This window comes from Pyrus communis, chromosome 8, assembly GCF_041283825.1.
Source record: "Pyrus communis isolate YQ-2024b chromosome 8, ASM4128382v1, whole genome shotgun sequence".
Taxonomy (NCBI): Eukaryota; Viridiplantae; Streptophyta; class Magnoliopsida; order Rosales; family Rosaceae; genus Pyrus; species Pyrus communis.
The window spans coordinates 23237991-23297857 of record NC_142572.1 but is presented as its reverse complement, the minus strand read 5'-3'; the positions used below and the strand labels follow the sequence as shown (position 1 = coordinate 23297857).

At 38.7% G+C, this 59867-nt stretch overlaps 10 protein-coding genes and 2 pseudogenes across 16 annotated transcripts; 7 read left to right on the top strand and 5 right to left on the bottom strand.

Annotated features, from left to right (window-relative positions):
* The first annotated feature begins 4334 nt into the window (after window positions 1-4334).
* On the top strand, window positions 4335-13776 carry LOC148695389 (uncharacterized). Of its 3 annotated transcripts, XM_088698108.1 has the most exons (7): window positions 4337-4656; window positions 4751-4861; window positions 5393-5459; window positions 6316-6388; window positions 6682-8108; window positions 12632-12698; window positions 13555-13776. In XM_088698108.1, exons 5-7 carry the CDS (start codon window positions 6686-6688, stop codon window positions 13559-13561), a joined length of 1497 nt encoding a protein of 498 aa, XP_088554234.1. In that variant the 5' UTR covers window positions 4337-4656; window positions 4751-4861; window positions 5393-5459; window positions 6316-6388; window positions 6682-6685; the 3' UTR covers window positions 13562-13776. The 3 variants fall into 3 exon arrangements, with proteins under 3 accessions (XP_088554233.1, XP_088554232.1, XP_088554234.1); XM_088698107.1 differs by lacking the exon at window positions 12632-12698 and having other exon boundaries at window positions 4335-4656; window positions 4758-4861; XM_088698106.1 differs by lacking the exon at window positions 12632-12698 and having other exon boundaries at window positions 4335-4656.
* A 407-nt stretch (window positions 13777-14183) lies between these two features.
* LOC137717704 (24-methylenesterol C-methyltransferase 2) lies at window positions 14184-15630 on the top strand. Its single transcript, XM_068457155.2, has one exon. The coding sequence runs from the start codon at window positions 14358-14360 to the stop codon at window positions 15438-15440; it is 1083 nt and encodes a 360-aa protein (XP_068313256.1). The 5' UTR covers window positions 14184-14357; the 3' UTR covers window positions 15441-15630.
* Window positions 15631-19057: 3427 nt separating this feature from the next.
* LOC137718323 (thioredoxin-like protein CDSP32, chloroplastic) lies at window positions 19058-20168 on the top strand. The gene has a single exon (XM_068457847.2). The coding sequence runs from the start codon at window positions 19173-19175 to the stop codon at window positions 20067-20069; it is 897 nt and encodes a 298-aa protein (XP_068313948.1). The 5' UTR covers window positions 19058-19172; the 3' UTR covers window positions 20070-20168.
* A 1140-nt stretch (window positions 20169-21308) lies between these two features.
* On the bottom strand, window positions 21309-22456 carry LOC137716806 (uncharacterized protein At1g76070). The gene has a single exon (XM_068456181.2). The coding sequence runs from the start codon at window positions 22334-22336 to the stop codon at window positions 21560-21562; it is 777 nt and encodes a 258-aa protein (XP_068312282.1). The 5' UTR covers window positions 22337-22456; the 3' UTR covers window positions 21309-21559.
* Window positions 22457-24302: 1846 nt separating this feature from the next.
* On the top strand, window positions 24303-25602 carry LOC137718731 (LYR family of Fe/S cluster biogenesis protein). 2 transcript variants are annotated; one of them, XM_068458271.2, is made up of 3 exons: window positions 24303-24482; window positions 24753-24892; window positions 25382-25602. In XM_068458271.2, the coding sequence occupies exons 2-3, from the start codon at window positions 24787-24789 to the stop codon at window positions 25519-25521; spliced, it is 246 nt and encodes an 81-aa protein (XP_068314372.1). In that variant the 5' UTR covers window positions 24303-24482; window positions 24753-24786; the 3' UTR covers window positions 25522-25602. The 2 variants fall into 2 exon arrangements, with proteins under 2 accessions (XP_068314372.1, XP_088554339.1); XM_088698213.1 differs by lacking the exon at window positions 24303-24482 and adding an exon at window positions 24511-24658.
* A 66-nt stretch (window positions 25603-25668) lies between these two features.
* LOC137718730 (pentatricopeptide repeat-containing protein At1g20300, mitochondrial-like) lies at window positions 25669-27503 on the bottom strand. The gene has a single exon (XM_068458270.2). The coding sequence runs from the start codon at window positions 27371-27373 to the stop codon at window positions 25763-25765; it is 1611 nt and encodes a 536-aa protein (XP_068314371.2). The 5' UTR covers window positions 27374-27503; the 3' UTR covers window positions 25669-25762.
* Window positions 27504-29966: 2463 nt separating this feature from the next.
* EMB1793 (LYR family of Fe/S cluster biogenesis protein) lies at window positions 29967-30582 on the top strand. The gene has a single exon (XM_068458215.2). It carries the CDS (start codon window positions 30003-30005, stop codon window positions 30468-30470), a length of 468 nt encoding a protein of 155 aa, XP_068314316.1. The 5' UTR covers window positions 29967-30002; the 3' UTR covers window positions 30471-30582.
* A 2543-nt stretch (window positions 30583-33125) lies between these two features.
* Window positions 33126-35920, top strand: LOC137717306 (putative prolyl 4-hydroxylase 3). The gene is made up of 8 exons (XM_068456616.2): window positions 33126-33509; window positions 33624-33708; window positions 34043-34140; window positions 34239-34336; window positions 34680-34809; window positions 34948-35135; window positions 35227-35316; window positions 35611-35920. The coding sequence occupies exons 1-7, from the start codon at window positions 33319-33321 to the stop codon at window positions 35298-35300; spliced, it is 864 nt and encodes a 287-aa protein (XP_068312717.1). The 5' UTR covers window positions 33126-33318; the 3' UTR covers window positions 35301-35316; window positions 35611-35920.
* On the bottom strand, window positions 35822-37986 carry LOC148695388 (pentatricopeptide repeat-containing protein At1g20230 pseudogene; annotated as a pseudogene).
* Window positions 35822-46716, bottom strand: LOC137717305 (putative nucleoredoxin 2). Of its 4 annotated transcripts, none has more exons than XM_088698979.1 (8): window positions 46286-46716; window positions 42798-43289; window positions 41795-42429; window positions 41383-41540; window positions 41102-41228; window positions 40920-41019; window positions 39744-40796; window positions 35822-38026 (listed from the first exon to the last, which is right to left on the bottom strand). In XM_088698979.1, the coding sequence occupies exons 1-4, from the start codon at window positions 46442-46444 to the stop codon at window positions 41531-41533; spliced, it is 1296 nt and encodes a 431-aa protein (XP_088555105.1). In that variant the 5' UTR covers window positions 46445-46716; the 3' UTR covers window positions 35822-38026; window positions 39744-40796; window positions 40920-41019; window positions 41102-41228; window positions 41383-41530. The 4 variants fall into 4 exon arrangements, with proteins under 4 accessions (XP_088555105.1, XP_088555103.1, XP_088555104.1 ...); XM_088698977.1 differs by lacking the exon at window positions 41383-41540 and adding an exon at window positions 38100-38143; XM_088698978.1 differs by lacking the exon at window positions 41383-41540 and having other exon boundaries at window positions 39744-39811; window positions 40023-40796.
* A 4248-nt stretch (window positions 46717-50964) lies between these two features.
* Window positions 50965-51883, bottom strand: LOC137716824 (E3 ubiquitin-protein ligase ATL23 pseudogene; annotated as a pseudogene).
* A 3650-nt stretch (window positions 51884-55533) lies between these two features.
* LOC137718279 (uncharacterized) lies at window positions 55534-57550 on the top strand. The gene is made up of 4 exons (XM_068457799.2): window positions 55534-55936; window positions 56447-56549; window positions 56863-57024; window positions 57227-57550. The coding sequence occupies exons 1-4, from the start codon at window positions 55665-55667 to the stop codon at window positions 57395-57397; spliced, it is 708 nt and encodes a 235-aa protein (XP_068313900.2). The 5' UTR covers window positions 55534-55664; the 3' UTR covers window positions 57398-57550.
* The last annotated feature ends 2317 nt before the right edge of the window (window positions 57551-59867 follow it).

Genomic DNA, 59867 nt, shown 5'->3' with positions numbered 1-59867 from the left:
ATGGTACCACCGGTTTTCATGTTACTTTGATGTAACGCTTATTATTGGATTTGGCTCAAAAAGTTAGACAGATTTATGGGTCATAAAAATACTTTTATCATAAAGCACTTACTAAATGCGTCATATTAGCGATGAATTGGATTTACCCGGCCCATTTGAGGTCCCTGTGAATGGAAAATGCCAGTTTAGGCACCTGCTAGACCACGTTTAGCATCAAAGGGCTTGTGGGCTATGCCGGTTTCCCTAGTTGGGTTTTGACTAAACGCAACAAGGCAAACAGGCGACCCGGCACTGGCCCAGTTTTAATCGAGTCCGAACTATTTCAGAAAAAACACCAATTTACGTGGTCACTTCTTGAAGCTTACCGTACAATAATATGAACTTTGCTTGAAAGTGTTCTTAGATGTAATATATTTGGATTCTTAGATATAACAAGAAACGCTATCCTTTTTGGGTAAAATTTTTCTTTGAATCAAACCAAAAGCGTCTACTGGTTGGGTGGTTTTTTAGCAAAGCAGAGATTTGTGCGAGAAAAAGCGAGATAGAGGGGTAGAAACTGAAGGAATTGTCTAGAAGATGTAGTCGAAGTAGAGCCTTCGACGTTGAAGGAATATTCCAGAAGATGTAGTCGAAGCAGAGCCTTCGCTGATGGACGCGTGGCCTAAGAGGACAAAATCGTATTTTAACTATGTAAAAAGTGCAAAGAATGGCTGATAACAAAATAATTGAAGGGCAATTCAGTCTGCACACTATAGATCAATAGTGCCATCCAAAAACTCAATTTTAGTATATATCATAATATATTTGGATTCTAAAAGCATGTAAGAAAAAGGACTCGTCCGGAATTACATTTAAAATAGTTGAAAGTGTTCTTAGATATAATATATTTGGATTCTAAAAGCATTTGCATTTTTATTAAAAATTGGTTATAAAAATATTTTCATCAAAGTGTTTTCCGTAATTTTATAAGCATTCTCAAACGAGTTCTAAAACACATGCTGAGTAATTTTCCTATTGTTAATTAGTTATAGAATGAAAGCTCACAATATTAGAGTAAGTTAACACACTTACCTAGCTCAACGAAGCACGTGAAACCCAAATGATGAGATTATTAGATGAGGAAATCAGGAAAAACAAAATAAATTAAGTGCTGGAATTACTGTATAATGGAAGTGAGGAAAACACATCCAATTGCACAAAGGGATGTGCTATACACACATCATTTTTTTACTTCTTACACAATTTTTGTTAATTTCTGTCCGTTGATCTTCTTCATTTCATTCGATTTGACGTCCAAAAATTAAAATGATGTATGAAAAGTAAAAAATGATGTGTGAATATCACATCCCTTGCCCAAAATAAGCGGAGACTTGGAAAAAAAAAAAGAAGAATATTCTTAATTACTTAAACAAGAGAAAGATAACAGGGACAAATGCTTACAGATCCAAAAGCAACTTTTTCATTTTTTTCTTCTGGATTCAGAAAAAATATGGCAAAGAAAAAGAAGCAGAAAAATCTGCAAAGTCCGTGGAGTCACGGTTTGATAAAGAAGCTTCCTCCTGATTGGCTCATTACCATGTGGTCCAACATCCATTACAAAAGTGAAATATCAATGTTTATCAGAGATTTTCAGTATGTTTAAAATGATACGTTTATCATTAATGAGATATTTGTGTTAAAATATTAATAATTTAAAAATTAATTCTTTTTTTTGCATATAATGATACCTATGTTCCAACCACAAAAAAAAATCTCACATCCATATTAAGATTCTGGACCTGCTCCATTTTTTTTCTTCTTAATTTTCCCAGCAGCACGATCTCATTAAAGGAGATCGAACGGCTGTGCGCATCATCCCATTTTTTGGCTGAAATGGGGATACCAATCCTTAAACAGCCTGTATATGTATGTATGTATGTGTGTGTGTATATATGTTGGACATGCAACTTGCAATATTAATTAAAATAATAACCCAACTTCATTAGGCAACAAAGCTTTAAAATATTTAAGGCTAACTTGGTTTCTATCATGAGTCACGAGTGACCAAAATTGCCCAAAAAAGCTTACAAGTGATAGATATATCACGTGGAGTTGCAATCTGGTCGTCTTATATCATTTGTATTGGAGTCGACTCATTTCAACTTTGTATCGACTAACAAGATATCATACTTATTTGCTTATAACTATTATTATTTTTAAATGAAATAGGTGGTTTTGAAGAATATGTTTAAGGGTGAGGGGTTACGACATCGGAAACTTGACTAAATTAAATATTTAAACTACATATTAATAGAATTATAACTAAAAACTAATGAAATTATAATTATATCCTTTAAAATATAACTAAAAATATTAAAAAAGAAAAAAAATATAAACATTAAAGTAATTTCGTAAAAACAAGTTTTTACTGTTTTCTTTTTAAACCTCATAACCAGCAAGGGTAGCAGTTTTCTTCCACCACATTCTGCTCAAACTTAACCGATTTTCATTTCAAGTGGCATCCATGTTGCGAACAGATCCAAAGCGAGTGGCCAAATAAAGAGAGAAGGAGAAGTCTCCTTCACCTAACAACAATATCTTCCGTCCAGTCTTCTGTTTCGACATCTGCTTCCCTTTGTTCTTTATAAATTTGATTGCACACACAAAACGTATGTGTAGGTTGCTAGTAGTTTATAAAACTTTTAACTTACAATTGACTACAGTTACCCTGATGGTGACAATGAGTAGAGTAATAGATAGGTACAGCGAGCAACATTAATAATATAAATGTTTTTTTTTTCAAACAACAGTTTTAATGTTGATTAGTAGTAAATCGTTGAATCTGTTTTTAAAATGCATTTTTTTTGTTTGTTTTTAAAATGCATTAGTGTAACTCAAATTAAGAAGAGTTTGGGAGCGAGGGTAAGGGGGCCAAATTAAGGGCATAATTCAGGGACTAGGATTATCTCTCCTCCTGTTCTCATCCCTTCCATCCCTCATCTCACATTCTCTAGTTTATCTTTCTTTTTGTATAAAAAATTAATATAAGATATTAACGTGATTTAACCGTGACTGTTCAAATAAGAGAGAAAAAAAAAGAAAGTAAAAAAAGAGAAGGATAAAAGAAAGTAAAAAAAAAGAAGAAAAAATCCTACTTCACAATCCAGTTGGAGTTTTATTTCTATCTTTCTCATCAGAATGTCAAATCAGATTTTGGGCCACTCATCACTCTACTAGAATAGCACTTGCACACCAGTTACCATTTTTATTTTATTTTTCCTTTCCCAACAGTGTGCCAAGTAAGCTCTGTTCCTCACTCAACTCAAGTTTGAAATCTGGATCCACACCCCACACCCACAGCAGCAAAATATTTTTATTTGTTTATTAAAATGAAAGAAAACAACAACATATCACGCTGCAGCACTCGAGAAGATACATTAAAAATCAATATAAAAAAACAACATAAAATTCTTTACTTGACTAGCCTAAGATAATATTTAACATAAAAATATCGATATATAAATTTATAAAAAATATTGACGAATATGTCTAATATTGCTATCATTGTCAGTTGATTTAGATGAAAATGATGGAATTTAATATTTTCTTCAATATTTAATAAGTGTGTAAAAAATATTAACGATATATGTTGATTATAACTTAAATTTCTCGCTTCCATACTTTTTTTTTTCTCATGAATTTTGGATATTTCTATAAAAATATCGAGCCTATCAAATAAATTTTAAACACTGCTGTTTCTGATAAATGCAATATATATATATATATATATATTTGATATTCACATTTATAACCGTTACTATCGGTTTATTTTTACGGTTACATGGGCATATTTATACTTGTAGACTTGTATAAATAATTAACCATAATCGTAATTGTAATGGAGTTTTAACGAAACATTCCGGTACTGTTCACTTTTAACGAAAATAATATTTTTACTCTAAAAAGTCACTGCTGATACTATTCACTTACAGCACATTTTTGTCATTTTGATTAAAACACAAAGTTTTCAAAACCCTTTTCATTAGTTTTTCTAAGTTTTAATTGGTATTTGATAACCGCATTATTTTACCCATCATCAATTGAAACTCTATTCCTAGAGCACAACCAACCTTTGTCGTCTTGCAATTTCATGTGTTAGGCCATCTCCAACCGAACGAGAGCCAGAGGGCTCGTTTTAACCCTTTGGCTCTCGAAGATATTAATATTTTAATGTACAGTACAAGGCTATATTTGCCTCAATCTCCGATCGAGGGTCATATAGCTCGTTTTAACCCTGTGACAAAAAACCGTCTCCGATCGAGGGCTAAAGGGCTATACTGTAACATCCCGTCCCGAAACTAACGAGACGTACATTTAAAATGACAATTTTACCCTAATTTGTTTGTGTACGTTAAGTGTTGTGTAGTGTGGTGTTGTAGGACCACACACACACTCACACCTCACCCTCACTTTCCCGGGATTCCCTCCCTCATTCCCTCACTCTTTGTCTCTCTGTCTCTGTCTCAGTCTCTCTCTCTCTCCCCGAATCCATCTTCTTCTTCTTCCTTCAACACACACGGCCACACATACAAACATACTCAAACCTGCACCAATTAAGAAACCAAGACCACCCTCGTGCTCGTGAGGTTGTGAGGAGCACAACCATACCAATTCCAGGTAAGAATTCGAACGTTTTCACGTCGTTTCAACAATGGCCGAATTTTACACTGTTCATGCAAACCTAAACTAGCTTGTTTTTGGAATTTCTAAGCTTGTAGTTGTGCTTGTGAGGTCCCAAGGAGCCTCGGAGTAGTTCGTTGGGTGAATTTGGACGTCGGGATCGTCCTGTACGAAGTTGGCCGATTCTTGAAGTTGAAGACAGGTATGATCTAGCAATTTTTAGGCCTTAAAACTAGTCTAACGTGATTCTACTAGTCCTAAGCTTCATTTTGGTATAAAGAACGTGAAAAATGGTTGAAAAACGAAGGAGAAAACTTAGTTTGAAAATTACCCAGTTTTCCGGCGCCGTCGCCGGCGCCGGCGTCTCGCCGGAGAAGAAAGGAGAATATTCCGTTAAGTCTAACGGAATATTCCTAACGGCAGTGACAGAATCCGGTTAGATTTGACGGAATATTCCGTCAGTTAACGGAATATTCCTGACGGCGTCAACTGACGCCGTCAGTGTGCAGTGCACGTGGGCCGCGCGTGGGGGCGCGTAGGTCCGTGCGTGTTCAGGCGCGTGGGGGCGCGTGCGTGGTCCAAAAATTTTTCTAAAATTATGGGCGTGATCCTGAGGTTGTGTAGGTCACGTTGGTATATTCATTTGTCCATTTTGAGCAATGTATGAGAAGTTATTACGAGATGTTGCTTAGGTGCTTTTAAATTAATGTTTTCGTAACTTTGTCGCGTATAGGTGATTCGTTTTCCGAGGACGAGCGTACGCACTCGAGGCAGGGGGGCTACGACCCTTCTAATTATCAGTGAGTGGGCTTTTGTTTTCCGTATATACCTATATACATATTAATTCCCAGAAATTAAATAGAAAAGGTTATATGTTTTATGCCATGCATCATTTGAATATTGTTTACGCATCATCACGTGCGTTGGTAGTTGGCATACATATATAAATGTGTATTTGGTGCTGTGGACGCACAGGTAAGTGCCAGGTAAGCGGTATTCATGTGGTTATGCATTCCTGTTTATTATGCAATAGTAGTTTGAAATGCTTAGAGAGCTCATAATCTGCACCCCCGGTGTTAGTGCTCCCGCCCAGGGCCAGGGCACAGTCCTTCACGTGATGTTCACCAGCACCACACGCTCGCCTTGGATCCAAGTTAGGTGCAAGCCTTGTCGTACAGACCACATTAGGTGGTTCCGACTCGTAGGTGACCCGCGATTATTCGCACAGTCTTCACGTGATCGTAGCACTAGAGCGTATATATTACACCCAGTCTTGTCGTACAGACCACGTTAGGTGGTTCCGACTCGTGTGCAGATTCAGATATTGAGTTGAGATTGAAGCTCTATATGCAGCCGTACAGGTCACGTTAGGTGACTCCCGGCTGCCAGATTATATGTTATTGATGTGAATTATGCTTGAACAATTACATTTGATTATGAGATTCTGTTGTGGCATATTCTCAAGCATGAATGGCATATTGTGAGCATGAATGGCATATGTGGAGCATTATTGACATACCTATACATACGTATATATGTTCATTTTCTGGGAAGTATACAGGTTTTACGGCGAGGGGTTAGAATGTATTTTTGTTAAAGAGTTTTAAAAGAGCTTTGTTTTTGCCCACTCACGCTTTTGTTTTTGCGCCCCTCCAGGTTCTAGTGGTCTAGCAAGTTCGGTGGTCCATCCCAGAGGGCGTCCCGGCATTTCTGACAGACACTCACCATTGTAGGGTCACCTTCGGGTGTACATATGTCGTAACTTTCCTTTTTCGACTGCTGTAGACTTGCTCTGAATTGTGTCTCACATACACTAGTACTTTGTATGCTATTAGGTTTTTAATTATTCGTACTTTTATATTACTATACCTTTAGCTTCCGCACGCGCACATGGCTACGTCACCTTCGCGTGACGGCCAGCATGCCCTGATCTCGGTCGGGGTGTGTCAGCTTGGTATCAGAGCCTAGGTTTGGCAGTCCTGTGTCTTTGTGAGTATTCTAATAGTTGGTGTCTTCTGTCAGAATCATGCCGCCTCGTCGGGAACCACGTCGCTCAGATGAGTCTAGTTTTCCTGATCTTACTCAGTTGGGGGAAGTGATTGCTACAGCCCTTCAAACAGTGATGCGCCCTCCCCAGAGGACTCCTCTGGAGACTATGTATAACTTGAAGTTGGATAAGTTTAAAGGTAACGAGGGTCATGAAGGCGCAGAACGTTGGTTGGAACACATAGAGAAGACTTTCCGTGTGTTACATAACCAGGGGAACCTTCCTATGGAAAGGTGGGTTGAGACAACCTCTTGGTTTCTGGAGATGGAGTCTGCAGCTTGGTGGGAGCAAGAACTTCGTAGGTTGACTCCAGCTCAGAGGACCGATTGGAATGTTTTCAAAGACGTGTTTCAAAGGAGATTTGTACCCCCTGAGTATATCGACCGTAAGAAACAGGAATTCACTGAATTGAAACAGCGAAAGATGACGGCTAACGAGTACTATCGTAAGTTCACTGATTTGTCTCGTTACTATCCTGATGTCGCTGGTAATCCGGCGGAGATGCTTCGTCGTTTTCGCTTGGGCACTAAGAAGAAATGGCGTTCTATGGTAACTACTACTCACTGTGAGTCATATCAGGAGTTCTATGAGATATTGTTGAGGGTAGAGGACTCTGAGAATATGTCAAGTGATAGTGACGAAGAGAAAAACGGCAATCAGAAGAAAGACGACAAAGGAAAAGGTCAAACATCGTTGGGGCCTCGTCAAACTCAGAACTTTAAAAGGGGTGGTGCAAGTTCAAGTTCGTCTAGTGGTGGTTTCAGTGCCTCTGGACAAGGACGTGGAGGTAGGTTTTATGGAGGTGCTCGAGGCCAGAGACAAGATGATGGTGGCCGAAACCGACTCCCATTTTGCCGTAGATGTAATAATCGACATTTCGGCGAGTGTAGGCGTGGCAACGGTGCTTGTTTCACGTGTGGGCAGATGGGACATAGAGCGGTGAATTGTCCCCAGGGTCAGCAACAGAAGCCGCAGCAGACCTTTATGCCGCCACCTGCACCGATTCGGCAAATCCAAGGTCCGAGTAATTATGGTCAAACAGGTAGAGGTGGTGCCTATCACTATCAGGGTGATGCTGTTCCCTATGCCCCGGGACCGTATCAGTACCCCCAGGACCCGTATTCACAAGGTGGTTATCCCCCGTATCCCAGCAACTACATGCCGTATCCTCCAGCTCCAACAAGTGGTTCTCAGTGGTACCAAGGAGGACAGTATCAGCAGGGTGAGAATGCCACTAGTAGTGCAGGGTCTTCGAGGCAGATGGGTCAGCCCAGTCAGGGGCGTGGAGCTCAAGGTCGCGGTGTTCAAGCGAGCAGAGGTCGTGGAGGACGACAGCAGGGCCAGGGGCGTATTCACAATATTTCCCTGCAGGATGCTCAGAACAACCCGGACTTGATAATGGGTACGTTAAACATTCTTGGTTATTTTGCTAGAGTCTTAATTGATTGTGGAGCTACACATTCCGTTATTTCTCATACATTTGCTCAAGTAACGCAACCTCGCCCCACACCTCTAGGGTACGATTTAGAGTTCGCTATGCCTAGAGGAGAGAGATGTGTTGTAGATTGTGTGTACCCAGGATGTCCAGTGATAGTAGAGGGTGTAGTTATGCCCGCGGATCTTATTCCGTTAGATATTGTCGATTTTGATGTGATTTTGGGCAATGATTGGTTGCACTTCTATCGTGCCAAAATTGATTGTTACGGGAAAGTAGTTACTTTTCACCGTCCTGGATTACCTGAGGTTACTTTTGTGGGTGAGCAGAGTGGGGTAAGACATGGTGTTATTTCGGCTTTACGAGCGAAGAAGTTGTTGACTAAAGGTTGTCAGGGGTATCTAGCTCATGTGGTACTAGAGGAGGCCGTTCCAAGCAGAATTGAGGATGTGAGAGTGGTTAGACACTTCCCTGATGTTTTTCCTGAAGATTTACCTGGTTTACCCCCAGATCGAGATGTGGATTTCACTGTTGAGTTGCTTCCAGGTACCAATCCTATTTCATTAACTCCTTATCGTATGGCTCCCGCTGAGTTAAGGGAATTGAAAGTGCAATTACAGGAATTAGTGGATAAGGGATTCATTCAGCCTAGTATTTCACCTTGGGGCGCTCCAGTGTTGTTTGTGAAAAAGAAAGATGGGACTTTGAGGCTGTGTATCGACTACAGACAATTGAATCGGGTGACGATTAAAAACCGTTATCCATTGCCTCGTATCGACGATTTGTTTGATCAGCTGAGAGGTGCTTGTGTATTTTCTAAGATAGACTTGAGGTCTGGGTACTATCAGCTGAAGATTAGTAGGGATGATGTTCCTAAGACGGCGTTCAGGACTCGTTACGGTCATTACGAGTTTCTGGTTATGCCATTTGGGTTGACGAATGCACCAGCAGCTTTTATGGATTTAATGAACCGGGTATTTCAGCCTTACCTGGATAGATTTGTCATTGTCTTCATTGACGATATTCTGGTGTATTCTAAGTCCAAAGCGGAACATGTCCGACATCTTACTTTGGTGTTGAAAAGGTTGAGAGAACACCAATTGTATGCTAAGTTTAGTAAGTGCCAGTTCTGGTTAGATCAAGTCGCGTTTTTGGGGCACATCATTTCTGCTCAAGGTATTCTGGTTGATACTCAGAAGGTTGCAGCTGTGGAGAGTTGGGAGCAACCACGAACCGTCACTGAGGTGAGAAGTTTCATTGGTTTGGCGGGATATTATCGGAGATTCGTTAAGGATTTTTCGGTAATTGCTTTGCCACTGACGAGGTTAACAAGGAAAGATGTTAAGTTTGAGTGGAATGATAAGTGTGAGCAAAGTTTCCAGCAGTTGAAGCATTGTCTTACTAATGCACCTGTTTTGGCACTTCCAGACGATAGTGGTGATTTCGAGGTTTATAGCGATGCTTCCTTGAATGGTCTGGGATGTGTATTGATGCAGCATGGTAGGGTGATTGCTTATGCTTCGCGGCAGTTGAAAACCCATGAAATGAATTACCCTACACATGATTTGGAGTTGGCTGCTATTATCTTTGCGTTGAAGTTGTGGAGACACTATCTTTATGGAGAAAAGTGTAGGATCTTCACAGATCACAAGAGTCTTCAGTATCTCTTTACCCAGAAGGAACTTAATCTTCGTCAACGGAGGTGGTTGGAGTTACTCAGCGATTACGATTGCACGATTGATTATCACCCTGGTCGTGCGAACGTAGTAGCCGATGCACTTAGCAGGAAGTCACATGGCCGTATCAATGCGTTGTACGCTAGTCGTATTCCTCTTTTGGTGGACTTGCGTGCTACGGGAGTAAGGTTAGAAGCAGAAGATCGAGAAGTGGCATTACTTGCTAATTTTCAAGTTAGGCCAATCTTAGTTGATCGGGTGCTTGAAGCTCAGGTAGCTGATGAACAGATTCAAGAACTAATTCAAGCTCGAGGTCAAGGAAGGTGGCGAGATCTCAGAGTTCGTGATTCTGATGGCATGTTGATGTTAGAGGGTAGAATGTTCGTGCCTAGTAATGTGGACTTGAAGAAGGAAATTCTTGATGAAGCACATATCTCGGCTTATGCCATGCACCCAGGGGCAACCAAAATGTATCATACCATTCGACCATTTTACTATTGGCCGGGTATGAAAAGGGAGATAGCTGAGTATGTGAGCAGTTGTGCTGTTTGTCAGCAGGTTAAAGCAGAAAGAAAGAAGCCGTTTGGATTGTTACAGCCGCTTCCCGTTCCAGAGTGGAAGTGGGAAAATATCACTATGGATTTTGTGTACAAGTTGCCGCGTACACATAATGGCTTTGATGGCATTTGGGTGATCGTTGATCGGCTCACTAAGTCGGCACATTTCATTCCAGTAAGAGAGAAGTATTCTTTGAGCCGGTTAGCGGAATTGTTTATCTCAAAGGTTGTGAAGTACCATGGTGTCCCTGTAAGTATTGTCTCGGATCGTGATCCACGATTCACATCAAAGTTTTGGGTAGCCTTTCAGGAAGCTTTGGGTACGAGACTACTTTACAGTACGGCATATCATCCACAAACGGACGGACAGTCTGAGAGAACTATTCAGACCTTGGAAGATATGCTGCGAGCATCAGTGTTACAGTTCAGTGATGCTTGGCACCAGCGATTAGATTTAATGGAATTTGCTTACAACAACAGTTTCCATTCGAGCATTGGCATGGCGCCATTTGAAGCTTTGTATGGTAGATCTTGTCGCACTCCGTTATGTTGGTCGGAGGTTGGCGAAAGAGTCTTGGTAGGTCCGGAGATTGTCGAGGAGACTACTCAAAATGTTCAGGTAATTAGGTCTAACCTGAAAGCAGCTCAGGACAGGCAGAAAAGTTTAGCAGATCGACATGCTACGGACAGAACGTATGAGGTCGGAGATTGGGTATTTCTAAAGCTTTCACCGTGGAGAGGTGTTGTGCGGTTTGGAAAGAAAGGGAAGTTGAGTCCCAGGTATATCGGACCGTACATAGTCACAGAAAAAGTTGGTGAGGTAGCTTATAGGTTGGAGTTGCCTCCGGAGTTGGCTAAAGTGCATAACGTTTTTCACGTGTCTATGCTCCGACATTACGTTGCTGATCCATTGCATGTGATACCTCCTCAACCGTTAGAGATAAATCCAGATTTGACGTACGACGAGGAACCGTTAACGATCTTAGATTGGAAAGAAAAGGTTCTGAGGAACAAGACGGTGAATTTGGTGAAAGTTTTGTGGAGGAGTCACTCGGTTGAAGAAGCTACATGGGAGACAGAAGAACGAATGAGGGATTTGTATCCTAGATTATTCTTTGACTATTAGGGGTGTATTGAGGTTGTTTTGAATTTCGGGACGAAATTCTATTAAGGAGGGTAGGTTGTAACATCCCGTCCCGAAACTAACGAGACGTACATTTAAAATGACAATTTTACCCTAATTTGTTTGTGTACGTTAAGTGTTGTGTAGTGTGGTGTTGTAGGACCACACACACACTCACACCTCACCCTCACTTTCCCGGGATTCCCTCCCTCATTCCCTCACTCTTTGTCTCTCTGTCTCTGTCTCAGTCTCTCTCTCTCTCCCCGAATCCATCTTCTTCTTCTTCCTTCAACACACACGGCCACACATACAAACATACTCAAACCTGCACCAATTAAGAAACCAAGACCACCCTCGTGCTCGTGAGGTTGTGAGGAGCACAACCATACCAATTCCAGGTAAGAATTCGAACGTTTTCACGTCGTTTCAACAATGGCCGAATTTTACACTGTTCATGCAAACCTAAACTAGCTTGTTTTTGGAATTTCTAAGCTTGTAGTTGTGCTTGTGAGGTCCCAAGGAGCCTCGGAGTAGTTCGTTGGGTGAATTTGGACGTCGGGATCGTCCTGTACGAAGTTGGCCGATTCTTGAAGTTGAAGACAGGTATGATCTAGCAATTTTTAGGCCTTAAAACTAGTCTAACGTGATTCTACTAGTCCTAAGCTTCATTTTGGTATAAAGAACGTGAAAAATGGTTGAAAAACGAAGGAGAAAACTTAGTTTGAAAATTACCCAGTTTTCCGGCGCCGTCGCCGGCGCCGGCGTCTCGCCGGAGAAGAAAGGAGAATATTCCGTTAAGTCTAACGGAATATTCCTAACGGCAGTGACAGAATCCGGTTAGATTTGACGGAATATTCCGTCAGTTAACGGAATATTCCTGACGGCGTCAACTGACGCCGTCAGTGTGCAGTGCACGTGGGCCGCGCGTGGGGGCGCGTAGGTCCGTGCGTGTTCAGGCGCGTGGGGGCGCGTGCGTGGTCCAAAAATTTTTCTAAAATTATGGGCGTGATCCTGAGGTTGTGTAGGTCACGTTGGTATATTCATTTGTCCATTTTGAGCAATGTATGAGAAGTTATTACGAGATGTTGCTTAGGTGCTTTTAAATTAATGTTTTCGTAACTTTGTCGCGTATAGGTGATTCGTTTTCCGAGGACGAGCGTACGCACTCGAGGCAGGGGGGCTACGACCCTTCTAATTATCAGTGAGTGGGCTTTTGTTTTCCGTATATACCTATATACATATTAATTCCCAGAAATTAAATAGAAAAGGTTATATGTTTTATGCCATGCATCATTTGAATATTGTTTACGCATCATCACGTGCGTTGGTAGTTGGCATACATATATAAATGTGTATTTGGTGCTGTGGACGCACAGGTAAGTGCCAGGTAAGCGGTATTCATGTGGTTATGCATTCCTGTTTATTATGCAATAGTAGTTTGAAATGCTTAGAGAGCTCATAATCTGCACCCCCGGTGTTAGTGCTCCCGCCCAGGGCCAGGGCACAGTCCTTCACGTGATGTTCACCAGCACCACACGCTCGCCTTGGATCCAAGTTAGGTGCAAGCCTTGTCGTACAGACCACATTAGGTGGTTCCGACTCGTAGGTGACCCGCGATTATTCGCACAGTCTTCACGTGATCGTAGCACTAGAGCGTATATATTACACCCAGTCTTGTCGTACAGACCACGTTAGGTGGTTCCGACTCGTGTGCAGATTCAGATATTGAGTTGAGATTGAAGCTCTATATGCAGCCGTACAGGTCACGTTAGGTGACTCCCGGCTGCCAGATTATATGTTATTGATGTGAATTATGCTTGAACAATTACATTTGATTATGAGATTCTGTTGTGGCATATTCTCAAGCATGAATGGCATATTGTGAGCATGAATGGCATATGTGGAGCATTATTGACATACCTATACATACGTATATATGTTCATTTTCTGGGAAGTATACAGGTTTTACGGCGAGGGGTTAGAATGTATTTTTGTTAAAGAGTTTTAAAAGAGCTTTGTTTTTGCCCACTCACGCTTTTGTTTTTGCGCCCCTCCAGGTTCTAGTGGTCTAGCAAGTTCGGTGGTCCATCCCAGAGGGCGTCCCGGCATTTCTGACAGACACTCACCATTGTAGGGTCACCTTCGGGTGTACATATGTCGTAACTTTCCTTTTTCGACTGCTGTAGACTTGCTCTGAATTGTGTCTCACATACACTAGTACTTTGTATGCTATTAGGTTTTTAATTATTCGTACTTTTATATTACTATACCTTTAGCTTCCGCACGCGCACATGGCTACGTCACCTTCGCGTGACGGCCAGCATGCCCTGATCTCGGTCGGGGTGTGTCATATACGGTCAAACATAATTTATTATTTAAATTTAAAAACTATAACTTAAATTTTAAAAAGGGTGAAAGTTATGTGAAAAATGGTGTAGAAATGAATTAGGTATTTATAGGAAAAAAAAAGGTCCAATTTTTTTAAAAAATTAAAAAAAAGTTGGGGAAAAAAAAAAGAGGACAATATTGTCGGATATATTCGACAGAAAATGTATTAATAATGAAAAATCCAGCCTGGCCCTTTTTTGTCCCGTGAGGCTCACGAACCTTTTGGTCTGATCTTTGGTTGGAGACGATTTTCAGACTATTTTTTATCCTTTGTCCTTATAGACCATTCGGTCAGAGATAATCTTAAAAATATCTGGATCCACGCAAGAGGCTACGCGCGTCCAATTAGCAATATTGGATGTAATAAAAAAGTTAAATACCCAATTAGTACGTTGCCAAACACGATTTCAGAGAGACTCAAAATTTCAGTCCTTCAGTCCTCTCTGTCTTCTCTCACTCTCTTCCAGGTCCAATGGACTCTCTCACCCTCTTTTGTACGGGCGCTCTCCTCGCCGGCGGGATCTATTGGTTTGTCTGCATTCTCGGCCCCGCCGAGCGAAAGGGGAAGCGCGCCGTAGATCTCTCCGGTGGCTCCATCTCCGCCGAGAAAGTTCAAGATAGCTACGACAAATATTGGTCCTTCTTCCGCCGCCCAAAAGAGATCGAAAGGGCTGAGAAAGTCCCCGACTTTGTAGACACCTTTTACAACTTAGTCACCGATATTTATGAGTGGGGTTGGGGGCAGTCCTTCCACTTCTCCCCGCACATCCCCGGTAAGTCCCACAAAGACGCCACGCGCCTCCACGAGGAGATGGCCGTCGATCTCATCGATGTCAAACCCGGAGACCGAATTCTCGACGTCGGATGCGGCGTGGGTGGCCCTATGCGTGCCATCGCGGCCCACTCGCGGGCCAACGTCACAGGGATCACGATCAACGAGTACCAGGTGAAACGCGCGCGTCTGCACAACAAGAAGGCCGGCCTCGACTCGCTCTGCGAGGTCGTATGCGGCAACTTCCTCGAGATGCCGTTCCCGGAGAACAGCTTTGACGGCGCGTACTCGATCGAGGCGACATGTCACGCGCCGAAGCTGGAGGAGGTGTACGCCGAGATCTTCCGGGTTCTGAAGCCGGGGGCTCTGTACGTGTCGTACGAGTGGGTGACGACAGACAAGTACAAGGGTGAGGACGCTGAACACGTGGAGGTCATTCAGGGAATCGAGAGAGGGGATGCCCTGCCGGGACTCAGGAGCTATACGGACATTGCGGAGACGGCGAGGAAGGTCGGGTTCGAGGTGGTGAAGGAGAAAGATCTGGCCAAGCCGCCGGCGCAGCCGTGGTGGAGTCGATTGAAGATGGGGAGGATCGCCTACTGGCGCAACCACATTCTGGTGACGGTGCTCGCCGCCGTCGGAATTGCACCAAAAGGAACCGTGGATGTGCACGAGATGCTGTTCAAAACCGCCGACTTTTTGACCAGGGGCGGCGAAACCGGAATCTTTAGTCCGATGCACATGATTCTCTGCCGGAAGCCCGATACAGCCAAATCATCTTAATTTCCGGTATCACCGGTCCACCCCTGCGTCACTATAGCTCCTTTTTGTTGTTTGTCTTGTTTTAATTATCTTTCAAATCTAGGTTTTGTTTTCCTTTTCTTTTATTTTTATTTGTTTACTTAACCTGCTAATTTATTATCATTTTCTTGTATTTTTGTTTTGGAATTTTTAATTTCGTGGTTGGATTGGATCTTTTCATCTTTTTTATTAATTTCTCTGTTGAATTTGCCTTAATTTCCGTGCCTAATATCTTATGTGCATCGTCTTCTGAATTAACGTTTCAAAATTCAAAAGTCAATGTTGAATTTGAGGCACTTATGGACTACCTTGAGCCGTTAATTGCGATGCATACCATACATTAATATACTCTTTAACTTTTTTCATCCGATGTTATGAAAGGATCAAGGGGTTATGGATTATTTGTGATTTAGGGATGTCCGATGTTATGAAAGGATCAAGGGGTTATGGATTATTTGTGATTTAGGGATGGGAAATGAAGTGATCACTTACGTGGATCGAATACCATCACAGTTACGTTTTAGTTTAATGAATTCGTTTCATTTCATGTAAGTGATTCTTTTATTTTCTTTAGAAAGGTGCAGGGCTGAAAGGTGGATGGTGAAAGCAACCAGGCATGTAAGTTTTGATGTTTACTGTATAATACAATTGGCAACCGGCAGTGTTGAGAGTTTAGGTGGCGGGCAGTGTAGAAAGTCGGGTCCGGGATACATTTTAAAAGTTGTCATAAATTTAATCGTTTAATCAAATTTCAATAATTCAGAATACGAAGATTGATGGATTAGAACCATGTCCACAAGCGAGGGAGTTGAGAGATTTCACAAAGTGAATCCGTCAATCACGAAAAATGATTTTCTTCGGATCTCATCTATCAAATTCACGAAAGGCAAATTTGTGTTGGCAGTTTGGTCGGCTGTGTGTCACGTTGCGTTTAGGTTTTAGCTACGGCTGCCCTACAAACATGCCGACATGTCTGGGCCAGCACCCACCGGTTGGGTTTGGTTTGGTTTGGATCTCTCTTGGATCTGGATCCTTTTCTGAGCTAATGAAGAAGATCTTTTTCATCAATCATCGTGCATCGTTGAATTTTTATTCAACGGTTACAAATAGTGAAGTTCCTTTAAAGTTATAATGATTGTAACGGTGTGATAAAAATCTAACGATCCACAATGATTAATAAGAAAGATCATTTCCATTAGCTTAGGAGAGGATCCAAATCCCTCTCAACCCATCTCGAGTGTTTTCGTTGTGTCTTCCATGCTACTTTGCCTGCCGCTGCCAGTGCCACCAGTCTTTTCGGTTTCTTTATAATTTCTGGCACATGACATGCCACCTTGTATTTGTTGGCATACTATATTATTAATGCCTTATTCTTTTTCCTAGGTTATATATATATATATATATAAGGATGTGTGTTATTTTGCTTTTGTTTTTTAGCCTGCATTCATAATAGATGCTACCATTTACACACTTTTTTTATTTTTTATATCTTTTTTTTAATTTTCAGTTATTGGAACAAATCAGCTAAAATAATTAAGGAGAAAGGATCCTCGTAGGATTTTTTTATGAGGATCTTGAAAATCTTTCAATTAGATTCGTTCATCGTGCATTGTGCGATCATTTTCGTCATGTGCTGTTTATATTTAATTTTAAATAAAAAAATTTACTATAATTTCTGACTGCACGATATACGATAAACAGATGTGATTGAGGATCCCCGAGATCCTTATAAAGAGAATCCAGATCTTCACTCATAATTAAGAACACAAATTAATAAAAAAAAAATGTATAAAAAGTATTTAAAAAATGTAGAAATAGCATTTAATAAATATCAGTGAATGTTTTAAATAATAGGGTATATTCTTCTCACTCTTTAAAGTGGCACTTTGAATTGCTTTGCCAATTGCCTTATTGCCTTCTTGCCAGGAGGATATTCTCACTCGTTAAAGTGACACTTTTAGTTAAAGGAACTTTAATGAAAAGCTCACGATACTATTTACTTCAACGAAAAATTATATTTTTACATTAAAAAGTGAACCGTGATACTATTTACTTTACCCTTTATTTTGTTCTTATCGTTAAAACTCAAAATTTTCAAATCCGTTTCATTAGTTTTCCTTTTAATTAATATGGTATATTCTTTTCACTCTTATCGTGTTCATTCATTATATTTCATACGATTAATTTTTATCAGATACTATTTATATTTAATTTAAAATATTTCTAGATTTATGACGATCCCAATGATCCTCATAAATAAGATCGAAGAGGATCTTCATTCGCCTTTTTGGGGCAGTGGAAGAGCACGAGACATCTGAGTGGTGTTGTTGTCCTACTCATAGTTGGAAAATGATAATCCACCAATACTTTTTTCAAGCCATTTTAATCTGTGGTACCATTTAACTTTTTCTGCATAACAATATATGCTTAATATTTGCATTCGAGATGCCGGTCGGAGATATGGAGCAACAAAATCACACTGAAAATCCACTTGATATTTAAAAGGGGCCCGATTCAATTATAACTTCGGAAGAAAAACTTTCCGAAACGTGAATGGTGTTCTTTTGACTAAGCCATCCAAGGCCTTTGAGTAAATTAGTAGACAGGAAAAAGTCCTGGAGATTTTTTGGGTTGTCGAATTGAAGATTCTTTTATCGATGTTTGATTTGTCAAAACTCAAGACATTGGTTGTAGTTGATTGCGTGAGTCTACCCAACTTTGGTCCAACCCAAAAATATCCAGTTTCTGGCTTATAGAAATTCGATCTAGAGAAACACTTGTCAAATGTTATTTCAAGAAGTAATGCGTCAATTGCTAATTCGTTAATTTACTAATTGAGTTGCTATCTCGGTTGGAAATGCATTTTTCCTATGTGCCATAGCAAATCTAACGTCGCTAATCTCCACCTTCATCCCAATTGGCAACTACCATTGAAAATATCGACAACCCGATTTTTAGCCACCGCCACCATGATCTCCATGGTCTCTCTCTGTTCCAATGGTTTTTCGATCCAATTGCCTGTAACCGTTGTTTTAACCTCATCCGTTGTTTGAATTTAATGGTAAGGATTCGTTTCTCCCGCAAGACGCCCTTATTGTAGAAAAGTTGGAATTTTTTTTTAGATAAACAATCCCAAGCAGACCATCAAACTAGAATTTAAGGTGTCGACCAAAAAAAAAAAAATACTAATGAAAATGGTTTGAAAACTTTATGTTTTAAAGATAAGAACAAAATAAAGAGTAAAATGAATAGTACTAAGATTGACTTTTTAGTGTTAAAATATGATTTTTCGTTAAAGTTCAAAAAAAAAAAAAAGGTATAATATAAGGTGTATTTCACTACTCAACAACTTATTGTTACCTCAAACCGATTTGAAATGTACAAATAGTAGTACTATATAGAGATTATATAAGCCCAAATTTTGTGGATCAATGATTTGAGCCTACTTATGGGTTTCATGTATGTCAAAAGAGATTGAAACCACAAAATAAGATATTTTGGGCTTTACCGTACACATCAAAGAGAATGAAAGATTGAATATGCCAAGGATATTTTCATAAAATCACCCTTATATATTGCCTCAGTGGATCATACGAACCACACAAAGCAGTGGCTGCTGAGATTTCAAGATAATTCCACACCAGAGTCTCCCAACACTTTCATAGGTTTAAATAAGCAAAGCAACGCAAACCAAATCTTCCTATCCTACCTTCAATGGCGACCATCACAAATTTCATAGTCAAACCCCTTTCGTCATCGCAATTTTCAATCCCAAGAACAAGTTGTTTTGTTGGTAAAGGTTTAAGTTTGGTGACGAAGCTTAAACCTTTACCAACAAAACTTGAAACAAAAAGAAACCAATTCCGCAACTTCACCATCAACGCCACAGCCACCGCCGGCACTAAAGAGGTTCAAAGTGACGAGAGAGTTCAGCGAGTGCACAGCATCCAGGAATTCGACAAGGCCCTCGAGTTGGCCAAAAACAAGCTCGTTGTCGTCGAGTTTGCCGCCAGCCACAGCGCCCAGAGCCAAAAAATGTACCCGTTCATGGTCGACCTCAGCCGCACGTGTAACGACGTAGAGTTTTTATTGGTCATGGGTGACGAGTCGGAAGACACCCGAGAGCTCTGCAGGAGAGAGAACATCGACAAGGTCCCCCACTTCAGCTTCTACAAGAGCATGGAGAAGATTCACGAGGAGGACGGAATAGACGGCGATCAGCTGAGGGGGGACGTGTTGTATTACGGCGACAACCACTCCGCGGTGGTTCAGCTGCATCAGAAGGAGGACGTGGAGAAGCTGATTGAGGAGCATAAGGTGGACGGCAAGCTGATTGTGCTTGACGTGGGGCTCAAGCATTGTGGGCCGTGTGTCAAGGTGTATCCGACGGTGGTGAAGCTGTCGAAGCGGATGGACACGGTGGTGTTTGCGAGGATGAACGGCGATGAGAATGACAGCTGCCTGCAGTTCCTCAAGGACATGGAGGTGGTGGAGGTGCCTACTTTCTTGTTCATTAGAGATGGTGAAATTTGCGGAAGATATGTGGGTTCTGGTAAAGGAGAGCTTATTGGTGAAATTCTGAGATACCAAGGAGTCCGCGTGACTTACTAGGTTAATTATCAACAAATTAGAATATTCAAGTTTAATTTTACAAAATTTGTACTTTATTTGCGTGACCAAAATATATGAAGTTGAATTAGACTTCGGATATGTTCTAGCTCAAGAAAAGAGAAATTTATTAAGAACCTAATACATAGTACTCTTGAATGAGAGAAACTTTAGTAGAATTATCTTATATGGACAACGCTTGCATAGAGTCAAACAAATTTGAGATCGAGTAACACAAGACTAAAAAGAATCTCTTGTGCTTTTTATGAGTGGCAACCTTCATGTACATTATTCGGAGATCCCCTATGAGGTCTTAGATTCGACTCTCGTTAAAAACGAATTTGAATCACATTGTTAACCCATTATAAAACTTAATTCACTTTCTTTTAATGTAAATACTATCGTTTGTTAAAAATGAAGAAAAAAAACACAGAAGACCAACATAGATTAAGGCTTGAAACAGTTTGTAGGCAACATTCGTTGCTAGAAAAATCAATGGGCCAAAAGCCCAAACTGACTCAATACGATCCACCCAATTGTGTTAGTGGGTATGTCACATATTCAGAGGTTGCCTAGTCTTTTACAAAGGTTGGATCCGGTCAAAGTTGGTCAGCTGTATATTATTGATAAAAATAAAGGATATGCGAAGGTGACCCAATCTCACCGCATTCAAACATGCAGGGCACGAATTGATATTTATTTGTCACCTTATTTTTTTAGAATTGAACCTGAAATTGGCGTTAAATTAAAGGTGCAAATCTTGGTTAAATGCATTCTAGCCCTTCATTCAGGTATCAATATGGAGTCCTCCTCTTATAAGGTCGTTATTTTGAGAATCTGTAAGAACCAAATGCAAATTAACCATATAATTATATTAGTTTATATAGAAAAGGTTAAAAATATGACAACAATCAAGTTAAAATTTATGGACCATTAAAAAACTCATTTTCTTATTTTGAAAATGATGGATTGTAGCATTGCCAATTAATTTTACAACAATATAGATTCGACGGAGAAACCACCAATCAATTAGTTAACCTTATTTTCAATTGTGGCAGCTGCATGCCTGACTGGTATATATAAACCAAATTTGCCCCAATATATATCCAAAGATGGTTTTTATTTATTTAATTCTAATATATATATATGTGCGCCCACCATATTAGTTTTGTATAATTTCCATGAATTAGAAAAAGAAGACTAAGTTAAACATCTTGCACTAGTTGCTGAAACAGTATTCTAGTTCGAATGCTGCATTCACACTTCCAAATTAAGCAAATTAAACATCATCAAAAGCATAATTAAGCACAAGAAAGCTAAACCGTGCCACCAAAAAGATCTTATGGATCCTAACTTTTGTCCAATACATGTGTATGTATTAACATAATTTGCCATTAAAATTTTACACCCAAGAAAATAAAAAGTGGAGGACAAAGAGAACCCTAATCTAAAATAGAATGTATGATAAACCGAAACGATTATGAACAATTTAATTAGACCATGGGTTTCAATTCTAGAGGAATAGGGGGTGCCATTGTTCTTCTCTTCCATAGATTGATTTCTTTCTTTGGCTGCAAAGGAACTTGATGAAATTGATTTCTTCCTCCAATCCCTAGAGGCGCTGAGAATGCGATTCTAACATCTTCTTCTCTCTCATCGCCGTCTTCTCTCTCTTCATCCGAATAATCGCGACGATTATTCATAATATTATGAGGAGATTCCCATTCGAAGTTTTCGAAAACATGGCCACGTCCGCTTGCAAATCTCTTCATCTGACCCAACGAAGGCGCCATATCCGGAAGAGATGGAGCCGTCCGACTACGATCAAGATCACTGGCATCAGATTCAGATTTTCTTCCGGGGTTAATGTTGCTAAACATCCTCCGGAACGTAAAACCGTGCTTCTTGATCTCACGCGGCGACCACGGCCCCGGAGGCTTTGATTTTTGGCGATCTTTGGGGATCAAATTAACACGATTTATCTTGTTAATGTGCTTCTTGTGCTTGATCTGTCCCATGCACGACACTTTCGGCGAAGTCGGCTCCTCCTCTTGTGTCTGACCGTCAAAGCTTCCGTTTCTCTGTTTTCTTCGGACTTGATCTGGAATCATTAAGGGGCCGGAAAACCCTCGCCGCCCATGAGCTTTAAGCTTGGCGGCGGCTTCTCTGGTAGGGCTGTAAGGACGGCTGTGAAAAGAAACACCGGAAGTAGCTTTCGGTAGAAACTTCAGGATCTTGTTTTTTGTTTTACCTTGTTTCTGATGATCCATTGTTGCATGTAAAAGAATAACGCTAATCTTGTTGCACGCTTTAGACGTTGAGGAGGATAATGAAATTGTGTTTAATCGCTTATCCAGCAGCACTACTTATATATATATATTTGTATACACACACATATACATACATACATACATACATATATATATATATATATGTACTTATCTGACAATGTCAAGAAGAGAGAGGGGATGGTCAAACAAGGGAGGTGTGTGTGACCTAGCAAACCATATTTGCTCGACTGAATTGAATAATACAGCTTGCGTTTCATGCAGGTTTCCGGATTTTTCTGCACGAGATTTAATTTAGATAAACGTTTTTTTATTTCTAATCCACGGGCTAAACCGAAGTAAACAACTTAAGCAATGCTTAGGAATTGACTTGTCCACCCTTTATGAGGGAGCTGTTAAACGTTGATCCAATCATTGAATATTACACGTGGATTTCAAAAGATAATATGACAAATTTGCAATTCGGAAATTTGTAAGTGACCATTTACCACAGTGATGGAAAGGTGTTGTGCTCTTGTGGCGTGAGTTCAAATCCCGTCTGTAGCTAACCTAACATTTAATTTACTAACACTATCGTTTTATTAAAAAAAAAAAAAAGAGTAAAAAAAAAAGTTTGACAAAACGTGTACTAGTTGACTAGATTACAGGATGATATATGCTATGTACCAACTTAACTGTTTCACCAACTTACATAACAAAATCATTAGGAAGATTTTTTTTTTTTTTTTTTTTTTTTTTTTTTTCAAATCAGGGGGAAAAAACTTTAGAAAAACTTTTGTTCATCTTGTTTAACTTGTGCATAACATAATTGACTACTCGATAAATTGGTTATATGCAAGGTCGATGAGCTTGTAAGTCAAGTAATTAAGAGTTCATCTAACTATGATTTTGTAGTGCATAAAGTTCGAATGGTTGAGATGTATCAAATTATTTGATTTGTTTTTAGCGATGACTAGTATGCACATCGATTCCTTGACTGAGTGTGTGAACATTATATATATATATATATATATATATATATATATATATATATATAATTAACATGACCAAACCATAGGGATCGGCTCGTTGGTATGAAAAGTATCATGTTCATGGGCCTAATGATAATAATTAATTAGTAAGTTAAAATACAATTAGCTGCAATTGGTTTGTTTTTTTAAACAAAATTGAATTGGTTCACCATATGAAAAGTTGATTAGTATAAGTTATATTGATGTATTTCGTCTTCATTCATAGGAGCTTGAACTTAATTAACTCTCCCTTAATAAGGTCAAACGTATACACTTGGTCTGCATCACAGACTCGTCACCGGAAGACATGCATTGCCGACGTACGTCAACTTTTAAGATGACGACGACATGCATGCTAATTATTATTCGGATTTAATTAAATATCTGTTAGGAGTTCAGAAAATGCCAGCAAAAGAGCCAAGAAGCACTGCTAACACAAAACAGGTAGGTAGCTGGGTGTTATTTCCATGTTCTGTGGACCATGCGTGTTCGTGAGCAAATCTTATGGGAAAAACATTTTGAAGCTTCCTATTGAAGATCTAGTTCTAGGGCACCCTTCAAACCTTAATCTTTACTTTGCTAAGGGATATCGTTGTGGCGGTATTCCAATCCACTCACGCACGCACAAGTGGATTGGTCAAAGACTTAATACAATGTTTCACTTTTTGTCAAATAAGGCTATTATTGGTGCAAGACAATTGTTGTTGTTTGCATAGTTGATTTCATTGAGCATATTGAAAATATTTTTTTGTTTGTTTGTTTCTAATTTCACTCTGGGTGGAGAATAAATTCGTTACAAACTCACCATTCATAAGATTCGAATCTAAAATTTATAACTTACTAATCAAGATTAATATTACTAAACCGTAGAGAAAATAAGCGTTTCGAGTTGAACAAAGAGAAAGATGGGCAAAGGCCTTCCTAGACAGAGCAATATTCAGTAAGCGAAGCCCAGCTTCTTTTGGGCAACAAAAGTTGGGCTCATCCACAAATTGAGACCAATTGAAGGACCAACAACAAACGTCGGAGTTAGCACAAGGCGGCCGTCAACTCCTCAGACCAACAAGCTCCTTCTATTGCTACCGCTGCAGGCTGCGGCCCCCTTTCTTTCCCTCAAGGTCTGCAGATATTGCTGTATATTTTTATTATTTAAATTAAAGTAATTTCTGGTACAATTTTCATGTTTGTTGACTCCATTTATGAAATCCTAGCTGCATCTGTAATTGGGCAAAATCGATTGGAAATTGCAGAAATGAGGATCCGGTCTCTGATCTGAATTTCATAGCCAGGAAATGTAATTAAAAAAGAAAATAAAGAGATGAAAATATATGATAAAAAGTCTGATTAATTAATTAATTTATTTATTTATTTGTGTTATGTGTTTGTAGGTATTTTTTGAGGGAAGGAGTGAGTGTCGGGGCTATGGCTAAAGCCCTTGATTTGCAGGACTTCCTTCTCCGCGGTCGAGTCTTGAAGCTTTATAGGCAAGCACTTCGGATTACCCGAAGAGCCCCTGTGGATTCCAGAGGTTAACTTACTCCTTACCACTCTTTTAAATAACATGTAGATGTTTTCCCGACTCTGTCAAAGCGGGGAGCCTTGTTGGCTTGGGCGCCCTTACCCTACTAAACAACAGATTTCTGGATGAAATACCACATTGTTCTTGCCCATTACGCTCATTAGTACTTTTAGTCTTGGTATATATTTTAACAGGCACGAAAATGATACACTCCTCGAGTAGATTGAGTTTTCGGAACGAGGATACTATCCGGATCCTCTTTGTAAGGATCATGGGATCCTCAAATCGTGTATGTTCATCATACATCGTATAATCAGTTTTTGTCAGATACTGTTCATATTTAATTTTAAATAAAAGTATTTAAAATGATTTGTAAGTACAATGAACGGACACGATTTGAAGATCTCCAGGATCCTCGTAAAAAGGATCCGTAGAGTTTTCGGGCAGGTTGTGTGTATTCCTTTATAATTTTGATGGAAAGGCGGTTGATGTTTACAGGTGAACTAAGATCGATGATTCGACAAGAACTGGAGAACAACCGGCAGTGCAGTGACAGGCAACGGACTCGTTTTCTGCTTAGCGAAGGATTGGAGAGATTGAAACGTCTCGACGAGATGCTTGACATGCAAGGTCATTAGTTCTTATTCCTTAATTTGTAGTTTTTGAACAAGAACATGCGACCCATGCTGCATTTGTTAACATATGATGTTTGTTTCGAATTCATTTGTCTTTCTTGTGTTTCAATTTTCTGTTAAAAATCGTCAAAATTGTGATCCTCCCAACTCCCAAACATAAAACGCTACATCATAAATTCATACGAAAACAGGTAATCCAACGACTAATCTAATGCAAGCAATGCAGCTAAGCTAGTTCTACAGACTACACTGCCAACGGCCGTGTAACGAAGCCCCTATCAACCATCTTCTCCACCAATTCCTCCTGCTTCTTCAACTGCCCTGCCTTCCTCAACTGTTCTAGAACCATCTCATAAACCGGCATACTCGGTTTCAAGCATTTCTCCTCAATCATCTCCCTGCAATACCCGTAGGCATTGTTCCAATGCCCCATTCCACGATACATGGAGATCAAAACCTTGTAAGTGTTCACGTTGGGTTCAACTTCGTTCTCATCCATTTCCCTCTTCAGCTTCAGCACCATATGAGTCGATTTAGACTCGGCAAACATCTGCATTAGTGTATTGTAGGTCACCGTGTTCAACTCGCACTTCAACTCCTTCATCTTAGCATACATTCTGTGAGCACCATTCACATCCTTCAACTTCGCAATGCACCGAAATATGGCATTGAAACTCGATGCATTCGGGGTGCAGCCTTTCTTAACCATCAAATCGAGCACCTTAACTGCATCTTCAAGATTCTCGTCCTTACAGTGACACTCTATAAGAAAATTATAAGTAATGGCATCCGCATTGCATCCCAGCCTCTTCATCTGAGTATAAACTTGCAACACCTTCTCTGTCCGGCCAGCCTTCACATGAACCCTCATCAGATTATTGAAAGTAATCGAATTTGGTTGGCAACCGGCATCAATCATCTCAGCGAAAACATCATGGGCACGCGCAATTTGGCCGCACCTGCACAAACCATCGATCACGATGCTGTAAGTATACACGTTCGGCATGATCCCGGCCACCTTCATGTCCCGAAATACCCTCTCCGCCTCCAAGATCTTACCAGCTCGACACCAGCCATTAACCAAGCTAGTGTACAGTACAACATCAACTTCAAACTTATGCTTCAAGCTATCGAAAAACGACTGCGCTTCGCTGGCCCTTCTCTTCTTGCACAGAATCCCAATCACTACCGAGAAAGCCATCCTATCAGGCTCGCAACCGTACTCCTCCATACGATTTAACGCGTGCACCGCCTCCGCAGCCAATCCGGCCCTTACGTATCGCCGGACAAGATTCGAGAAAGTCTCGACCGTAATCTCAACATTCCGAGCTTTCATCAGGTCGATCACGTGCCAAGCCAAATCGAACTGCCTCACCTTTCCAGCGAGGTCGACCATCTCGTTGTAGGGCTCCGATTTCTGCTCGAACCCGTCGCGGGCCGTGGCCCAGTTGAAGAAGGCAACTGCCTGGACCAAGGGGATGCCGTGGCGGACACCACCGCACTTCTCGATCACGCTGCGGACGACGGAGGGAGATACAGAATGGACGGCGGAGATTTGGGAGAAGTCTTGCGAGAGAGCAGGGATTGTGAAGGTGGGGTTCGGGGGATGGGGGTTGGGATTAGGATTGGGGTTGTTGCGGTGGTGGTCTTTGATGAGGGAGTGGAATTTGTCGGCGATTAGGGTTTCGTCGGCGGATAGGTAGGGGACAGGGGCAGTTTGGGAATCGTCGTCTGGGGTGTCGGTCTCTTGAAGATGGGCTTCTGAAGCTGAAGAGAAAGAGTAGGGTTTGAGAATTCGCGGCGGAATGGGAGAGAGAAAGCGGCGGAAATGGAGGGTTGATTTGGTTAACGCCATAGCTGAGCTTCAGTCTTCCCAACACTGCGAAGACGGGAGAAAGGAGACGGTGGAAAGAAAGAGCGAGGAGGATTGACGCGCGAAAGTTAGGCCATATGCGACGTCGTTTGGTTAAGAGGCAAAACAAATTTGAAAAACTAAAGTCAGACAATTAGCACGTCATAATTTACAACTAATGAGAGATTAGAAAACCATGCACAAACCTAAACAAACAAACAAAAAACACATTCATAAGCGTCGTTAACTATGGTACGGATCATATTTTGGTAAGTTTAATATCTCTCCAAGTACCCGGTCAATCAAAACCCTAACTACAAACTTATCGACGACCTCAAACAATTCTTCATATGGAATTTCAACGTTTATAATATCATCGTTCTCTTCACTCTGCAATGCCGTCTTCGGCACCCGATACACTCTTGACCCATCTTTCACCTTCATATACTTTCCGTATCAACATTGTGACAACATAGGCGGCGGCGTCTTCCACGGTTTTAACGGAATCAATTCCTTCAATGCCAACAAGTTCGGAGACCTATCAACGGTATCCATTTATGACACTCTCAGAGCACTTCCACTGTGGGAAACCCTCCCTCAGGCTATTCATAATTTAATCCACCCAGTAAACAGTAACTGCATTTTGCATCTCCACCGTTGCACTTGAATAGTCCTAGCAATAGGCAATAAAATATTAGTTTTTTTTTTAAATAATACAAAATAATTTTATTTGTAATTTCAGATAGGATTTTTAATCAGTCTCGTTGTACCATTTTCTATTAAAATTTTTTTTTATTTTTTCTTTTCACATGGTGCAGCACACCATTCAAAACCTTTTTTTTATTATTGTTTTTTTTCTTCTTTTCACATGGTGCCAACACAACATTCCAAAAGCACCCAAACCCCTTCTTTTCAACCCGTGTCGCCCCCCCCTAACGCACCCAAACCCTCCTCGCCTCTCTTCCTTCATCTTCACCACCCCACCGTCGCCTCTCTTCCTCCATCTTCACCATCCCACCCACCTCAGCCTCCATCAACGGTCTCGATCTTCTCCGTTCCCTAACCAAACTCTCTCTCTCTCTCTCTCTCTCTCTCTCTCTCTCTCTCTCTCTCTCTCTCTCTCTCTCCCAAAAACAAATCTCAAATTGTGCGATCTGGGCGCTAGTGGAAGGAGGAGGATTGCGAGGGGGCGAAGGTGGTGTGGGGTGTGGCGGCAGCTACAGCGGAAGAGGGACTGGATCTCTGCCATTTGTCTGTGGGTGTTCATCAACCTTGGTGATGAACTCCGGCAAAAGCCATTGAGTTCGAAGCTTGGGTTTTACAATTTTTTTAATTTTTTTATTAATATTTTATATTTTTATTAATTTTATATAATGGTTGACGTCGCCCTGACGTCAGCCCACGTCATGTTGCCTTCGGGTTCTCAGGCTGGCAACTCATGTCGGGCCTCTCCCTCGGGCCCGCTTAGGCTCTATCGCCAACATACTCTGGGCTTGGTTGCTCGGGCTCTCTGCCATTGTTCGCGGGCCTACCCCTCAAGGGAGAGCAAAGGTTCAAATCCAAGAGAGTGGGTAGTAATAAAAAGGAAAACTAATAAAAATGACTTGAAAACTTTGAGTTTTAACGATAAGGACAAATAAAGGGTAAAATGAATAGTATCAGGATTGAATTTTTAGTGTAAAAATGTGATTTTTCGTTAAAGTGAACATTAACGTGGGCTTTTCGTTAAAACTTCCGTAATAAAAAGGCTGTAAAATTGCTGCAATTTATGGTGTGCAATAAGCATATACCTCTCCTAGGATTTGTGTGCGTTAGTTGAGTCACAATTGAACACTAACTAGTATGCTAATTTGGTAATCAAATCTTATTAGGAAGGGGACTATAGCTGGCTTTCCTAATTTCCTTTGGGTAAGGATTGTAAAATAACTAGGGAACGTTAAGAATTATAATAACAATTTGATAAGGATTCAACTGCTGGTAAGCCAGAAAATTAAAAAGAAAAAAAGATTTGTGTGTGTAGGTGTGACCGATTGGTTAACGTAGTGTTCTGGTTCTTCATACTTGAGTTCGAATCCTTATTCCTATTGAGTAAAATAGTTTAATGTGATATGCATTTTAGAAAGCAGTCATGGACTAGGATTTAAAGTAATTTGGTGGATGATTGGAATAACCGAGAACTAATTCCTAATTGGAGCTGTTTTAGAGTGAAAAAATAATATGTAGAGACAATCAAGGGTTTGGAAATCAGTATGTCCAATTTTACTTATACTGAAATGATCTTAACAGAAAATACAACTGTATTATTTGGTTAAATTAGGTAATACATTAATGATTTTTTTATGTTTTTTTAACAATATTGGTGTCATTTAACACAGTGGCGGAAACTAATGATGTTTATGGAACCTTGTGCGGATTTAATCTCACCAGTCCCCCTACGCCCTAACATCTGGTATTTATCTACTAACGTTATTGTTTGTTAAAAAGAAAAAAAATCTAATGTTTTGATCCTCCACACATTTGGGCCTAAAGAAAAAGTTTTTAAGCCCATATCAATTCGATGACGCTTTCGGCCCACCTTATATTTATTCTATTTGCTCCAATCTTCTGCAACCCCCCCCAACTGAGCAGAGAGATGACCGCGAATCTACAAAAATGTCGAATCGCTCTGAAGCTCATCATCGGGCGCAACGACGCCGTTTTCAATTGTAGCTGGCGTCTATTGCACGAGGGCCCGGACACCGTGGAGGAGCTTCTGGACAGACACATAGTGAAGAAAGAGAAACACCTCGACGAGGAGGAGGAGGAGTTGCTGAATCGGCGGCGACTCACCAGCACTCGGCGGGAGGCGCTGAGTCTGTACCGAGATATAATTAGGGCGACTCGGTTCTTCATGTGGCCGGACTCTCGAGGCGTTCTCTGGCGAGACGTGCTGAGGGAGAACGCTAGGAAGGAGTTCGAGGAGGCCCGATTCGAGACGGATCCGGAAGTTATAACCCGACTTCTCATCGGCGGTCATGATGCGGTGCAGTCGGCAATAGATAAGCTCGCCGAGAAGCAGCGGCAGCAGATTCAGAAGGAGCGAGGAGGCGGTCAAGATTAAGCAGGTTAAACGGTTCGATTTTTGACCTTTTTGTTCTTGTAAAAATGTGATTGAGTATGTAATATTGCTCTGTGTGGTAATTTTCAATGATTAAATAAAGTATTTACAGAAATAGGTATAGATTGCTGAAATTTTCCTCTATGTTAGCTGCAATGGTTTTGTTGATGCACAAAATCGCGTTGATTTGAAACAACTTAGTGTCAAGGTGCCAAGTTTCTGAGACAAATTACAATAACCAATTGCTAGAGCTCAGAATGGTTTGAAGAGGGAATGAATGGAGGTCCATTGATCTCGAGAAAATCTGTAGTATCATCAGTTGCATACAACCATATTTAGGGGTTGTATAAAACCGGTGACACCTGTTCTAAAAATACCCGCCTAGGCGCTAGGCGGCTGGCCACCGTTCCGATTAATGCATAGGTGTTTGAAAATTAAGAAATGACGCCTACACCTGCTAAGGCGCCCGCCTAGACCGCCTAGGCACTTGCCCAAACCAGCCTAGGCACCTGCCCACACCCGTTTAAGTTGCGAATCACTTAGACAGAAAATAGATAACTTTCATTTTACATTTTCTTTTTCTCAATAAATTGTACAAGACTTTTTGAATACTTAAATAAACACACATTATATGATTGTTCCTCATGTTTTCAATATGTTCTAATGCTTCATAATATATACGTTATTCTATTTTGTAATTTATAATGAAATTATATATATTTGAAGTATAAACAGATACTTATTTACACGAAATATTTTAGATTTATTTAAATCTGTCTTGTTTGTCTAGGCGCCTGCCTAGGCGTTATGCCCCAATCCGCTACCCGACTAGTGCATAAGGGTTGGTTTGAAACAACATAAATCGGGTTGATTTGAAACAACATAAAGTGTCAAGGCACCAAGTTTATGAGACAAATTACAATAACCAATTGCTAGAGCTCAGGAAGGTTTGAAGAGGGAATGAATGGAGGTCCAATGATCTCGAGAAAATATGTTGTATCACCAGTTGTATACAATCATGACTAGAAGTTGTATAAAATCAGTGACACTAAGAATCTCTTGTTAATCTCCGACCAGAAATGTGTCATGTGTCTGCTTGATTGAAATTTTGTTTAGCAGAAATAGGATACCAAATCTGGTTTCAGTGAGCATAATTCACTGTAGAATTGAAGAAGCTAGCGTTATCTCGGAAAGTCCATTTTTATCTCAATGGCTTATGTATCTGTGATTGTGTGATTGCTTTGAATGATATAGCGTGGAGTAGGTGATGCTGATAAGAGTCTTAAGATAGATTTTTTGTTGATATTGCTCGTAACTGCGTGTGTATGTTTATCTTACGTTGTCGGTCTCAAACCTAAATAAAGGAGTGGGAGGAGGACAGTTGGCACTCCGTTTTTCACTTCGAGTCGCTATGATTGCTCGCACCTGCTTGCTGATCAGATCCATTGGGAAGTTTTAGAAATTAAGCCTATTTGATTCAGTATTAGCTCAGGTTCCTTTCACTTTTTCAAAGCCTCATATATCTTTACGTAGAGAAAGATGGATCCTTTTAAGTTAGGAAAGGCAGAAGGTTGATTGGTTTTTGTTAGAAACTCCTCAAATATTGTTCAGGGATTTTGCTGCCACTCGAACTCGCTTTGGATTCATGCCGCAGCATAGCGACATTTTTAACATGAAATATCCACACGCTCCATTTCTCTACGTGCCCACTTTTGTTTTTGATTTTGAATTGAGTAAATCAAAGGAGAATCAATTGACGTAAGTAAGGGCTGGTTTGGTATTGTTGTACTTTTAAAAAAAACTGATTCTGCTGTGCTGTGAGAATAAGCGGCTGTGAAATAAAGCAGCAGAGTGTTTGGTAAATTTTTTTGTAAAAGTGTTTTTGAAAAAAAAAAAACAGTATTATAGTGTTTAGTAAACTTTTATGTAAAACAGATGTGAAAAAAAGCCGATTTTTCAAAGCTGGGTTTTGCAGCTTCTTGTTTTTGACTTTTTTTCATCCAAAACTGTGAAAAAAAGCTGAAGCTGAATGTTTACCAAACACAAAAACAGCTCCTAGCTTTTTTTGATACCAACTTTTTTCAGAATCACCTCAGTACCAAACCAGATCTAAATCGGGCGTGCTCGATTCTTGTTAGTGTGTTCTTTTTAGCCCCAATTTTACATTAGTGCCAAATGCAACCAATTTTGTTATTCAAAACTGCAGGCAAAAAATAAGAAAAAGAAAAGAAAAACAATTAATTAGAACTCGTTTGAATGTGTTTTTAAAATGATTGAAATCGTTTTTAGAGAAAATATTTTTTGATTTCAAAAGCATTTAAAGTGTTTTTTGCAATAAGTATCAGTTATGTGATTTTTCTAAGAAACACTTTAAGTGTTTTTTGAGAATTTAATTGCATTTTTACAAATAATTGGTTCCACAAACATTTTCACCAAAAACGCTTTTACTCATTTTAAAAGCACATTCAAATTAGCACTTAGATTTCCTGAATATAACCAGTGTGCAGCCTACAACACTCCAAAAGCTGGAAAATAAAACCGCCACAGACGAAATCACCAAAATACCTATTAATTAACCCTCCCAAAATTCAAACACCAGGGTAATTTCGTCAGCTTGACTAGTTGATAGTTAACCTTCCGACCTATCAATAACGGACACGTTTCAAAAATGACATAATCATTTGCTTGGCGTTCAGACCATCTCCCTCACTGAGATTCTGAAAGCTTCCGTGTCCCCGAGTGGCGAGTTCTCAGGGAACTCAGAATTTAAGCACTCAGCGATCGCTTTTGCATGAGAATTAGGGTTTTTGCATCCAGATCAGAGGTCTAGGGTTTCGGAGCTCGTTCAACAATGGCGAAGGGAAGGTACGGTCGGTTGCAGAGCAAGAAATGGTCGACGTTCATGCTCGTCTTGTCGATGCTGCTCATGCTATCGGTGGTGCTTCTTATGCTTCTCGCTTTCGGAATCTTTTCGCTTCCGGTCAGCACCGACGACTCTTCACCTAACGATCTCAGCTCTTTTAGGCGGAAAACCTTCGAGAGGTGCGCATTTCGCTCTTAAGTGAATTCGATCTGTTCATAGTTTAAGTTAATTTGCTTTCCTTTTATCATCATTTTTTCTGGATTTAAGTAAATAAATGCAATTTTGTTTGTCAGAGGTGATGGATTGGGGAATAGAGTAGAGCAGTGGACGGAAGTGATTTCTTGGGAGCCCAGAGCCTTCATATATCATAATTTCTTGGTTAGTTTTGCTCATTTTAATTAATTAATCTGTTTTATGTGTTTCAGATTATGGTTTGATCTTAATTTTATATTTTGTGAGAAACGTGAAATGTGAATTATGCAAATTAGTGTTGAATAAAAGAAACTTTAACGAAAAGCTCCTCTACTGTTTAATTTAACGAAAAATCACATTTTTACACTAAAAAGTCAATCATGATACTATTCATTTTACTTTTTATTTTGTCATTATCGTTAAAACTCAAAGTTTTTCAAGTCTTTTTCATTAGTTTCCCTTGAATGGGGAACTTTAACGAAAAGCTCCGGAATGTTAACCTTGATATGATTTTGAACAGTCCAAGGAAGAATGTGACTACTTGATAAACCTTGCTAAACCTCATATGGTAAAGTCATCGGTTGTTGATAGCAAGACTGGGAAAAGCAAAGATAGTAGGTATGCATTTCTAAGCATTTCGATCTCTACATCTATAAATGTAGTCTTGGTGTCACCTTAGAAATATTTTACGATGCCTGAGAAATCCTTCTCTGCAGGGTGCGCACAAGCTCTGGAATGTTTCTGAAGAGAGGACGCGATAAGATAATTAGGGATATCGAGAAGAGAATAGCAGACTTCACTTTCATTCCTGTAGGTATGATGCTACTACACCTCCAAGTTTCTTCTACTACACCTCCATGTTTCTTATAGCCGACCCCACTTAGTGGGAAAAGGCTTTGTTGTTGTTGTTGTCAAATGATTATTTGATTAGTGCCTTGTACCGTGAGTCCGTGACACCTCTCGTTTAAATCAAATGCCTTTTTATCGCATAAATTTCAAAAGGAAAAGAGTTTTACAACTATAATATTGTTCAATGATGCTGAAATACAAATTTGGATTAATTCTTTTTGCTTCCTAAGTGCTTTTATCTCCATGTATCGGTTATATCTCAGTGTTATGATTATCTGCTGATTTTTATTCTTGCGTGCAATTTTCAGAGCATGGAGAAGGACTTCAGATTCTCCACTATGAAGTTGGGCAGAAATACGATGCACATTTTGATTACTTCCTAGATGAGTTCAACACCAAGAATGGTGGCCAACGGGTTGCTACTCTTTTGATGTATCTGTAAGATTGTTTTTCTCTTCCCACACGTTCAATATATTTACTAAAGTAACTTAATTTGTATCACATTACCGTGTCTTATGTCTCTGGTTTTTTCAGCGTTCTCTTTCTAATCTACCATTTCTTCTGCCATTGATTCAGGTCAGATGTTGAAGAAGGCGGTGAGACGGTGTTTCCTGCTGCAAAGGGGAATATCAGCTCTGTGCCATGGTGGAATGAATTATCTGAATGTGGTAAACAGGGACTTGCAGTGAAACCTAAAATGGGTGATGCACTGCTATTCTGGAGCATGAGGCCCGATGCAACTCTAGACCCGTCAAGTTTGCATGGCAAGCTCTTTTGCACTCTCTGCTCTCTGTTTTTTTGGGTTATCCAACATATATTGTTACTGATTTTTATTCATTTTATACGCTGTCATAGGCGGATGCCCTGTGATAATTGGTAACAAGTGGTCGTCTACAAAATGGATGCATCTTGAAGAGTACAAAGTCTAAGTCGTTTTATGTAAAGGTACAGCGTTGTTACTTTCGATCATTAATATGTGAATACGCCTTGCTCAATTAATTGACATTCTGCATAAAATATGCTCGAAAGTTAGGATTTTGCTAGATGTCCTGTAACTGGTGGTTAGCCTTGGGTTTATGTGATGATTTACATCCGTATTCTAGTCCTTAAAAAACGAGATGTTGCCTGGACGTAACAAAAAGCCCTTGCAAGGTGGCGTCCAAAATCTAAAACATCTTGCAATAATCCATCAATAGTTTTCCTTGACTTCATTGTCTAATTTCTTTATGTGTTCATCAGGATATGAAGAGAGTTAAGCTGTGCAGGTCGTCCATGGAAGTTAGCAGATTTAGGATCCCTGACAAATGAAAGCAGCCATCCGATTCTAACTGAGTGCGTATGGTATGGTCTGAACCACCATTCACTTGATTTTCTGGTCTCTCAGCAATTTATACCTTGAGATTACAGTGAAGTTATACCAAAAAACATATTTTTATCGAGAGGAACGATGTAATTACAAATTTGTTTTAACCTTTATAATGTTGTCACATTTTCTCAATTTGTACATTCTTTTGTACTATTAGCATTTAAATTCTTCAGTTTTCTTGTACTACTGGTGCCTAGTCGAATTTACTTACAACATGATAGACACCGGACTTATTGAAGACTGCCTTCTTGTCGAATTTATTGAAGAGATGCAATCATTCGTTCTTGTAAAGATGATGAACTGAAGCAAACAAACGAGGGCACTACATGAGTACGTCAAAAGGAGATTCATCCTTTGAATTGAGGTGTCTTCAAGTCCTAGTTCCGCCATGTACACGCCGGGAGGATTTCCCAACCCTTCCATCCACGTTGTATTTTATAGCCAAAAGTAGCAATAAGCTCAGTTTCGTTGAGCACGGCATGGAAAAGTCGAACAGAGGGGCCTATAAATGGAACGATTATGCGTCGGACTTAGTAGCTTGAACTTGAAGAAACTTCATCCTTTTGAAGAGTAAGCCCCTAGTCAGACGTGCTGATAGTTCACCAATAATCCCCACAAGAACAAACTCCGTCTTTAAAATGACGAAAACGATTGTTATCTCTGACCGAAATCTCTCTTGCTTCACAGCATGGCAACCCCACATATCCTGAGGTTCTTAATCACCCTGATGGAGGACCCCGGAGGAGTGTTCTGAAGCCCTAACGCCACCGCCAACTTTTCACCGTCCGCACAGAAGGTGTTCCTTGTCCTGTTCCTCCACATCTTGCAATACAAAGTCGGTATTGGGAAAGTATCCAGATTTCTTCATCTCCGAGCTCAGTTGATCCACCTTGTCAATAATTTGGTTCATTTGCGGATGCGCCTTTGTCTCCTGCAAGAAGCATGCGCACTCTATTCTTCAGTTCAATCCAACTGCAGCCAGGGTTCTTCCTCAAACCATGACTCTTCCTTGTATCCCTCACCCTATCGACTTCCGCCCACATGCCCTCAGAACCATAAATATTTGACAGAAGAATGTAGTTTCCGTAATTTTTCGGTTCCAAATTGAAGAGCTTCTTTGCAACAGACTCGCCTGAAGTCACATTACTGTGTACTCCACAAGAACTTAGTAAAAGCTCCCAAAACACTAGCATCTGGTTCAAACGGCATTTTCTTGATCATGGAATCAGCCTCATCAAGTTTTCCAGCCCGTACGAGAAGTGTCACCAGGCAAGCATAATGCTCCACTCTCTTTTAGACAATGCTCCTTTGACATACTGTTAAAATAATTCCATCCTTCTTCCGTTAAACCCTTCTGGCTGCATGCGGACGGTATGCAAGTAAAGCTGATGAAATCGGGCTTCTGACCATTTTCTGGTGTGCATTTTATCAAAACAAAGCCGAGACAAGTGGATTTTTCCGCATTTCGCGTACATATCAATCAACTCGCTACCCACATACACATTGTTAGAGATCCCCATCCTGAGAGCAAAACAGTGGGTTGCCTTCCCGTGCATCAAGGCTGCAATGTTGCCGCACGCTGGAAGCAAGGGATGGTCACAAAGTTTGGCTTCACACCCTCAATCTGCATCTCTCTGAATAGCTCCAAAGCCTCCATATCCTTCCCATTCTGAGAACAACTAGCAATTATCGAGGTCCAAGACAATATTCGGTTCCATTCCTTGGCCCTTAAACCACCGGAATATCTCCAGTGCGTTGTCAACAAGACCATTTCGCGAAAGCCCTGTGACTAAAGCATTGCAAGCACCAACATCCGTTTGATCCATTTCATCGAACAACCGTGACATCTCAAGTGTGCAGGCACACTTCCCATACATATCAATAAGCGCGCTTACGATACATTTGTCTGACACAAGTCCCTGCTTGATCACGGAGCAGTGAATCTGAACCCCCACTCCCAAATTGTTGGCGTAAAGAGAGAGGAGCTTGGTGGTGAGATTGGTGTCGTTGGAGAGGCCGGTTTTGAGGATTTGTGCGCGGGCTTGACGCACCTGCGATGAGGAAGCTGTGAAGGGGTTTAGAAATTGGAGCAGTGTTTTGTGCAGATTTTCTAGCAGATTCAGAGGTTGCCTTGTCATGGTTTCCTCTGTAACCAGTTCCCTCCAAAAGTGCCAACCAGAATACCAGCACACCAGAACAAAATACGTCCACGTTTGAGCGACATGTCGTGTAATCTTTATCTTAATCATGCGATCTAATTACATAACAGCCCCCTGAGGTTCGAGCCCGCTGTAAAAAAAACACACAATGTTTCATTTTTTTTCACATTACTACCTAACATTTACATAAGTTTTCGTCTAACCGAAATCTTAGCTTCCACATGGTACGTTGATAGGTAACGGAGGCCTAAATAGTTAGACACAAAAAGAGTTTTAGTTAGGAACTAGTAAATTTTACCCGTATGTTGTTACGGAAACGAAAATATGACTATAGATTATATTTTTAACATATAAATATGCAAAGAGTGTTATAAATACTAAACAGAAAATGGAACAAATATTTTTACAAATATGTCTAAGTTTATATAATTTGCGGAAAAAACATTATCAAATGTCTTATCATTAGTATACAAAAATGGTTAACCTAGTATTCCCCCTTGGCAGTGATCCTAAAGAGCCCATTGTTTATATACACAAAAAGAATGAGGAATTCATGTAAGGATCAACTATTTGCACACAAAAAAATGTGAATCAATACTTATTTATTTTGGATAACACATGCCAACATCCTTTTAACACATGAGCAAAAAAAAATTTTATTGAAGCAGTCACTGCAGAAAAAACAGTATTGATCATCAGGAGAAAAAAAAAAAAAAGAAGCTACAAATGAAAGAAAAAAAAGGAGAAAAAGCAGAAGCCAAAAGCAAAAAGAAAAGAAAATAAGACAGCAAACATGCAGGAAAGAAAAGAGAAATAAAAGAGAATAGAGCTTACAAACATACATTGCTTTGTCACATTTTTTTAATTATTTTTTTGTCCTGCCATCATTTTTTTTTTTTTTTTTTTTATCTTTTTCTGGACTAAAAGAAAGACTTATCGTGCCACGCCGGATTTAACTCATATATATATATATATATAATTTTTTTTTTTTGGCCTTACCATCAGTTGCTTTATCATCCTTTTTTGTCCTGCCCCCAATTTTTTTTATCTTTTTCTGGACTAAAAGAAAGACTTGTCGTGCCACACCGGGTTTAACTCACATTTTTTTAGATTTTTTTACCTTACCAACAGTTGCTTTATCACATTTTTTTAATATTTTTTTTGTAACATTTTGTTTGTCTTACCATCAGTTGCTTTAAAAACAGTTTTAAACGGAAAATTATAATCTGAGTTGTTTTCTTTTTGTAAGAATTCTCATAACCCTAAACAAATATAAAAGTTTACTGCAAGCTTATAGCTAATCGGGTCACATTCTCCTTCCTCTGCAAATAAACAAATCAAAATTCGATGCCGAAAACTATTTAAAAATATATATATTTGTTGTTTTGCTTTTCTTTAAAAAAAACGTATACAATTTTACACATTTTCAAATCTGCATATTTTTAAGATCTTGTAATTTTTCAATAAATTTATTAGTTTGGCATTCTCAATCCAAAAAGACTAAAATTGTTATCTTCACAGCATCAAAGATTGCTGGTTGTCGTCGCCATAGCGTTTCCAATCATATTGTCATTTTGGATAATTTACAATTGATTTTACCACAATTAAAGCTAACTTTATTAATTGCAATGTAAATATTATTCAATCACTCACAACTATTTCACAAAAAGCAGAGACCCATTTTTCATTATTTATTGAGAAAAACTATTTGCAAATGGCCAAAACTGAAATATCCAAACAAAAACCACAAAAAACTCATATGCAAACAAAACATAGTCCCTCCGAAAAAAAACAAAAAACCATTCCATCCAACAAAAGATTCAGGAAAAAGGAAAAAAATTATATACCTTGATGATAAAGAGCTTGCAAAGCTGCAGAGAAAAACTGGAAATTCGAGCAACAACTCTTGCTGCAACTAAAAATCAAGGCAGATCAGAAAAGTACACCCAAAGCTTGAAAAAAATTAAATCACATACAATCAAAAAAATAGAAACTCATCAGTAAACGTTTGATCGTATCCTTAACTTTTTCTGAAATAAAAAATCAAAACACATTAGACGACCACACATAAACCATGAAAAAAAAAAAATTGAAATCCCATGTGGCAAGAAAACCAAATAACTCACCAAGACCCACAGCACTAACCCACAAAATCAGCCAAAAGATACAACATACGGGAAAAAGCTAAATCTGGGAGAGAGAGAGAGGAAGAGAGAGCAAACGGGTGGAAAACAAGAGAACCAAATGCAATGGGGGTAAAAGTTCGATTAAATGCAGTCAAAAGGAACTGAAAAATAAAGAGAAAGCAAAAAGCGGCGATCAAAGACGCGTGGAAGTGAAGGGCACAACCGTCCTCTAACTGTGGAAAGCAAGAAAGATAACGAATAAAAGGAAAATTTTTAAGGGTAATTTCGCCATTTCACTGTTAATGAACAGTATTAAGAAACTGAGTTTTATTACATATAATTTAATAACTAAGGTAGTAATTTGAAAACAAAAGAAAACGTTTTGTCGTTTTTCGAAAGTGAGTCCCCAAGTTTTACAGCCAGTTGACACAACAATTTAGTGCCTAATGTTCGTCAAATTTTATTTTTGACTAAAAGTTTGTAATAAGTATTGTTTATTTCTATTCCATAAATTTCATAATACGGAAAGCTTCAAAGTCAATTTAGCCCAACATATTTATATTTACAGCATGTAATTTGTATATTCTTGTTATTAATTTGGCCAGGTAGTGCGTATGATACATGGCCGTATGATATATAACAGCTTGAGTTTGTTTATGGACATTGGTTTACTTTACAGAGGCAGTCAAGCAGAGCTTTGAGTTTATCATCATAATCGTGACGGCCTCAAACCCTCATCATCTCCTCAAACTCCTCGTAATTGATTTTTTCATCCTACAAAAAATTTAAGACTTCAGTCATCTGGAGAAACACAACGGCAATATACATACATATACATACACGCGCAAATATATAAATGTGTGTACATATAATAAGTATTTGTGTGTAGATGATTACTTTATCTGTTTCCACATCATTCATGATTTCGTCAATAGTAGCGTCGTCCCCCATACCATATTCAATCATTGCTTGTCTCAGTTCATCTCTGGTGATAAACCTGAACAGCTTAAACCAGTCAATGATGATTCAGTAGAACTTAATTATCGAAACTCTGGATTAATTAAATTGATTAAACTAACCAGCTATTATCCTTGTCGAAGAACTGGAAAGCTTGTACAAATGTTCGTCCCTCTCCAGTTTATGGCGATGCATGGTGGCAGTTATAAATTCAATGTAATCTAGAGTCCCGTTCTTATCAACGTCGGCCTAACCAGAAAAGAAGAACAAATTAATGTAAACTAGATATTATTAATGTCAAGTGAAATTCGAGCATGAAGATAAAAAATTTCGAGTACCGACGGCATTCATCAGCTGCTTTATTTCTGTAATGGAAAGCATGCCACGGAATAATTGAACTTACAAGCATGCCAGGAAATAATTGCCAGAACTAACACCACGGTGAACAATGACAATGAATCATAAGGATTAGACTACATGTGATCCAATATTCTAGTGAATAGGATGTTGGGTTTCCAGCCACGTATCTCGGGTTTTAAATTTTCGAATCCTCACCATCCCCTTAATAACAACCAAAAAAAAAAAAAAAAAAAATCGTATGGATTAGAAGCCAATGGATCATAAGGATCGATAATAACTGATAATGAAGTCCAAATTACTTTAAAAATTAGAACAATGTTACATACAAAATGATTAAATAGGGAATTAATTATTCTCAATCCCAAACCTTAGTTAAAAACCGAGATCACAAATTGTATAATACAGCACAAGTTTAATTAGTAATTTAGTAATATTAATAAGCTTCAATAAATCACCTATTGGTGTTGGTATTGCTATTGGGAGTGGTAGCAGTCACACACTTGGGGTGCACCTCATATCCACATTCAAGACACTGGTAAGCCCAACCACATCCTTGTTCATCACAATCACAACATATGAAGGGCCCTCCTCCGTTGCCCTCCGACACCAAATTCAGCTCGTGTCGATGCCCTCCGTGGTACACCGACCGAGGGAGGTTCTTAGCCTCTTCATCCATTTTCTTCTCCAGCAACTCCACTTTGGCATCCGTAAAGGGATACGCATTTTCTTTGTACAAGTTTATAAGATTTCTGCCCTGCTGGGTCACAGTTTTACCATCAGGCCCTAAAATTACCAAACGAGGGATACCTTTAACGTCAAAATGCTTGACAAGTTCTTTTATGTTTGGATCTCCAAAGGGTAACGCTAGCCATGGCATGGTGTTGAAGTATGAGTCGAACGAAGTTTGGTCACGATCACTCGACACAAATACTATCTCGAAGTCTTCTCCGTCGTGATCATCCACTAGCACTTTCTCCTTAATCATGTCGTAGATGGAGATCAACCTTGGAGTGAAATTAACGCACGGACGACACCATTGAGCTGAGAAGTAGAGTCCAATGGTTTTGCCTCTCAATGAAGCAACTGACACCTGTGTGCACAAGAGATATAAAATGGGAGATTATATTCACACACCCCAAATTACTTCTCCCATACCTTTTTTTTTTTTTTTTTTCTTTCTCTATCAAGGGTTAGTGGTGTGTAGAAAATATTAAAAATTTAAAAAGGTGCGGGAGAAATAATTTGGAATGTATGAATATAATATCTCATGCATATATGTTAAACTGCAAGAGTTCTTTGTGCATCATCTATGACATTGTCTAAAATATCTAATAGCATGTCAATACGTTTTGAGAAAATAATATCAATATCGACACAGTATTAACAACATTAAAAATTTCATAGCAAGATTATATGTACTTGGATAAGGCATGCTCGAAAGCATAGACAAAATTTTACCTGTTTAGGCGTGGGGTGACCCAAAAGATAATCTCTATCATGGTTTGTTAGTAAATTGGTCAGAGTTTGGTTCTCATGCCTCGCCTTGTCCTCATCTTGCAATTCCTCCAACCTTTGTTTTGTAAAAGGGAAGGCATCGACCCCGTAACGGTAGATAATTTCAACTCCATCATTCAACGCCTCTTCCTTGTTATCATTAGGTTGCAAAATAACCAAGCTGGGAATACTTTCCACATCAAACTTACGGTTCAAGGCTTTCTTGGTGTCCAAGTCAGAGAAAGGAATCGCCAGCCACGGCATGCATGCATGGTATTTGTTAAAGGCTTCAGAGTCTTCGTCAGATGACACGTACACAACCTCAAAGTTGGACCCACTGCTCTTCAGCTGCTCGTAGATGCCAACCAGGACTTGGTTGAAGTTCCAGCATGGCGGGTACCAATTGGCTGAGAAGTAGATGCCTATTATCTTCTCATTAAGATCAGAAACTGTCACCTGCAATATATTAAAATGTTAAATGTGGATGCCTAATGTCCTTTTACTCCAACTTACATATTTCTTTGTATTCCTTTAAATAATATTTATAGAATTAATGCATTACTAGGACCCACAGAACAAAACATTCAAAAAGTAAAAACACATTAGATTTTTATATGTCAAAATTGATCTCACACAATCTCTATGTCAATTTACGTTATATTGACATACCGCCCAAAGTGTTCGAAAAAAATTATGTGGCATCCTACGTAAGATTTAGCATCTACTTTCAAGATGTTTCAATTAAAATTATTTACTTAACTTTTCTTTAATGTACACTAACTTCTTTGGAATCAACTATAAAAAAAATTACATAGCATTCTACGTAAAATTTAGCCTCTCCTTTAAAAATGATCTAATTAAAATTATTTCCTCGATTAACTTTTCTTTACCGTACACTAACTTATTTGGAATCAACTATAGAGTACATAATTAACATAGTAAAGACGGGTTCCTGAAAATACCTTAACAGAACGAAATAATGTAAGAATAATAGTATACTTACCATTTATTTATACATTTTCTCTAATAGAAGTATAATCCACTAACACACGTGAATTCTATTTCTATTAAAAAAATAATACAAATGATAGTACAATATAAAAATATAATTTTTTGATATCGTAAGGTTTAGGGCGCAATATTATAAAGAATAATGATATTGACCAAGACCCTTTCATTCAAAAAACATGTATGTCGACCTTTATCATTTTCATTATTCCACGCCAAATACTTATCCAAAGTACTGGGTGCATGGACCAGAAGCATCTGGAAGTGTGGACCGCCTGAACAATTCCGACAAGAGGGATACATCGATCAATGAGCTGAAATTTGCCGGTTTTCACCCACAGGTGAGAATCTAACTTAAGCTCGAAAGCGGATGTTGTACCAAATAAACGTTCAGGTGGACGGACGTGATTGGACCGCGTGTTGCCCCAGTAATATTGATGTGGGACGGAATTGACATTAGGATGCCACATGTCGATTTAGACAATCAACAATGCGTGGTTGTCCATCTTTGACTGTGACACCACTTTATCATGTTCATCTCGTGACAAATAGCGTCAAAATTTGCTGCGTTTCTGCTTTGGTTTGGTAAATTTCAATCTTCCACACTCACAGAATAAATTACTGAGAATAATAAGTTACTTCAATGGTGAGGTAGATAGAGTGATCGATAAGAATTACATAATTGTTATTAACGTTTCAAAAATCTTATTTTATATTTTAAATTTTTTATATTAAGAAAAAAAAAATATACTTATGAAGAGTATAAAATGAGATTTTTAAACTACCAATAACACTTTCCAAGAATTAAGTTTGAGATTAATTTTCTTTGGTAATGAAATTACCTAAAAAATGTACAGATCATTAAGCACATAATATGTTGTTGAGCTAAGAGAGGTTTCACTTTTTCTTTGGAGAGGTCGTCTACAATTAAATTGTTTAATTTAAAACGAATTTTCGCGTACTCAAATGTTTGATCATCATAAAGGAGGGTGGATGACCTCGAACCTCATAATTAAAGGGCCTATATCTAAAAAAAACCCTTATAATCATTTAGAATAATTCATAAAATGACAATATAATCACTCTGAATATTGCTCCTAGAAGCATCTGCAAAAGATGTAGCAATTGAATAGCTAGTTAAATTTATTGTCACGCAAGAAAACCGCATCTCAAACAAAGGAAGTAACCCTTAGCAAATTGAAGAATTAGCAATTAATCTTACATTCCTTCAAGTGAGCAAATTAAGTCCCGCTATATATTTTGCTAAAATATTATTTAGTAAAGATTTTGAAACTAAAATTTTGGCTTAGACGACAAGATAAAGTTAACATATTTATATTTTCTTTGACAAAAAAAAAACATATTTATATTTTAAACTGAAGGATGAAATTTGAAGAGCCAGTTGAAAATTCGGTTGGAGTGACAAATTTTTAAAGTAGCATACAGTCAAATGGGTTAACGAAAAACACTTGAAGTTTACTAGCTCCTTTAGAGATCGTCTAAGATGGTGTTTATAAGATTTACATATTTTGGTAAAATTTGTCAAATACGTACTGTAAATTTCCCTTTTCTTTGTTCTATAGATCATCAGCATAGCATGCATGAATTGTGAGAAAAGCTTTACGTAATTTACGCACTCTTGCATGAAATACTTAATAAACCAAGACTCCGCGTACGCGTACGTGTGTCTATATATGTGAGTGTATGTGTGTGTGTGTATTATGTATAACTCATAGACTCACAATACATCTAAAATTCAGCTCAACAAAATAAGAAAATTTATCATAAGTGCAAGCACACAAATTTAAAATGTAACATTCAAAACTCGATCGTTCTTATCTTGTTGAATCTTGACATTTTCTAATCATCGATCAAGAGACTCGCAAATATCCCCAAGAACAACACGATCATTTATTATCGTCTTGTTAAATTAGTTTTGTACTCTTATGTATAACAATATAAATACAGAGGCCTCCGTAGGTTTGAGTCGCACAAGAGTACGTTGTTCTACTATCGTCTTCGTGTGGTAGGGGACGGAGATTTTTCTACAAGGGATTTGGTTTCTTTAGTGGGAAAAGAAGAGGGGGGAGGGGGGGGAGGGGAAACACACACACACATATGGACCTCCATTAAATCTATGATTATAAATCTTCGTCTTGTTCAAGGATTAACGGGAAGATATGCAGCTATGTTTTTAGTCATATTTTATGTCTTGCAGAGATAGTACATATCTCAGATCCATCTCAGAATTATTAAATCGGATTGCATAAAAATTCCGACATAAATATTCGTTTCATGTTCCGTATATCTTTGGATTTTTATCCATAAGAGAAAACTGTTTTCAGTCAGGTGTTTTTCTCTAAATTTCAGTTAGACTTTTCTTCTCCTTCGGAAGGAACAAAATTAAAAGGAAAAAAAACCTTAATTTACTGAAAGAGAGATACCTGGTTTCCAGTCGGAGAAAGAAGGTAGTCACGATCTTTGGAGGCCAGGAGAGATGAAACTCTTGAGCTCGAGACAGCAGCGCCACCATACCCACCACCACCACCGTTGCTTACTGCAGCTTCAGAACCATGACTGATCTTCACGTTCATCTCCTTCATATAGATCTCTTTCTTTACCACCGGCACAATATGGATTGAAGACGGGAGAGAGAGAGAGCGCCGTAGGGGCTCAAGAAAAATCAATCAAAAACAGTAGAGCCTCCACTACCATCCTTCCAACTCCTTATATTCCGTTCCAAAGAACCTTATTCCACCACGTCATTGCATCCAATACTAATTAAGCCCCCCAACCCATCCTACATACATCCGAAAGTCTGCCCCCACCCCAACCCTAGAGACTCTGATTGCCTACTTCTCAATTGCTTTTTGCAAAACTGCTGCTTTTCCAATCACCACCTCGTTTTGTACCCAAAAAAAACCCAACTTTTAGTCTGTCCTTACTGTTAAAGGTCAACCCTAACCAACCAGAAGGTGACACACGTCCAGGTCATTGGATGGTGGATAGCTATGAATTCTAATTATCATTGCCAAGGAGGCAAGGTCCGTGTAGTCATAAAGGACTTTTGAATCGATGGTTTTTGATTTATGAAAGCCAAACCAACAGAGGGACACATGTCCGTCGCTACTTATTTCCATTCTCTTTAATCAACTTTTATATTCATGCTTTTTCCAGGAAAATGTGAGCCCCTTGACGAATCAGCTGCATTATTTTTTTTAGAATAATCCTTGCAAATCTCTTGGGACTGACGTATTTTTATTTTATAAATTTTATAAGGAGTTCTTAGTTTTATGGTAAATTATTCGAAATAGAGACTGTTTAGTAATATGAATAGTTCAAATAATTGAACTGTTTTGTAGAATTATCAGATAAACTGGTTAAATGGTCACTTTTAATAACACTGATACTGTTTTCAATTTGGTAACTATCATATTCACAATCCATTAGGGATATGGTTTTATTATAAAATATCTTGATATTAATTGAAGTAAGATTAGGGTATTTAAACTATTATTTAGTTATTGATATGGTTGATGTGAGACATTTCAATACATTTATTGTTTATATATTTTGTTGGTTTCTTGATATATTTTAATAACTAAATGATATTCAATTCGAAAAAAACTTTTGACTACTTATTTTGTCAATGAATTTTTGGTTAAATTTCAATTTTCTTCAACTATAAATCAAGGTCATGTAAGCAAATTTTTATTTTATTTTTTTTTAAATTCTAGCCTCATTGAAATCAAATTTTTACTTTGCTACTGAGTACATTCTGATTATTAACTTCTCGTGATTAGTTCTCTCTATTCAAGTCTTTCTCTCTTCTAACATAACATATCTCGTGAGCACATAAATAATCACGAAATTTTTTTCACTTTATATAAGTCATTCTCCTACTAAACCAGCCAAACTTGGGTGAACCAGTCATGTTTTTAGAAACCATGAAACGAAACAACTTAGGGTAACGTGGAGCTCTGCATAATCAAGCTATAGGGTTTTGCCTCAGTTACCCTAACCGAAAACGATTTAGAATCTAACGTGGTCCCACCGGAAGCGATCTGCCGAACATCGAGGCCACCTGTCCTTCCTGGTTGCATCGTCCAACCAAGAAAAAGCCAAAAGTGATCGTCGTCCCAAGCAGAGATCGTGAACTGCAAGACAGCCAGTGTTGGGGCGTGGCCGAATGAGGAAGACACACGTGGAACGTTTCGGCTGCACGCCTGATTTAGAGTCTTTGGGTAAAGTTGTTCGGGCGGGGGCCCACCACCCAAGGTTGACTCACGTGGGTCGTCGTTAGCTGATGACAAGTGCCTAAGTTTGGTTATCTTCTTAATCTTTGTTTAAACAACATAGTAGGTTTTTGATTGGGTTCTCTTTCTTCTTATTTTTCTTTTTTTTTTTTAATAATAATAAAACTGATATCTAACACATTAATATAAATATATTCCCACACTGACTTTATGAAGAGGCTAGTAGCATTATGGAAATGAAACGCCCTTTTAAACTTCTTCATTCGAATTCGAAGCTCTCAAACTTTTTTCTGTTCCATTCTCCATGAAAAAACAAACTTAATTATTGAAAGAAAAAAAAATCAAAGTTATTAGGCCCAACGGCGAGTTGGCAAGGCACTATGTGCAATCATTCATTGGAATTGGAGTAGGAATCTCTCTTTTCCTATTATCACCCTCTTCCCTTACCTCCTCTCATACTTTTTTTTTTTTTTTTTGTCATTTTCTCTATACAAAAAGTTCAAAACAAGATGTTGATGTAACTAAATAGTAACCATTTAAATAAAACAAAAGCGAAAGGAGAGAAATTAGATGAGAAAAGAATCCTGCTCTGCCAGAATTTTGGAGCACAATATAGTTGTGTTTCACGTGCGAACTAGGTTGGGTTCTTGGGTATCTAACTTTCATGTTACATTGGCCTTTAGGTTGTACAGTTCAAAATTAATGTTTTGGGCTAAAATGGATTTTTGTTGAATTGCCCCCGACATTAACCTATGCCCATGTTGATTTTTCGGATTGGATCAAATTTTTTCAAATCTTGAGCCCAATTGAAAATGAAATTTCTTTCGTTTATACAAAATATTTTTTACTTTAAATTAATCTAAGTTATAGGAAGGTGAACTAATTTGAAGTTCTAACCATGAAATCAATTTGTATTATAAGTAGTATCTTATTTTTTATGAATAAATGAAATGTCCCTTAATTTCCTGAGAGGGATTGTTGCTCTTAGTAGCCGCCCTCATGTCTGCAGTTTTTTTTTTTTTTTTTTGTAAGGAAGCGGGGAATACAAATCAAAGCTAACTTAAAACGTTAGAGGAAACAAAGGGAATTCGAAATACCCCAGAAGTATCATCCATGAATGCTGATCCAGTCCAAGCAAGAGGCTGATTGGGTCATCATGTGTTTTGCTTGGGTTTGTTTGCCTTTTAGCCTAATTGCAGCTTATTTTTATGTTGATCTCCCCCGCAACATCTTAAATAAAGCCAAAATTCATATTAAAACTAATCCACTACATAATTCTTCTCCCTATAAATATGTTTCAACTCATATCTTCTCAATTTGTCTTATCATTAGTCTAAAGCCTTGTACAATTGCGTCGACAAGATTAAGGTTATCGATAGGAGTTTACTTTACCAACAATAACAACATCCCTGCCCTTGCCCCAAATTGACAGCAAAGCTTCCCAACCAATCTCCATGATGATCCCTTAATACACCACCAACCCCAAATTCATCTATAATTTATCATTCTAGAGCCATCAACATTCTGATCCCACCAACTTATATCTAGGGGATTCCAAGTAAATAAAATTTCTCTCTTATCAGGATTAACATAAGTGTGTGGAGTTATTTAAACTCAACACGTAGACAAAAAGTATTAGTGATGTGAAAGGACGTCTCCTAAGATGAGGTTCCAAAGAAAACAAAAAGAGATAGTTGCTCAACTCCACGTCCGTTAACATCCATTTTTCATGATGAATTTGCGTTGTAGTGCGTATTGACTTATTACCTACTCCACATTTGTACGCTTGTGACACGATATTTTAACTTTTGACAAACAAAATACATCTCTGCAACACTCATTGAATAACCAATGACTGATAATTGATACAAAAGTTTGGAGATTTGTTTTTGGTAAAACATTTGAGACTTTGTTTAGGCAGACAAAATTTTTTGACTAAATTTTGAAATCATGTGATGTATAACCAATAAGAAATAAGCAAATCAATCAGCACTTAATAAACAATTCAATCGTTAACAATCACATCATATGGTTTATTAAATTTGGTCTTCTAGCACTATCATTTACTATCTTGATGACATAAACCCAATGATTGCGGAGGAATTATGTCTTTAAAATTCCTTTTCTACTACTCAGTACTCACCCCTTGGCATTGGAAACACAAAGCACGCGACGTGGCAGGATTTATGGTTCCAGCTGCCCAATTCTGTGGATACACTGATTACGGACTAGATTCATTGCTTGCAATCAACGAAATGAATGAAGAAATCATTTGTGAAAGGAATTTCAATTTTCAGGTGGGAACTCATGAATCAAAATTTGTTTGGCTTCCAATATAAATATGTAATATTAGTAGGAGAATTGACGTTTAAATATAAGGTGACAAATAATCTATAATGAAGTTACATGAGAAATAATTCATGAAGAACCTTAATTTTGGAAATAAAGTTTTTTCAACATTGCCTCTGAATTTTGAGCATGTTCACTTAACAAAAGTTGGAAAAATGAAGGAATCGGAGAATGTAGAAAGAAAGAAAGTAAGAATAAACAATTAGATCAACTAAACGTAAGGGAAAGTTCCTCGTGTTTATTAATTCCAATTTCAATTTTTATTCCTTGTAGTAACCATTCCTTTGTTATGAAAGTGGTAGTGAAATTGGTCGTGAGAAGACATCTACTGTTTACAGTCGCAAGAGATGCCGACATTAGATGCCACTTTCACTGTTTAGCATAGTCCATCATATTTAACATCTAATGTCGACATTTATTGCAACTGTACCACTATTTCTTATGTCATTGTTATAGTATTGCAGTTCTTTTCGAATCGCTTTGTTTCAAGGAAAAAAAAAAAGAGAAGAAAAGGTCCGTAAAAAATGGAAATTATATATACGTAGATTGATACAACTCAGAAAATAATAAATTTGACAATAAACAATAACAATCTAGTGGCTAATTAATAACAAAATTTCTGTCAATAGAGTAGGAAAATGAAACTACAGCTAGCTTTTGCTTTTCTTTTGTTTCGTAATCAGCACGGATTCTCAGAAACATCGAGAGACTGATCAACCGGGTGAATTTTTGCTCGACAAACCGGGCAAAACGAGTGCTTCGAAAGCCAGGTATCGGCGCACAGCAGATGGAAGGCGTGGTTACAGCCGGGAACCACCCGCGCCGGTTGCTCTCCGTCGATATCGTCCAAACACACCGCACATTCCCTCCTCTCCGCCATCACCTCTTTCCCCGTTATTTTAGGCAACTTGTCGAGTTCTGACGCCGACAACCCCTTCTCGGAAACCTGCTTGACAGGCAGGCCAATGTCGCCGGCCTGGTCGTTCGTAGCGTACCATAACAGACATACGTACACTATGAACACCGCGCTTATCCCCACGCACGGCAGAAACATTGTCAAAAACACCGAAAGCAGCATTTCGATGTTTTCTTTACGGGAATCAAACTCCTACAGTGAACCGGAAAATTCAAATTCTACAGTAGAACTAAGGTTTTTTATGGTGGCCGGTGGAGAAGTTGGTCAGGTGAGGAGTGATGTTGTTGTGCGCAGCAAAACATAGCGGAAATTAGGGTTTTTCAAACAAGACAAAACGAAAAGTCATGGGAAAATGAGAAATAAATACCATGGCTTGGGGAGATGGAATTCTGAGGTGGGAAAGTGACTTGGTGACTGGCTGGGTGGTTTACAGTGTGAGTAGGCAATGGTGACGTGGATCTGTTATTTCCCCTTTGTTCACGCGTTTCGTGTTTCGCAAGTTTCTTAAAAGTGAAATATCTTGGTACATGTTGTAAAATCGACAGTGTGTGCAGTGGAATAAATGAAACAAAACACAAAATTTACGAGGTTCCTCTACAGTTAGTGTGACTGGAGTACGTTCTCGAGGCAGCAGTGATGCTTTCATTATAATTTGGAATAATAGGAGTATAAAGACAACTCTCCATATTATCTCTCTATTCTTCCTCTCTTCTCAGCCACGTTGCTTCTATCCTCATTCGTATCTCTCCTCCTTCTTCACCTCTCATTCATTTTATAAGCAAAGAGAATATTATTCACTTTACAAATTTTCCACAAATGAATAGTGAAAATAAAGTGCATGAATAGTAACAAATCATTCATATGGCTCATCCACATATTATTCACAATAGTACAACTATTTTCCCTCTAGCAATATGTTTTAAGTAAAAATCAATTACTTAAAAACTATTTACGATACATATTTTCATCGACTCTCGTAAAATCGACAACTTTATTTGCTTAGAATTACCCTTCACACTATCGATTGTATATAAATGAAATTCTTACGTGTAACATATTGAACGCAAAAATCGAAACACTTTTTCAAACTTCGAAATTTTTATTTAACGAAGGAGATTGATTATTATAAAATTAAATCAAACTCAAATTTTTGGTCTAGCCTAACAAAATTATGCGTATCTCTTCGTAAACTCTTTGGTCCACTACTGGATAAGATTGAGCCTTAGGTAAGGATGAGTTACATAACTCATGCGTGTGGTTGGGTAACATAACGCATCATATTTTTCCTATTTCGGGTTTGTAGCCAATCCAGTCTATGTTTTAATTTCTCTTACCAAAACATTGGTTGGGCTACAAGTCCAATTTAATTGAAAATAACTCATCTCACTCTGCATACCAAACGAAGCCTTTAAGTCAGCGTGTCCCTTTATGGGCCTTTGGCACACTCAGCACTCTACTAAAAAGGCCCACAAGGAACAAGAAACGTTTATTCTGTTGTTTGCCTGTTGGGATTAAGGAGAGAATAGGGCCATGAAATGTGGACCAGATGGTGAACACGATTCAAACTTCCTAAATTTGATGCCTTGCAAGTCACCCTACTTGTCCACGATGTCGCAAAACTCATCACAATAATTAATACTATAATTGCAAAGTGTTATAGTTTCTTATTTTTTCTTGACAATTCTTATATGATCGCTTAACCCGAATTTTGATTCCGTTAATTCGAGTAAAATGTTTTGTGCGGATGTATGTTAGGCTAGTTGGCCAAAGAAGTATAACCTTTTTTTTTTAATTCAAGTTTGAACTTCTCTGCTTATAGATTATAGAATATCACATTTTTGATATCAAAAATAAAAATAGAATGAGTAACAAACAATAACTTGTCACTCAGTACTACGGTTTATTGATATTTCTCTTCACTTATAAGTGAGAGATGTCGCATCCCAGCCCGGGGCGGATCACTTCCCGGGCCCGCTCCACCACTGTAGCATGATATTGTCCGCTTTGGGCTTACCATTTCCTCACGGTTTTGTTTTTGGGAATTCACGAGCAACTTCCCAGTGGGTCACCCATCATGGGATTGCTCTAGCCCCCTTCTCGCTTAACTTCGGAGTTCCTACGGAACCCGAAGCCAGTGAGCTCCCAAAAGGCCTCGTGCTAGGTAGAAATGAGAATATACATTTAAGGATCACTCCCCTGGGTGATGTGGGATGTCACAATCCACCCCCCTCAGGGGCCCGACGTCCTCGTCGGCACACCACTGCCAGGGTTAGGCTCTGATACCAAATTGTCACATCCCGGCTCGGGGCGGATCACTTCCCGGGTCTGCTCCACCACCGTAGCATGATATTGTCCGCTCTGGGCTTACCATTCCCTCACGGTTTTGTTTTTGGGAACTCACGAGCAACTTCCCAGTGGGTCACCCATCATGGGATTGCTCTACCCCCCTTCTCGCTTAACTTTGGAGTTCCTACGGAACCTGAAGTCAGTGAGCTCCCAATAGGCCTCGTGCCAGGTAGAAATGAGAATATACATTTAAGGATCACTCCCCTGGGTGATGTGGGATGTCACAAGAGATCCTAGGTTTAATTATCGCCAAAGCCGAATTTGAACCACATTGTTATTGTTATTAGCCCATTGTGAGGCTAAGCTTACCCTTTCCCCCATAGTGTTGATGGTATCGTTTGTCCAAAAAAAAAAAAAAACAATAACTTCACAAAAAAAGTGCGTATTTGACTGTTTAATACAATTTCCTTCACATTATCCGCAGACACTTGGGCTACCTGATTCCAGCAGGAGGCCTGAAGTTTATTCACTTTACAAATTTTCCACAAATGAATAGTGAAAATACTGTGTATAAATAGTAACAAACCATGCATGTGGGCCATCCACATATTATTCACAACAGTACAACTATTTTCCCTCTCGCAGTATGTTTTAAGTAAAAATCAATTACTTAAAAACTGTTTACGACACATATTTTCATCGACTCTCGTAAAATCGACAACTTTATTTGCTTGGAATTACCCTTAACACTATCAATTGTATACAAATGAAATTCTTGGTCTGGCCTAACAAAATTATAAAATTAAATCAAATTCAAATTTTTGGTCTTGCCTAACAAAATTATGCCTATGTCTTCGTAAACTCTTTGGTCCGTTTTGGTAAACTGGATAAGATTGAACCTTAGGTAGGGATGAGTTACATAACACATGCGTGTGGTTGGGTAATATAACGCATCATATTTTTCCTATTTCGGGTTTGTAGCCAATCCAATCTATGTTTTAATTTCTCTTACCAAAACATTGGTTGGGCTACAAGTCCAATTTAATTGAAAATAACTCATCTCACTCTGCATACCAAACAAGACCTTTAAGTCAGTGTGTCCCTTTATAGGCCTTTGGCACAGTCAACACTCTACTAAAAAGGCCCACAAGGAACAAGAAACGTTTATTCTGTTGTTTGCCTGTTGGTAATGAGAGAATAGGCCCATGAAATGTGGACCAGATTGTGAACACGATTCAAACTTCCTAAATTTGATACGTTGCAAGTTACCTACTTGTCCACGATGTCGCAAAACTCATCACAACAATTAATACTATAATTGCAAAGTGTTATAGTTTCTTAGTTTTTCTTGACAATTCTTGTACGATCTCTTAACTCAAATTTCGGTTTCGTTAATTCGAGTAAAACGATTTGCGCGGATGTATGTTAGGTTAGTTGGCCAAAGAAGTATAACCTTTTTTTTTAATTCGAGTTTGAGCTTCTCTGCCTATAGATTATAGAATATCACATTTTTGATATCAAAAATAAAAACATAATGAATAGCAAACAATAACTTGTCACTCAGTACTACGGTCTACTGATATTTCTCTTCACTTATAAACGAGAGATCTTAGGTTCGATTCTCACCAAAGATGAATTTGAACCACATTATTGTTAGCCTATTGTGAGGCTAAGCTTATCCCTTCCTCCTAGTGTTGATAATATCGTTTGTCAAAAAAAAAAAAAAACAATAACTTCCCAAAAAAAAAAAATGCGTATTTGACTGTTTAATACAACCGCAGACACTTGGGCTGCCTGATTCCACCAGCAGGAGGCCCAAAGTTTAATCAATTCTTTACCAACTAATTTAGCCTTAAACCCGGGAAGATACAAAATTAACCATTTAATTTAATTTTGTCAAAATCCAGGGAAGGTACATTTCCACAGGCGGTTACATGCAGTCTTGGTGCAGCTCAGGTGATTTGCCTTCATACGGTCCACTCGAGGAAACAGAGAGACAAAAGCGGAAGAAAAAGAATGGCGGAATCAAAGCACAGAATCCTTAAACTCGAAACAGCTTTAACGTTGTTGTTCGTGCTGGTTTTGAGCGGATGCGCGCAGAGCTTGCCCCCTTCAAAATACGATGGGTTTTTGTACGGACATCACCTAGTTGAATCCGATTCGATCCTGATCGAAGCTTTCTTCGACCCGGTCTGCCCAGACAGCAGGGATGCCTGGCCGCCCCTCAAACAAGTCGTCGAGCACTACGCCCCTCGCGTCACTGTGGCAATTCACCTCTTACCGTTGCCGTAAGTAACAGATTCCCCCCCCTCTCTCTCTCTCTCTCTCTGCCTATGTGTTTGTCAGAAATTGGATAAGAACAATTTTTTTTTTTTTTTTTTCAACCGATAGATGTTAGATTAATGATTAGATTAGCCGACGGGTTTGAACTCATGTCATCGTGCAAGGCTCAGCACTTTTCCACCATGGTAAATGGCCAATATGAGCAATTGAAGTCGTGTAGTTTTTGAGAAATCGATTGCATGTTATGAATTTGAAGTCAGAAGCTTATGTACAACGAAAAATCAAAGCGATTAAATTAATGAAAATGAAACCGACGGATAGCATGTCTGCAAAGTAAGGGTAAGTCTGCGTTCCTCGCAAAGCGGGGAGTCTTGTTAGCGTAGAGCTTAAACCGACAAATAAACCAGGCTTAGTTTTGCAGAAATCAGACTTTGAGGCGCCAGGTTAAATTGTAGCCGATAACCCTGATCGGTAGATATGAAATTACTCAAAGAATCTTGTTTCTGAAACTGCAGTTACCATGACAATGCTTTCGTTACTTCTCGGGCTCTGCACATCGTAAATCAGCTGAAACCTTCTGCTACATTCCCATTGTTGGAGTGGTTCTTCAAGAATCAGGTTAAGATCACTTCATTAGTTGTTAATTTCGTAGCATATCCTTTTTGGGTGCTGATTTCTACTTGTTTTTCATTTGCTACTATCGGTCTATCTATCTGCAATCTGCATTATGTAGAAATTTCTTGAATCGCTCTCGGGAATTCACTTATTTGATCCATTACTCAGCTGCTAGGCTAATTCGCTGGATTTCGAGCTCATATTTCTTAGACGAAAGCTACTATTTGGTTACTTGGTAGCTTATTAGCCAAGATATCTATGTGTTGTTGGTATTGAAGTTTCTGTTGATCTGAAATTGTCTCAAAAAATTAAACAGGAGAGGTATTATAATGCTCAAACTCGCAACATTTCCAGGGTTGCTGTTGTAAATGACCTAGTGAACTCTGTCACAGAAGTGATTGGGAACTCCTATCACAGCGCCCTTGAATTCGGCTTCAGTGACCTGAAAACGGATCTGAAAACAAGGGTTTCCTTCAAGGTAATGCAGTATATGTCGTTTCTACGTTACATATAATTTCGAATAACTAGTATGCTTATATTGGTGTTACGATTAGGCACATTATGAAAAATGCTACCGCACACACAATCTCTCATTTGCAGGAGTCATATGGTTGACCATTAGAACCGTGTAGTCTTCCCAATATTCGGTTTTTTCATGTTCATTGTCTTTCGTCATGCAGTTTAGCACTTCAAGAGGGGTGTACGGAACACCTACTTTCTTTGTCAATGGATTTGTATTGCCAGATGCTGGCTCCAGTCTGGATTTTAACGGGTGGAAAAAAATCATTGATCCGTTAGTTGTTGGTAACGGGGCGCCAAAGAGCCAAGAAAATGTGCAATTCTTCTTGTGAAGGACTGAGCTAATTGCTTGATGTGCTTGGTTGGTTGAAGAATAAACTCAACAATGCTGGGTCCAGTGTAGATTTATCTGTGAATTGTAGTCATGGAATTATTGATCTGTAACAATTGTGAAAAGAGCATCCAGTCTGCTTGAGACTTTTGTCCCTCTTGTCTCGTATTACTATTTGCCTTGTTAAAGGTCGTTTCATGTTGGTTGCAGTTTTCCAATTACCAATGGCAAAGAACAGTAGCAGGGGAGGTCATTTTTGATCCAAGATAGTGGTAAGGTTATTTTTTTATTCAAAAAGGGGACCGGTGGTGGCTTGGCCACGGCGTCCATCCTTTTGGGGTGGGGAAGACTCTTAGAGGTGGGTTTTCCTTTTTTTTTTTGGATGTGCTATTCGCACATGCTTTTTTACTCCTCACACTCTCGTAATTTGCGGTCATCGTATCGAATGAATTAAAGAATATCAAATTATAGAAATTAACTAGGGGTGTGTGATTTGTAGGTGAAAATAGGTTATTTTCGATTAGCTTTGACAAGATCACATGATTAATTGGTCTAACGGCATTTGGTTGACCTCTCACATATTATGTTAAAAGGAAAGTTTTAGCAATGCCCCCTTGTTCTTACTTTCAATTTGATTTTTGAGTCTATTTTTTCGAAACGATATATTTTTCGAAATTTGAACCTAATAAGGGTCAGTTTGGGATTGCTATGTTTTTTTAAAAATTGCTTTTGTTGTGCTTTAAGAATAATCAATTGTAAAATAAAGCTGATGAGCGTTTGGCTAACTAAATTTTAAAAGTGTTGTGAGTATAAAAAGCAGCGTAAAAGCGTTTGGTAAAATTTAATGGAAAAGTAATATAACTATATACAATAACAAATGGACATAATAGTAGGAGTGAGGGTGACAACAACAGTGGTGGTGGTTGCGGCAATAATGGTGGTAGTGGCAGTTGTGGTTGTAATGGTAGTGATGGCAGTTGCAGTAGTGATGCATGGTTGTGGTGGTGGCGATGGCGGCATCGATGGTGGTAACAATGGTGGCGGTGGTGGTAGTGGTGGTGGCAACAATGGTGGAGGTGGAGGTAATGATGGTGGTGACAATGGTAGCGTTTACTTTTTTTTCTCTAAAGGATAAAATGTGTGTGGAAAGCTAAATAATGTCACCTAAAAAAAATTAATCAAGGTACACAACAATTGAAAATATTTATTAAAAACCCAACTATGCTTTTTATTAAAATAGCTTTTAAAAGCAATCTACATGTTGCTTTTAAAAGCTGCTGTCTTGAGTCTGTTGCTTTTAAAATAAGCAGAATATTTTACTTTTACCAAACACTTTTTTACTGCTTCACTTTAAAGTGAAGCAGTTTTAGTAAAAAAAAGCAATATCAAACAAGGCCTAAGACTTCTCACCTGCATTTGAAGAAGAACACTACTAGACCTTAGTACTAAGTGACAAATCTCTCTAAACTTACAATTAAGGCCAATGTAACGGCCAATTAATTGTCACAAATGTTCAAAATATTTGTATGCATAACGAACATGACTAATTTTTAGGGGTATATACGTCAACAAAATACCATATCTATATGGTAAAATAATAAGAGTGTTACCATACGCATTGTCCTATGTTTACACCCACGTTATAATCTCACCCACCATACAAAATAAGAAAAATAACCTACTATCTTCCCACCCACCATTATCCCCAAAGTACCCTTCCAATCTCCACCCTTGACATTGTTCACCAACACAACCCACCCCTTCCCATAGCCATTACTGACTGATGAGAAGTACAACCTACCCCTTGACATCCATATTGCTTCTCTAGCCTGTTCTCCCATATATTTTTTAATTATTTAAATAATATTTTAATATAAGGAAAATGATTATATTTATATGATTGAAATAGAGGGAAGTAAAACAGCGACCACCATTCTACACTTTTTACCACCATCCCGACTATCCCCATGGCTGACCACGGAGGTAATGCAACAATAAAACGAAGAGTCAGTCACTCAACCAATCATAGAATCAAAGCCGAAAGAATAAGAAGTGAAATCGATAGAGAAAGAAACTCTGATGACATCCATATATGGCTTGATGCATTCAATGTGTTTGGGATTTGTACTATGACGAGCTCGACGAATACAAAGATCAATTCGTGATTCAATAATTTAGGATCCAATAAACATAAATTAAAATTTAGAAGGAATAAAGTGACAACGAGACATTTGGGAATTGAGATTACGAGTTGCTGGGAGTGTGGGTGGAAGTGAATGATCTGATCTTGTTTCCCTTAGTCCTTATTTGACATTTTACGTGAGGATAAATTGGTAATTAAACTTTTTTTAATAAGGAGCGGGTGTAGAAATAAGACAGATGGGTGGTAATAGTAGCACTCAATAATAAATACTTGAAACTGAAAACTTAGTCGAATTGAAAAAAAAAAAAAATAGAGGTTTAAAATCAAA

What these genes read in the sequence shown, in the direction of transcription:
- LOC148695389 (XM_088698107.1), top strand. Translation starts at nt 6,686, where the DNA reads ATGCCGCCTCGTCGGGAACCACGTCGCTCAGATGAGTCTAGTTTTCCT. An exon ending in CAACCCGGACTTGATAATGG is followed by an intron (nt 8,109 to 13,554) that starts GTACGTTAAACA and finishes GCGCCCCTCCAG; the next exon opens with GTTCTAGTGGTCTAGCAAGT.
- LOC137717704 (XM_068457155.2), top strand. Translation starts at nt 14,358, where the DNA reads ATGGACTCTCTCACCCTCTTTTGTACGGGCGCTCTCCTCGCCGGCGGG.
- LOC137718323 (XM_068457847.2), top strand. Translation starts at nt 19,173, where the DNA reads ATGGCGACCATCACAAATTTCATAGTCAAACCCCTTTCGTCATCGCAA.
- LOC137716806 (XM_068456181.2), bottom strand. Translation starts at nt 22,336, where the DNA reads ATGGATCATCAGAAACAAGGTAAAACAAAAAACAAGATCCTGAAGTTT.
- LOC137718731 (XM_088698213.1), top strand. An exon ending in AGCCCCTGTGGATTCCAGAG is followed by an intron (nt 24,893 to 25,381) that starts GTTAACTTACTC and finishes TGATGTTTACAG; the next exon opens with GTGAACTAAGATCGATGATT.
- LOC137718730 (XM_068458270.2), bottom strand. Translation starts at nt 27,373, where the DNA reads ATGGCGTTAACCAAATCAACCCTCCATTTCCGCCGCTTTCTCTCTCCC.
- EMB1793 (XM_068458215.2), top strand. Translation starts at nt 30,003, where the DNA reads ATGACCGCGAATCTACAAAAATGTCGAATCGCTCTGAAGCTCATCATC.
- LOC137717306 (XM_068456616.2), top strand. Translation starts at nt 33,319, where the DNA reads ATGGCGAAGGGAAGGTACGGTCGGTTGCAGAGCAAGAAATGGTCGACG. An exon ending in TCATATATCATAATTTCTTG is followed by an intron (nt 33,709 to 34,042) that starts GTTAGTTTTGCT and finishes GATTTTGAACAG; the next exon opens with TCCAAGGAAGAATGTGACTA. An exon ending in AGACCCGTCAAGTTTGCATG is followed by an intron (nt 35,136 to 35,226) that starts GCAAGCTCTTTT and finishes ACGCTGTCATAG; the next exon opens with GCGGATGCCCTGTGATAATT.
- LOC137717305 (XM_088698977.1), bottom strand. Translation starts at nt 46,444, where the DNA reads ATGAAGGAGATGAACGTGAAGATCAGTCATGGTTCTGAAGCTGCAGTA. An exon ending in GTCACCCCACGCCTAAACAG is followed by an intron (nt 42,430 to 42,797) that starts GTAAAATTTTGT and finishes TTGTGCACACAG; the next exon opens with GTGTCAGTTGCTTCATTGAG. An exon ending in AGCAATACCAACACCAATAG is followed by an intron (nt 41,229 to 41,794) that starts GTGATTTATTGA and finishes TTTTCTGGTTAG; the next exon opens with GCCGACGTTGATAAGAACGG.
- LOC137718279 (XM_068457799.2), top strand. Translation starts at nt 55,665, where the DNA reads ATGGCGGAATCAAAGCACAGAATCCTTAAACTCGAAACAGCTTTAACG. An exon ending in AGTGGTTCTTCAAGAATCAG is followed by an intron (nt 56,550 to 56,862) that starts GTTAAGATCACT and finishes AAAATTAAACAG; the next exon opens with GAGAGGTATTATAATGCTCA. An exon ending in AAACAAGGGTTTCCTTCAAG is followed by an intron (nt 57,025 to 57,226) that starts GTAATGCAGTAT and finishes TTCGTCATGCAG; the next exon opens with TTTAGCACTTCAAGAGGGGT.